The 72089-nt window shown below is 40.0% G+C and overlaps 2 protein-coding genes and 1 pseudogene across 2 annotated transcripts; 1 reads left to right on the top strand and 2 right to left on the bottom strand.

The window, feature by feature from the left end:
* The first annotated feature begins 7310 nt into the window (after nt 1-7310).
* LOC117724301 (uncharacterized) lies at nt 7311-10682 on the top strand. Its single transcript, XM_076916913.1, has 3 exons — nt 7311-7344; nt 7536-7596; nt 9734-10682. Exons 1-3 carry the CDS (start codon nt 7311-7313, stop codon nt 10680-10682), a joined length of 1044 nt encoding a protein of 347 aa, XP_076773028.1.
* A 16245-nt stretch (nt 10683-26927) lies between these two features.
* Nucleotides 26928-29724, bottom strand: LOC117724300 (frataxin, mitochondrial pseudogene; annotated as a pseudogene).
* Nucleotides 29532-49963, bottom strand: LOC117724634 (uncharacterized). The gene is made up of 4 exons (XM_076916469.1): nt 49853-49963; nt 32474-32600; nt 32210-32270; nt 29532-31102 (listed from the first exon to the last, which is right to left on the bottom strand). Exons 1-4 carry the CDS (start codon nt 49853-49855, stop codon nt 30133-30135), a joined length of 1161 nt encoding a protein of 386 aa, XP_076772584.1. The 5' UTR covers nt 49856-49963; the 3' UTR covers nt 29532-30132.
* Nucleotides 49964-72089: the final 22126 nt, after the last annotated feature.

Below are 72089 nucleotides of genomic sequence, written 5' to 3'. Positions count from 1 at the left end.
TACCTATTATCCTTAGGTTTGGTTTTCTCATTGTGTCTTGGATTTCCTGGATGTTTTGGGTTAGGAGCTTTTTGCATTTTGCATTTTCTTTGACAGTTGTGTCAATATTTTCCATGGTGTCTTCTGCACATGAGATTCTCTCTTCTATCTCTAGTATTCTGTTGGTAATGCTTGCATCTATGACCTCTGGTCTTTTTCTTAGGTTTTCTATCTCCAGAGTAGTCTCCTTTTGAGATTTCTTTATTGCTTCTGCTTCTATTTTTAGATCCTGGACAGTTTTGTTTAATTCCTTCATCTGTTTGGTTGTGTTTTCTTGCATTTCTTTAAAGGCTTCTACCTGTTTGCCTGTGTTCTCCTCAAATTCTTTGAGAGTGTTATTTAAGACCTTCTTAAAGTCCTCTAACATCATCATGAGAAGTGATTTTAATTCTGGGTCCTGCTTTTCTGGTGTGTTGTAGTGTTCAGGACTTGTTATGGTGGGGGAACTGGGTTCTGGTGATGCCAAGTAACTTTGGTTTCTGTTGTTTACATTCCTGCACTTGCCTTTCGCCATTTGGTTAGCTGTGGTTCTACTAGCACTCACTGGTTCTGACTGGAGTCTGCCTTTCCAGTTATCTTGGTTGTATCAGAACTCCTCGGGGTACGGATGACTGTATGATCCTGAGCTCCAGGTGCTCTGGGTTCAGTGGCTCTTCTAGGATATTTCAGGATATGGAGTCTCCACAGTGGTAGACCAGCTAGGTGTTTGCTGTTCTGAATGTAGTTGCTCCTCTAGGATGCTTCGGGATATGGTATCCCCTGCTCTGCTGCTCTGTGGGCCGTGTCCTCACTAGGATGCCTACAGCTCTATGGTCCTTGACCTCTCTTGGGTGCCTCTGCAGCTCTGCGGTCTGTGCCTTCCCTAGGGTGCCTCTGGACTCAGTTTCCAGGGGGGAGCAGATCGGCTGGGAGACTGCTCCAGCCACTGGTATCCGGGCCAGAGGCGGAAGGGGAGTGGTTCTCTGCAGGGGCAGGGTCTGGCTGCCAGGTGCCCTCTGGGGGGCTCTCTACTGCCAGATTGGCTGGGAGACTGCTCGAGCCACTGGTATCTGGGCCAGAGCCAATGAAAACTTTAAATTTATGTCAAATAAATTCTGTACCAATGTAAGAGATTATAACTTCAATTTTGTAACATTTATAAAGATTTCTACCAATGTAAAATATAGCTATGTAATGTTTTGCTTAAGAGTAAATTTGCTAACCTATCCCTATTTGTCTATTTCTCTAACTTATATGATATTACTATATTCCCCCTTCTCTTCTACCCCCTTCCTGTTTACCTAAGAAGGAAGGATAGAGAAGAGAAAAGGAAAGGTAGAAATCCCTGAATTTAAGCTCTCTAGTTCCCTCCCTGTCCAAAGCTACATTTGTGAAGTATCCTTTCAATGACAACATATCTATAATTCATAAATAATCAGAACCATCTACCTGAACATAAGGAACTGGGATGACCATCTTCTTTTGTCTGCTTCCAGCTGAATTGGGGCAAAGAATTCCATTCTGGGGGCCCAAAAGGAAATAGAAAAACTGGCTTTGTCAAAGGAGAGCTAGCTGGCATCTTTGCCTTGCAGTCACTATGTGCCGAGAAAGTTCATTGCTTAGCTGATATCTTGACTATGACAGTCTGAAAGGCTGGATAGGCAAGCTAGCTGTTTTGGAAAAGTTCTGGAAGCAAGTCTTTAAAAGAAGCAGCTTCGATGTAGTTGAGGTAGAATTAAATGTGAAGTTGGAATGGAAGGTCCCAGAATCTCAGCATCTCGGAGTGTGAATCTTTTCAGCACTGTCTTTCTCTTCTTTCATCCTGCAATAAACAAAACTTACAAGCAGCACATAGTTCTATAAAGAAATTCACATGGAGCATGCAGTATACACAGATTGGTTAATGAAGATCAATAAAGAGAGACGACTGCCTTTTTTCAGGTTAGTTTGATCACATAATCAAACTGTAATATTACTTTGTATACATGTCCTTATAAAGGATGGTATATAATAACAAGCGATGAGACATTTGTACCCAATAAGTGTTATTGGCTGTGTATAGAAATTTTAGTCTCAGCTGGTTCCAGAGCTGTTTCCATATACAGAGACATAAACATCACCACATATACATCACCTATTTTGTTGATTGTGTTAGTCTGTTGGGGGCCGACTTTTAGCAGAAAGCGGCTATCACCTTTGCAGCCATCTTGAGCCATATACCCTGACATGAGACTTGGATTAAAATAGCCTACAACAGCTGAGCACACTCTGATAATCTTGGTTTAGATACCTTGGGTGTGTGAGATTAAAGGTGTGTGAGATTGAAGGTGTGTAACTTAAGAGTGTGACTTAGAAGTGTAGAGATCAGATTTAGAGACAAGACCTAAGGGCATGATTAAAGGTGTGACCAAAAGGCATGGCTTAGAAGTGAGACATATAAAAGGCAAAGGCAGATGGGAGAGAATCAGACACTTCAAGGAGTACAACTAGGAACTAGGAACTCAAGACTTGGGACTTGGAAGAGAGACTGAAGAATAAACGGGATTGAATCACACCCTGTCTGGTCTCCATTCTTTGAGTCCATCCTCACTCTCTCTCTTGCTGAACCCCGACCCGTGGACAGGAGTGGCAGCTTGAGCTGGGATACAGTGGCCGCCCAGGCCTCAACATTTTGCTCAGGCCGCGACATTTTTTGGCGCCCGAACAGGGACTAGTGCGGTTCTCAACATTAGTCTCCCTTTTCTTCTCTGTCACCAAGGTCTTCAGGAGGTCTCCCTTGTCGTGTCTGATTTTTATCAACTTGGAAGGAACCCACAGCTTTTTTTTCCCCTGTGGAAGCATAGGTATAACCCCTCCCCCAGCATAACACATTTCTCATTTTCCATTCTGTTGTTAGAATATCCTTAATATAAACAGGCTAGTTTAGTTCAATAGTTTTTTTCACAAACCAATGTTCATTTTGACTAGAGACCTGTCTGCTCCTGACAGCTTCCTGTCATGGATTCTAAGAAGAAATTGAGCATCCATGGAGTTACTCCAGTTGTGGTGAGACAGCCGCTAGGCAAGAATTGCCTCTTTCCATCTACAGACAAATTTCTGTCCAGAAAAGGACACACTTGCAGAATAGTCGACTGATTATATCTGCCTAGACAGAGTAATCAGCCCTTAATAATTTTGCATCACTAAGGTCTGTCAGATGATTCTGGGCCAGAAGGCTGAAGATTTGATGCTCCAATGTTTTGTAGTAGAGGGACTGTCTAGGTGTTCAGCAGTCTCTATAAATTGGCTAAGTTTTAGAAGCTATGCTTAGTGCTTCCCATAATTTCAGTTAACTCAGTCATTCTGGATTTCTGACGGGGTGAAGACCTATAGTCTCATAGCCAATTCTGGCTATTTACTTTGAGAGAACAGATCTGAGTGGACGGTTTTCAGCTGACATTCATTCTAAAGCCAAGAAAAAAAGCCAGGTTCAAAACTAAGTGCTTTAGTTAGGTCAGATGACAGAGGTTCTGGTTAGTCAACAAAATGATGGACTGGGTATTAGGACTATCTTGTACCTCACCGGTACAATTAAGAATAACTATGCTCTAATTGCATTTTGAGAGAAAAGTTTTATTTTAACAGGAAGGGTGAAGCTAGGTGATAAGAGAGAGAAAGGCGGGGGGGGGCATGGAGGCAGATGTTCAAGTGTCTCCACCAGTCAAAGATAGTTTATATATCTAGGTTGGGTATTGGGTTACACTTCTGATTGAGCATTACCAAACTTATAAAGCCTTTGATTAACATTTTAAAAAATGTATAAAAGCAAAAAGGAGGCGGGGGAATGGGATAGGGCTTTCTAGGGAGGGGAAATGGGGAAAGGGGATGGCATCTGAAATGTAAATAAAATATAAAATAAATAAGTAAATTTAAAAAGAAAGAAAAAAATCACACACACACACAAAATTCATTCTAAGATATAATCTTCCCTCTGCATAAGAATTCCTGTAGGGGAATGAGTAGAAGGTAAGATAACTAAGATGCAGGCCATCTTTGGATCAGTATGATCTAGATGTGTATTTTGCAATTTCCTTTCTACCAAAGCTAACTCCTTCTCAGCCTCAGATGATAGTTTCCTTGGGCTATTTAAATCTTTATCACCTTGTAAGGTTTGAAATAAATTGCTTAACTCTTGAATGGCCAAGCCAATCGCAGGCCTCAGCCAGTTAATATCTCCCAGTAGCTTCTGAAAATCATTAAGGGTCCTTAATCTTCTGATTTTCACCTTTTGTGGCCTAACCCTTTGCAGACTTATTTTATATCCTCCTGCTATGCTCTAAATTAATAAAATGAGTAAGCAAAGTTAATCCTCTTCTCAGAAAGGAACTTCATATAACACCTGCTTCAACTGTGGTCCAAGCATGGTATTGTCCATCCCAATTTAGAAGCTGAACTTTGCAAGTTATCCATGTTGTAGTGGTTTGGGAAACAAGGAAGATGCAAAATTCAAAGTCATGTGGTTTTTCTCTGTGGTTTTAGTTTAGCATTGTTCCATGTATCTATGTTTGTCAAAGTCAGAGCTCTAGTGAAAAAACTGAGTTCATCCCATTGAAGCTATGAATATGAAGCCTAAGTTGAGTTTTGAGAACACAGTATGTGGAGATACCTAAGCTATGAGGAATCTGCCATGGAGAGATAGATATAGGAAATGAATTTACCTAAACTGATAGATATATAAGAGGTTGCAGAGATAGGGCCATCTAAACTCTTTGAAACTGAAGCCCCATATGTCTGAGACAGAGCTACAGGATTTGGTGTTTGGGCTCCTGGGTTTCTTTCCTTGATCCAATTTTCCCTCACTGTGTACACATTCCTCTATTGAAATGGGAAAGGGTATTCTGTGCCATTGTATGCTGGAAAGATATAACTTGTTTTTTGATTTTACAAGATGTGGCAGTGAAGAAAGTACAGTGTGACAGGATTTCCACCCCTGGAGCAGAGCCAGCAGGACAAGAATTTCACAGTTGCTAGGCATAAGGTTTGTTTGTATTAAACACACATATATAATACACACACACACACACATCATATATATGTGTGTGTGTATATGTATATACACATATATGTGTGTGTGTGTATATATGCATACACACACACACACACACACATACACACACACACACATATATATATATATATATATATATATATATATATATATATATATATAAATTTAACTTGTGTTCCTCCTTCAGTGAAATCTCTCCCTGTTGAGGATAATGTCACTATGATAATTAGAAACAGGAGTCCAGGAGTGGAGGGTGTGTCTATGTTCCTCAGTAAAAATGGTAAATGCTGTGACCTCCAGACAGTTCTTAAGGCTGGGGGAAAGAACTCTGAAAACATAAGTTCAAAAATAGATAATTTCTCAGCAATGCAAAGTAAAACTATGAAAGATGAATTGTATAAGGCACTTCAAAGATGTAGAAGAACAAAGGAAGTGGCACTATGAATCAGCTTGTCAGAAAGACACTAAGAAAGGAGAGAAAGATTTACTGAGTGGATATTTCAGGGCTGATCCCACTCAACTGAACTTACTGTCCTTACTTACAAAGATAGGCAGATCTTTGAACTCATTTGCAATGCTAAGAACAAAAGAAGAAATAATTACTTGCTGTCTTTTTCTAAGAATCAGGGGGCAGTCATCAAGGGATGCTGACCAGAGGAATAATCAAAGGGGAACCTGGGGTGGACAATTGAAATGCAAATAAAAGAAAAGGCTTTGTTTTGCAAGAACTGAACCATCTGATGATCTTCAGAAACTTGTCTCCAGCCAAACACAGGCTCCCATGATTTGGCTTCTAATCCTGCCCCTCCCCCCCCACCTCCCACTGATCTCAAACACCCCTTACTCAGAATCCTCTCAAAACCAAGGCTGTTCAAGGCTTTTCCTTAGCTTGTTGGGCAACTTGACTGTTTTTTTTTTTTTTTTTTTTAATTCTATTATTGGCTCATGGACCTACAGTGTATGTTTTTGCACATGTAAAACATGTGTTGTTGTGCTGACCTTCATATACATCTTGAATTTTGAAATTTGGCAGAAAGTATATTCGTTTTCTCAGGATGGTATATAATCATGTCATTATTACTACCTGAGCCCTTTGACTGATTGAATTGCAAGTGTGTGCCTTTTCTCCTAACTGTAGTGTTTGTTAAGAAAATTTTTAATGAATATGAGTATTTTGCCTATATTCATTAAAATGCTCCTTGTGTGTGTCTGCTTGGCCCTCAAAGTAGTCAGAAGATGGCCTTACAGACCCTGAAGTAGGGATAATAGGTAGTTGTGAGCCCACATGTAAGTATTGGCAGTTGAGCTCAATTATTTGCAAATCAGTAGGACCTCCTCTCTGCTGAGCCATCTCTGGTGCTCTATGATGATTATTTAGGATCAACATTACATTGGTAATATTTTCATCTGTGCACTTACAACTATTTAAACATGCATTTCCTTTTACTAAGATGTTATTAGTGACAAGTTTAAAATGGGTCACTTGAAGTTTCTGAAAGATGAATACCAAACTGGAATGAATATATAATTCTTTGCAGGAACTTCAGTAAAGAACTCTATTTTCTATCTTTTATATTCATCTCATTGATTTTTGCAGGGGGGTTATGGTCTTACTATGTTCCTCTGGCTTTCATGGAACTAACTCATTACATAGACCAAGCTGGCATCTAATTCAATGAGATAACCCCCGCCTCTGCCTCCTGAATTCTGGGATTAAAAATTCGTCAATACACCCAATTTGACCATCATTTTTTCCTTGTTAGTAATTGTTCATACCATTTCTCTGATGTGTGCTCAATACTGTTTCTCCCTTCTTCCCTCCTTCCCTCTCTCCTGTCTCTCCCTCCCCCTCCTTCCCACCTTCTCTCTCTCTCTCTCTCTCTCTCTCTCTCTCTCTCTCTCTGTTAATTTCTCTGTTAATTGGCATTTTTATTAGAAGCCTATAACATATAGAAATAACACAGAAATGACAGAGTTGAACCTCATTATTCAGGTTCCTTTAGACATAATTTAGTGATTACATTATTACTTCTAGCTCAAGAAATCAGTGGGGGAAGGACAAGAATTATTCAAATATATTGTCAGTGAAGCATACATATAAAGTGATATTGGCATCATGCTCTGTGTTGTATACCTGTTTGGGATATTTTAGAATACAGTGACCTATGATGATGTGTGTGTGAACTTCACTCTCGAAGAATGGACTTTACTGGATCCTTCACAGAAGAGTCTCTACAGAGATGTGATGCTGGAGACCTACAGGAATCTCATGTCAATAGGTAAGACAGTGAATTGCCTTTCACTTTTTAAAATAAAGGAAGAACTGTTTCTTTGTTATTGATGCTGTTTTGTAATTTCAGTTGAGAATGAGGAAACATGAGGTGAATGAATCAGGCATGGTTATACAGTTTACTGAAGATGGTAAGGTAAATTCCAATAACCTATCATAAATATTTTGTTAATTTTTTAGGCTACATTTGTGAAGATGACAATATAGAAGAATATATTCAAAGTTCTAGAAGACATGGAAGGTAATTTTCATGTGCATGTTGGTTTGAATATGCCTCTTGAGAAATTTTCGTGTTCCCTGGAAGTTTTAAAGAAAAGAAACAATGTAAACAAAAAAAGGACAGCTTTAAGTGTATCAGTGATTATTAAATTCTTCCAAAACCATGTTCTATCAAACTAGAGTTCTAACAAATCTCTAGTATCTGATTTGTGCTTGTAATTCATTGTACTATGAAAGAAGAGAAGGAAACAGAATAGTCAACTGATTATATCTGCCTAGACAGAGTAATCAGCCCTTAATAATTCTGCAGCACTAAGGTCTGTCAGATGATCCTGGGCCAGAAGGCAGAAGAACAGATGCTCCAACGTTTTGAAGTAGAGCGGGTGTCCAGGTGTTCAGAGGTCTCTATAAATTGGCTAAGTTTTAGAAACTATGATTTGTGCTTCCCACAATTATAGTTAACTCAGTCATTCTGGATTTCTGATGGGGTTGAAAACATATAGCTATTGACCTTAAGAGAAAAGACTTGAGTGGATGGTCATCAGCTGACATTCATCCTAAAGCCAGGTTCAGAACTACATGTTTTAGTTAGAATAGATGACAGAGGAGCTGGTTAGTCAACAAAAGGATGGACTGGGTATTAGGACTATCCTGTACCTCACTGGTACAAATTGGCATAATTATGTTCTAATTGTATTTTGAGAGAAAAGTTTCATTTTAACAGGAAGGGTGATGTATAGGAGGAGCTAAGGTAGGAGGAGTACTGAGAGGAAGAAAAGGAGTAAGAAGAGGAGAAGAAGAAAGAGAGGAGAAGCTAGGTGAAGAAAGAGAGAAAGAGGGGGGAGACAGGGAGGCAGAGGTTCAAGTATCTCCACCAGTCAAAGATAGTTGTTATATCTAGGTTGGTCAGTGGGTTACACCTCTGATTGAACAATTCCAAACTTATAAAGCCTATGGTTAACATTATTTTTTTTAAATGTATAAATGCAAAAAGGAAAATGGGGCATGGGATAGGGGTTTCCTAAGGGGGGTGGGGGGGGGGAATGGGGAAAGGGGATGCCATCTGAAGTGTAAATAAAATATCTAATAAAAAAAGAAAAAAAAGTGTATCAGTGATTATTAAATTCTTCCAAAACCATGTTCTTCAATCTCTAGTATCTGATTTGTGCTTGTAATTCATTGTACTATGAAAGAAGAGAAGGAAACAGTGCTTTAACTAATATCAGCATTTGTATAGTAGCCCCATTAGATTATGGGTTAGAAATGGCAATCTGTTTAATTCCATACCACTTAGATATTGCAAAATGTATACACATTGAATAGGTCATAAGTATATGTGCAAAACCTTCTAACAGGCAAATAGTCCATATTGAAGCTGTTGATACTCATATACTTGTCATAGCATTGCTAACTTTAAGTGAGAATGGATGCTTATAAGAGTCAAGAATGTTGTTTTGGAGAAATCCTAATCCTATACCACATGTCTATAGGAAGCAAAATGTCACTGTGAAATGCAATGTGGAACCCTTCACTTGTTATTCTTCTTTCAATATGTATATCATATGCAAGAAATGATACAAACCATGTGAGCATAAGGATTTGAAAGAAATTATGTACTCCTCTGTCTTCCAGAAAAATAGAATATATATAGTAGTCCCCACATTGAGTAGACTTTCTGAATGTGGTACAAGTTTACAATGAATTGGCTTTCTAATTTCATAGGGTTCATCCACAAAGCCACACTGCAGAAAATCCCTACAGTACCAGGAATGTGGAAATTCTTCTGTTTGTCCTGGTTCACATTGTAAATGCAGTATACAAATGTATATTTCACAGTAAAAGGAAATTTATGAATGTACTCAATGTGGTAAAGCTCTGAGCTTTTCTAGTTTTCTTCAGTATGTAAAAAACTCATATAGAAAATGATGCTATAAATAGGGCCCATGTAATCAGTCCTCTTAACGTCACAGGTATCATCTTAGATGCAAAAGAACCCATAATGATGGAGAACACCATTAATGTAAACAAAGTGATAATTCCTTAAGATCTGATTCTTCTTTACCATTAGGCCAAACTGTAAAATTAATTCCTACATATAGAAAGATTCATCAGGGTAATGACTATGGTAAAGCTTTGATGTGTGCCAATTATCTTTATAGGCATGAAAGAAGTAATGGTGGAGAGGAACCCTATGGAAATAATCGATGTGCTAAAGCATTTGCATATCACAATAATCTCCAAAAATGTAGTATAACACTTACTGGAAAGAGAGCCTATGAATGTAATCAGTATGGTAAATATTTTGCCTATCACAGTCAACTTCAAGTTTATAAAAGAGCACATAGTGGAGAGAAATCCTATGAATGTAATCAATGTGGTAAAGCCTTTGCATGTTCCAAGAGTTTCCAAATTCATCAAAGAACACACACTGGAGAGATGCCATATGAATGTAACCAATGTGGTAAAGACTTTTCATGCTATAGTAATCTTCAAATACATGAAAGAACACATACTGGTGAGAAACCCTATGAATGTAACCAATGTGGTAAAGCCTTTGCATGTTTTAAGAGTCTCCGAATTCATCAAAGAACACACACTGGACAGAAGCCATATGAATGTAACCAATGTGGTAAAGCCTTTGCATATCACAGTTCTCTTCGACTACATAAAATAACACATACTGATGAGAAACCCTATGAATGTAAGCAATGTGGTAAAGCCTTTTCATATAGTAGTCATCTTGAAAGGCATAAAAGAATTCATACTGGAGAGAAACCCTATGAATGTAAGCAATGTGGTAAAGCCTATCCATATCATAGTAGTCTCCAAAAACATAATAGAACACATACTGAAAAGAAACCTTATAAATGTAACCAATGTGGTAAAGCCTTTGCATGTTCCACGAATCTCCAGATACATAAAAGAACACACACTGGAGAGAAACCCTATGAATGTAACCAATGTGGTAAAGCCTATCCATATCATAGTACTCTCCAAATACATAAAAGAACACACACTGGAGAAAAACCTTATGAATGTAAGCTATGTAGTAAAACCTTTGCAAGTCATGATAGTCTCCAAAAACATAATAGAACACACACCAGATAGAAATCCTATGAATGTAAGCAATGTGGTAAAGTCTTTGCATGTCATGATAGTCTACAAATACATAAAAGAACACATAGTGGTGAGAAAACCTATGGATGTAAGCAATGCAGTAAAAACTTTTTATCTAGAAGATAAAAGAACACATAGTGGAGAGAATCTCTGTGGTTTTAATCATGTGGTAAAGACTTTATAAGTCAAAGTTGTCTCCTAGAACATACAAGAATACATACTGGAGAGAAAACCTATGAATGTAACCAATGTGGTAAAGCCTTTGCCTGCCATTATCATCTTTGAAGGCATAAAAGAATTCATACCAGAAAGAAATCCTATGAATGTATTTAGTATGGTGAAACTTTTGCACATTTGTATACTCTTCATCATTATGAAAAATTCATACTGGAGAGAAATTGTATCAATAGAAGCAACGTTTTAGGGCCTTTGTGTTATGGGTGCCACTGAGATTCAACACTTCTCAAACACCAGGTCAATGCAAATGACAAGAATTTATTTTAATCAGTCTGTTGCTGACTGATCAGGACCACAGATCTAACTCAAGAGAAGAACTGTAAAACAAACCCTCCTATGCCTGAACCTGAATCTTACAAAACTTTTAAGCTTGAAAAGCAGACTATCAACCAGCTTTTTTATTACTGCCCTGAGTATTAGAAAACCTTGATTCTCTGAAAAAAGCTTGAAAGTGCTGGAAGAAGTGAGTTAGCAGAAGCAAGAAGGTAGTGGGCTTGATTATATATTGCTGGTACAACAGCTTTAATTTCATTAATGCTAGCACCACTGCTTCTGCAATAGCATTGACACAAGGAGTTAAGACAACTAGTTTTGTTAACCATCTAGCAAAAAATATGTTACTAATGTATTGAGTATACAAAAGGATTTATATAGGTATCAACGGATGATGCTCTATAACCTATTCAAATTATCTGAAGGAGGTTCAGGGTTCAAGAATTACGAGTCATCCCAAGTGTCATGACAAATATCATTGGAGTAGTGTTACTTCTAAAATTTACAATGATTGTCATTATACTTAGAAAAAAGTTTAAAGACACCTGTAGGATATTTGGCATAATCCTAACACCTCTCTGGGTGTGTTAACTTTGCATAGTGAGATTGTGAATTTAAAGACTGCTGCTCTGCTGAGCTTTGATGCTGCAGATAATATAAATAAAGTTATCCATGGTCTGAGGTCAGTATTTCCATTTTGATTAAACCTCAGAAATGGCATATATAGCTTGATCAGCTAGCCCTTCTTGTCCTGGGAATACTTTTATTCCTGCCCATCATGTTAAAGCTTGTCTCTAACTACATCAACAGGCTGGCAGCCAGAGTACATGACTGGAAACTGATAATGGACCCCCAGACAGAGTTATTAATTTAACAGGCTGGCAAGCCAAGGATGGGTAAGATTCTGCACAGAGCCTTACCAACCTAAGACAGGAGTGCATTGCTTATGATAACGCATATTCCACGATGGGTAAGGAAGGCTTTCTTGTCAGAATGACCTAAGACAGGCTCAGTCTGGTTTATGCAATAAAAAAAGGGAGATGTGAAGAGCTTTTGGGGCTGCCTGGTAGGAAGCTGACATAAGCCAAGGACAAGAAAATGTACTGCAGGCATTGGGCTGGAACAAAGAAGTAATTTCAGGTAGAAATCTAAATCTTAGGCTAGAACAAAGAAGAAATTTCAGGCAGGAATCTAAATCTTAGGCTAGAACAAAGAAATAGGCTTCAGGCATGAAAATGATTTTGGGCTAGGACAGGGAAGTATCTGTACTTTGATCATCCTGATAAGCCCTTAGAAATAGTGATCACGGGACTCTGTTTACTGTCATGTATGTTCTTTGATTATCTGTGTTTATTGTCTTCTTTGTTCCTGGACTATTTACATCTATTGTATTGCTAGTTCCTCAACCTAGAACTGACTTTAATATTTACATGTAATTTAAACAGTATAAAGGCAAAAAAAAAAAAAAAGGAAGAGGAGGGATGGGATAGGGGGTGAGTGGGTGGGGGGAATATGGAAGGGGGATGGCATCTGAAATGTAAATAAATAAAATATCAAATAAAAATAAATAAATAAAATTTAAAAAAGAAAGAAAAGGAAAAAAAGTGTTTCTCTATAAATCATTAGTTACTTAGCATTTAAAAATACTATATATATATACATATATATATATATATATATATATATACATATATATATTACAGTAAGCATAATATGATCAGATGAAAATGCAGGTAGCAAGAAGACTGATGTTCCAAAACACATCACTACAATCCCAACATTGCTTCTGATAAAATGTTCTATTATACTGTTATTATACCTCTTCTGTGCCACTTTCTAAAACCTGCAGGAAAAAAGTAATAGAAAAAGGTATTAATTACCAAAAAAACCCTTAATTTCAGATAAATTTTAATTTTAACCTACTGACGAATTAAAACAAATTTAAAAGCAAAAGAAGAAGAAGAAGAAGAAGAAGAAGAAGAAGAAGAAGAAGAAGAAGAAGAAGAAGAAGAAGAAGAAGAAGAAAAGAAAAGCAGAAACACTTGTGCCAAGTTTTATCTACATTTTTCCACCAATCAGGATTCAGGAATAGGGGCTTTCTTTATGTGGCTGATCTATGTCAACTTATGCAGACTATAGGTATTACAGTCTAAGCAAACATATCTATTCTTATGTATTTTGGAACAGTCATTATGTTATGAGAAACAAAGATGAATAACATAAGCTGTGGTTTTGAAGAGTCATTATGTCTTGGTGAGCAGAAGCCATGGTTAGGAAGTGTCATTATGTTTCTGGAACAAAAGATAAAAAGTGGAAGGTGGTGTGCATTTGAAAAGTTCCCATTTCCCCTAGAGCCTGGGAAGATGAACTTAGTTTTACCCTATGATGAAATGGTTTGGCAAGATCTTTAGTCAATACACATACTATCAGTTACACAAGATTATATATTCTGGGAAAAAACTCTGACAAGTGTCAACAATGTATTCAAGCATAATGATGTCCCTTTTACTTTGTTTGCACTTGCAAGCTCGTATAGACAAGAGCCCTATGAATTTAAATAATAAGATAACCCTTTTAGATTTTACACTTGTCTTCAATTACATGGAAAAAAAATCATCTAGGTATAAAAGCTTTAAAGCTGTGTATTAGTTCCTTTTTTGATGCTATAAAATAAATCATCTAAGGTAACTTATAAAGCAGTTTACTTTGGTTTATGTTTCCAGAGAGAAATGGTATCAGGGTGACAGTAGCAATGCAACAAGTGTTATACGGCAGCTAAAGCAGGAAGGTCAGAGCTTATGTCAGCAAGCTGAAGTATGAAGCAAAGAGTGGGAACTAGAAATGATGTGTGGCTGTAAACTCCCAAGCCCACTCCCAGTGACATTTCTGCCAGCAGGTCAGTACTTCTTACATCTCTCTTAATAAAACCACCAACTAAGAAAGACTGATTTCTCTGACTTGAAGCCTACTTGATTGCTGTCTGTTACATGAACCAATACATGATGAAGAAAAACTCTGTGGGTAAGCTTTTAGGTGCCTTAATACCCCAGTTACTGGAATGAATCCTTACCCAAGGAAAATATGTGATGTCAGTGTGACTCTGTGTGTATGTGCATTCTGGGTTCCCTTGAATATTAGACCCTTTAATTTTCTTGTAGGAAGAGGTAAAGGACTTTGTCAAAAAGCTGATCTTGGTTCTCAAGATGAACTTATCTTAACTGCTCAGCCATGTTTCTGATCCTATAAGTATTTTAGACTTTATATATCATCTTGATATAAGGAAGTAGGAAAACTCGTGCTACAGAAAAACTCTATTCATGTGAACAGTTTGATACAAGCTTTAGACATCATAGTTGTCTTCAGTTTCAAAGGAAAAAAACCCTTCTTTTACCACTTTTCATTATAGCCATGAAAGAAGTAAATTATTTACCATAGTCACTCAAGTGTAATGAAGGAGATCATCAATTGTTGTCAAGTTCTGCATGTCCTTGAAAGGGACAGCTTGACATGGTTCCCACCCCTGGAGAAGAGCTAGCAGAATGTTGGCCTCCAAAAGTGTTCACAGTTGCTGTGGGCCTAGGACTTATTTGTACATAATTAACTTCATGTTCCTGTTTTGGTAGATATTTTCCCTCCAAGGTTATTGGTAAATGTTCTTATTACCAAGGTTAATGACTCCATAATAATTAGAAACAGCAGGTATCCAGGAGTTAAAGGTTTAATCTATATTCCTCAACAAAAATGGTAACTGTTGTGACCTTCAAGACAGCCCTTAAAGCTGTGGGAATGAACTCACAAAACTTGAAATGAAAAATATATCATTTCTTAACTATGCAAAATATAAGGATGCAGTATGAATTATATAAGGGACTTCACACACCTGCAATAACAAAAGCAGGTGCAACAATAAGCCACATTTTCAGAAAAATACAAAGGTAGGTAGATTCCTGAGTTCAAGGTCAGCCTGGGACAGAGTGAGTTTGGGCACAGCTGTGAAGCCTCAGTTATGATCATAATGGTAATTTCAGGACAGGATCCCACCCAGCTAGTGAATTGTCTGCTTACAAAGGGAGGCAGATCTTTGAATTCAGTTGATATGTTAAAAAATGTACTTGCTGTTTTGACTTGATTTGCCAGTGTAAATTATTATTGCAGAATTTCAAGAAGTATGATTGTTCGTCAAAACAATGAAGGTTCCTTTGTGAATCTTACTTTATTCCTTCTTTCTCTGATTCACAGATAGGTCACTTTAAAAATGCATCATAACTGGCCTTAGAGTTGTGCTCCTGTAATCTCAGCACCTGGAAGACTGTGGCAGGCCAATCTTGAGTCCAACTTTGTCCAAGATAGTAAGTTCTGAGACTGTGCTGGCTATGTAAAGATATTCTGTCTCAAAAGGATTCCATACAGGAAGTGTACATCTCAAATTACAGAAAATTTTCTAGTTAAATATGACTTGCCTCTGGCTGATTTCAACACAACCTTTTGTTATCTTCATTCAAATTAAGAGAACTATGTTAATAATGAAAATAAGCAATGTGGAGAGTCCATTGACAGACGGTTAGAAAACTATGGAATCTGTCAATAAACATCTAGCACGAACTTCATCACCTTCAAGTGATAGGAGACACAGTAGTAATGGAATATCTTCATTCTTTGCATTATAAAGACATTTCTGAGCTCTGGAGTATTAGTAGCACTGCCCCCGTTGTGTACCCAAATTTGGTTCCTAGAACCCAAATCAGATGGCACAGAACTGCCTATAGTCTCCAGTCCAGGGCATTCTTCCAGCCTCCTAATGTACCAGTAATGCAAATGGTGACCTCAGCCCCCCAGGTGGAGATTGGTCTTCCTGCGGGTTCCCCCAACAACTGGGGCAGGATCTGTCCCTGAATTTGTTGCCTGCCTGTGGATCCAGCTCTCCTAACTGGGCTGCCAGTTTTGGCCACAGTGAAAGATGTGCCTAGTCTTGCAGTAACTGTGTGGTGGGAGGGGCAAGGGTGATATGGGGAGGCTCCCCTTACAGGAGGAAGGGAAGTGAGAATGTGGGAAAGAGCTGTAAGAGGGGTGACTGGGAGGAGAGGGGGGCTCATCTTGGGAGGTATAAACTAATTAATTACAAATATAAACGAAAGGACAGAAAGTTATAGAACTTGCTTACCAAGTTAGAGGGACATACAAAACAATAATTGCAAGGCTAGGAATGTATCTTCTACTGTGAGATCATCAAAATAAATATAAAACAAGATAATGGGTCACCCTTGTGACTAATGTAAAAATGTCCTTTCAAGATATCTTCTTAAAAACATTAGTGTTTTGAAAAAAATTCCAGAAAGAATTAAGGCAAAATATTATAGAAACTTATCCCAGATTATATTTGAAGAAAGAACAATTGTAAATCGATAGACACATACAGGGCTGCTACTCTAATTTAATAGAAGGAAATACTTGATTTTCACAATCCTTTAAAAGCTGTAACATGTTGTGAAGTAAAATTCAAGATTTTGCCTGCTGCTGGGAGCCGACTTTAATCAGAAAGTGGCTAGAAAGCAGCTATCAACTTTGCAGCCATCTGGAGCCATATACCCTGATGAGAGACTTGTTTTTCAAAAGCCTACAACAGCTGAAGCACACTCTGATAAATATGTTGTTTATCTCACATAGCTTGTTTTGCTGTTTAGTGACCCCAGCTGCATGGTGTTAGGAGCCGCAGTGAGTGTGACAACATTCGCCATTACAAGATGGCGCGGGCATCCTGTGCTCCCACAAGTAAACAACTAACTGCACAGGTGCAAAAGGCAAAAGCGCACCAAAGTCACTGCCCATCCCGGAGTGTAATATGGGGTGATGAGTGAACAGCCAATCAGAAGTGAACACGCCACTCTAGGATACATATAGCAGTGCCTTTCCTGGGCTTTGGGTCTTTCCGCTTCTGCTGATACAAGAATAAAGCCTCGCTGTAGTAACTACCCGAACACTGCCTCACGTGTCTCTTTCGCGGGCGAAGGGGACTCGAAAAGGGGCGCGGAACAATCTGGTGCCGAAACCCTGGAATTTCAAGGCGCTGCGGGAGACCCCCGGAGATTCGGGGCGGGTTAAAAGACTACAGGATCGAGGTACGTCTCTGAGAGGTATGTTTAGGGTGGAAGCCTTGGTTGCGAGCGGATTTTCACTCATTGCCGCCACTGCACTAGTTGGCCTCTTGGTTGCATTGCTTTCACTTTTAGCTCATTTGTGTTGTGAGGATCCAGCTCGCAGCACAGCTATTAGGGCAAGTCAAGAGGTTTCAGGAGAGGTCCACTCCAGGGTATCAGAAACAGAGTGTGTTAGCCGGCACCAGGCCAAGGAGCCTGGGGAAAAAGATCAGGCCAAGGAGCCTGGAAAGGAGAAGCAGGCAAAAAAGGCCTGGGCAACAGAGACAGGCCAAGGAGCCTGGTTAAAGAAAAGGGTACTCAAAAGGAACAGGGGCCACTGCACTGTTAAGAATAAGGACCCTTCACCGGCTGGTGAAGAGAGAGTGGAGGTTGGGGGGACCCCCCCTGTACCCCATTGAGGAGCTTGCCACCATCGACCTTGGCAGCTCCGAGGAGGAGAGCCTAGAGGAGGAGGCAGCCGCCTGTGCAAAGGATAGCCGTTCTGTGATAGGACTAGGAGGGACCTTGGGTCCATCGGCCCTGCCCTTGCCTCCGGCCTATGCCCCGGGCAGCGTCTCTAATTCATTTCTCAGCCCAGGAGATGGGAGACAGCTACAGCTGGCATTTCCGGTCTTTGAAGGGGCAGAAGGCATCCATGTTCATGTCCCAGTAGAGTATAGGCAGGTCAAAGAATTAGCTGAGGCAGTACGTGCATATGGAATTGGGGCTAAGTTTACCATATCCCAAGTAGAGAGGTTAAATACATCTGCTATGACGCCAGGAGACTGGTAGGACACGGTGAAGGCGGTACTTAACAATATGGGCCAATACCTAGAGTGGAAGGTCTTGTGGCACGAGGCACTGCAAGCACAAGCCAGGATTAATGCAAACACTGAGGGACAGCAATTATGGACTTTTGACATGCTGGCTGGAGTTGGCGTACACGCGAACGACCAGACCACTCATCCCGGGCAGATCTACGCACAGATAGCATCAGCTGCAATAAAGGCATGGAAGTCTCTCCCTAGGAAGGAAGGCAGTAACCTTTATTTGTCCAAGATAATTCAGACATCTAATGAGTCTTTTTCTGATTTTGTGGCCCGCATGACTGAGGCAGCTGACAGAATCTTTGGGGAACCAGAGCAAGCAATGCCATTAATTGAACAGATGATCTTTGAAAATGCCACAGCTGAATGCCATGCAGCCATTGCTCCTCGGAGAGCCAAGGGGCTACAAGACTGGTTAGGAATCTGTCGCGGCTTGGAGGGCCCCCTCACTAATGCAGGACTTGCGGCAGCAAATTTAGAGATGGCTGCTGTCCTTCTCCAAGGTCAGGGATGCGATAGACCCCCGCCATGGCCGGGGAGGGGAGCTGTCTGTGTTTTTCCACAGGGTGAAGACAATCCAATTTGGGTCCCCACGAGGCTGGTGTAGATCGTGAAGAATGAAGCTAGATTGCAAGATAATGGCTCTGATTCTCCTGATGCTGATGTTCGATTTGGGGATAAGTATACCACTATGGGCCATAGTTAGATCTTGGCCTGTTCCCATGCCAGTACATTCAAATTCTACAGTGCTGCCGTTGTTTACAGCTACTGAGTGTTACATGGATGCCCCGTGCTCTCGGCGCACCTACCAGCAGCCTGAGTTATATAATGCTACAAGTTTTCCATTAAACTTTACACTTTGTTTTGTGGCAGCAATCAAGGATAATAAGACAAGTAAACTGCATACACCTTGTATGATTCTTAAGAAAGCCACTCTTGCTAATTGGGTGGATCCTGTGACTTACAGTAAGGTAGAGACAAGAGTGCTAGGGGCTGTCTTGAATCAGATTAGTTCAGGACAGATGGAAGGATCGGGAAATATCAGTCTGAAATCATCAGCACCTATAAACATTACCACCACCATGATTAGAAGTAATGTTACTATAATTAAGAGGTCCAATTGGCATACCAATAATGCCACTTCGCAACAGATGATACCGTGGTACTATCCAGATTTGTCCTTTCCAGTGGTGTTTTCACCTTGCCAGTCTAAGATTAAACCCAAAAAACAAATTGCCAGAGGATTTAATTTATCCCCTCCTCTCGATTATCCCCTCCTCACTGGCATAGAAAATATTTGGCCCTTTTATCATTGGGTGTTGAGTAATGAGGCTGAAGCTAGTGCCAGTGTATCTGCCTTTGCCTTGTTGAATGGTATATTTCATGAGGTACAAAATGTTTCAGCTACATGATCTAATATCTCTAGCCATTTGAATAACATTAAAATTAATAAGGTGTTTAGGAATGCATCTGCACAACCGGTGTTGGTGTGTGTGGACCCCCCATTTTTCTTTATGTTATCCAACTTTTAAAATAATTCTGATATCTTGGATTGTAAGAATGTTACATGCTTTTTAGCACAATGCTGGAATGGATCACTAGACCTAGCCTTGGTTGTGCATGTGCCTACCTTTGTGCCCATCCCAGTAGAAGCTGATCCTGAAACTTTCCCTATTACATCATTAATAAGACATAAAAGAGACTTTGGCATTACTGCAGCCATTATCACTGCTATTACCATCTCTGCAGCTGCAGCTGTGACAACCAGCATAGCCATGGCTAATCAAGTTACAACAGCTACTGTTGTTAATCAAATTTCAGAAAAGACTTCTGAGGCTTTGACCACTCTACAGAAAGTGGATGCACACTTGGCATCAGGCATTCTGTTGGTCATTCAGAGAGTTGATTTGCTCCAAGCTCATGTGGAACAACTCACAGATGTGGTTCAAATGAGCTGCGTGTCAGCAGCCCCACATCTATGTATTACACCTCTGAGATTTATGAATGATACATCTATTCAAAGCCATAATCTTTCTGCTTATTTCTAGGGAGCTGGACCAGATGCAGCAGCAAATGCAGATCTGGATCTTGAGCCTTGATGGAACACGAGTGGACCTTGTTACCCCTGGAGATTTTACTTCTTGGCTTACCTCTGCCTTTTCTTTCTTTCTTAAAGGGTGGGGATACGCCTGTTTGGTACAGCCCTATGTTGTGGTTAGTGTTCATGTTATGGTTGGTCTGCAAGCTCAGAGCCCAACAAAAACGTGACAAGGTCGCTATCGCCCAAGCCCTCATAGCCTGGAGCAAGGATCTTCCCCTGAAATTTGGCTATCTATGCTAAGAAAGTAACTGATGACTGAGACCCTCAGTCGATGCACCCCAAGGGTTCAGCCCATTGCACTGGGTCGATGAGAGGTCTAAGTCTAGTTAGCCCTTGCCTGAATAACTGTGGTACCTGAATATTTAGAGGTGTTTGCGAGTGGGTACTCGACAGGGAATATTCCACGAGTGTGGATAGATTTCCCGAAAGTATGCCTGATTGCACAAAGGTTTGATGCCAAGAAACCTCCTCCCCTGGTGGCGCCCCAGGGCAGAGGCTCCCTTTCCCCGTCAAAAGGCATCGAGATGGGTATGGGAAGTATTACTCATTGCACGACGACAAGAGAAGAAACCCATTACAATATCTCATTTTGCACAGGGGATCAGGCCTCTGCTTTCCCTCACTGAGTTGGTGCTGCGCTTGATAGGCAATAGGCTGTTCCATCTTAATAAAATTGATAGGGGGAGATGTTAGGAGCCACAGTGAGCGTGACAGCATTCACCATTACAAGATGGTGCGGGCATCCTGTGCTCCCACAAGTAAACAACTAACTGCACAGGTGCAAAAGGCAAAATCGCGACAAAGTCACTGCCCATCCCGGGGCGTAATATGGGGTGATGAGTGAACAGCCAATCAGAAGTGAACACGCCACTCTAGGGTACATATAGCAGTGCCTTTCCCAGGCTTTGGGTCTTTCCGCTTCTGCTGATACAAGAATAAAGCCTCGCTGTAGTAACTACCCGAACACTGCCTCACGTGTCTCTTTCGCGGGCGAAGGGGACTCAAAAAGGGGTGCGGAACAGCATGGTACATGTGGTAAAATATTTTCACCTGTGTTCCCCTGCTTGTGCTTATAAATACCCAGGATTTCCTTGTAGTAGTGTGGAGTAGTAGGAGTAGGAGTGGTGTGTGTGGTGGAGCAGTAAAAGAGACTTGACTACAGATCCTCTGGTTTGTTTCTATTCTTGGTGTCTCTTCCTCTTCTTCCCCCCACTCTCTCTCTTGCTAAACCCTGACCTGTGGAACAGAGTGGGCCTTTACAGTTTGGCGCCCAAAGTGAGGCTCCAGTAAGCGTTAGCCTGCATAGGCATTTCTATTATTATGTTGGTGGCTTGCCTAGACTGTGAGTTCACGACCAACTTAAACAACTTATTCAGATCCTGTCTCACAGTATCAAGTATAAAGAAGATTAAAGATGTAGCTCTGGGTTAGAGTGTATGTCTAGCACATACATGAGCCTGGCTTCTATTCCTAGATATACTACACACACATGCATGCACGCACACACACACAAACACACAGACACACAGACACACACACATGCACATTCAGAAATTCTCTCATGAATGTTGTAGGGCTCATTTCCATGGGAAAACACTAATAGAATGTAACCTTTATAAATAGTTAATGTGAGCTGAATTTAAATGCAGAGCAGTGTAGTTTGAATTATTCAGAGTAGGCAGAGCAGTATATGTTGTAAAGGACAGCTCCAGACTGGCCCATGATAAGCAACAGGAAAAATAAAGCCTAAAAACAGCTTCTACAGGCTATCCATCAGTTTCCACTCCTTGCAAATATGTGAGGTTTCCAGAGAATGCAGGGCACATGGCTCGGGTTAGGTAGTTGGAAAGAAGAAAAAGAACCTGGAAGAATTGGAGGGGGCTAAGTGGATTAAAAAAAAAAAGTAGAAGCCAGATTGTCATCTGGTGCACCCCAACTTTAGAGTGACTTCTGTTTGAGTCTTAACTTCTCCTGACAGCAAACTAGATGTCATCTGCAGTCATCAACATTCAGTGCTCCCAACTGATTTTTTTAAAAGGCATCAGGGAAGAAGAATACAATCCCATTCAGAGACATTGGTCTTCAGGCCTGCAAATTTCTTTCCTCTTTTTAAATTGGCATAAACTCCAGCAGAAGTACACATAACATGTCCTTGTAAGCTCCCATTGCTGCCTATTTACAACATGTGAGATAAACTCAAGTCTTGTGGCTTTGGTCAAGTGGTCACCCACTATTTATTTAAAGATCTGTTGTTGAGAATCGCATTAGCCCACGTTTGGGTGGCAAAAATGTTGCAGCCCTCTCCACTCCACGCTTGGCAGCCACTGTTTCCCTGCCCAAGCTGCCGCTCTGGTCTGCGGGTCAGGGTTCAGCAAGAGAGAGAGGACGGATTCGAAGAATGAAGACCAGACAGAGTGTGATTCAATCCTGTTTATTGTTCAGTCTCTCTTCCTAGTCCAAGTCCCAAGTCTTGAGTTCCTAGTTATCAGAGTGTTCTCAGCTGTTGTAGGCTATTGTAATACAAATCTCATGTCAGGGTATGTGGCTCAAGATAGCTGCAAAGCTGATAGCCACTTTCTGCTAAAAGTTGGCTCCCAACAATCTGTATTCTCAGTTTCTCACATTTTTTTCTTCTCTATTTTTGTGGACATTTGGGCTGTGAAACATGTTTAAGCACCAAATCTAAGTTACTTTCTGAGGCTATGAATTTTATATTTCTTCTGGGTTATCAGAGCTGAGGTAAAGATGAACATAGGAGAAACCATTCACACCTTACTGCTATTAGTGACATGCTCATGGGAATGAATAGAGGGTTCATCCCAGAAGAGCATTGGCTGCTGATCCACTGGTCCTATCTATAATTTCCAGCACCCAAAACACAGTTCAAAACTGTCTATAAACAGTCATGGGGGATCAGACACTCTTTTGGCCTACTTGGACACCAGGAATGCACTTGGTATATGCAGTGAAAAATCTTACCCACCAAGGTTAAACCAATTTCATTTTTTAAAAATGACATATACACTAAGAAAACCCTTTTTACACAGGGCATTAAATATGCATGTGCCTTTTCACCATTTGCATAACTGGTGCTCTAGGAAGCCAGAATACATAAGATGTCCTGGAACTGAGAATACAGGGAGTTCTGCACCATTTGATGTGGGTTATAGGAACCATACTTGGGTACACAAAGGGAGCACTACTACTAAACCTACAGCTCTCAGACATGTGCTTACAATGCAAAGGATGACTTTCCATCACTATTCTGTCTCCTGTCACTTGAAGATGATGTCCCTGCTAGACATTTGTTGAGTCTCTGTAAATCGACTCTCCACGATGCTTACTTTTATTGTTAATACAGTTCTCTTATGTGACTAAAGATAACAAAAGATTTCTTTTGAGCCAGTCAGATGCCATTCAGATTAAATTAGAAAAATTTTCATAAACTAAGATATACTCTTCATTTATGGAATCCCTTTGAGACAGGATATCTCTATATAGCCGGGGCTGTATATCAGGTGTTGGGAATACAGGAACACACCTCTAAGGCCAGCTGAGATGTATTTTTAAATGACCTATATTTGAACTGGAAAATGAAGATAAAATTAACAAAGGAACATTAATTGTTTTGATGAACAGCAATACTTCTTGAAATTCTACAATAATTTAAACTGGAAAATCAATTCATATATTCTAACTAATTGGGTTATTGCTTTGTTTTGATAATTTTCTCCATTCAAAAATATTTAAACTGTGTTTGTGTATATACACCTGTGCCATGGGGTACATGGGACAGGTAAAAGACAACTTATTGATGTCTAATACCTATTTCCCCTTTGTGAGTTCTGGAAATGAATTCTAGGAAACTATCTGGTTCAAGTGACCTCATTGGCCCTTCTTTTGAGTTTAAAAATTACTTTTTATATGTGGTGGTATGTGAGTATGCATATGCCACAGGCCAAGTGTTATAATCTGAAAAGAAGAGAAAAATCTGTAGGAGTAATATGGGTCTCGCAGACATTAAACTTGGGTCATCAGGTTTAGAAACAACCAACTTTGGCCACTGAGACAATTCTCAGGCATTCATTTGTGGTTCTGAGCAATTGTTACAAACAAGTACTTATCCTTCACAATAAATACATTCCCCCCAAAAGATAGCAATATACCATTTTCATTTGCAAATAGGTTTTTTATTCAAATTGTCTTGTTTTCTCCATTCTTAGATGACAATGTTTACATGCTGAAAAGACAATATTTTACTGAAGTAATGATTCAACTAATCTTATTTGAGCATCAATGAGATGGCTCACTGGGAACTGTCTATGGTGTGCAAAGCTGGCAACCTAATACTGATCATCATATAGAATGTCGAAATAGACCCCACAAACCTCTCTTCCAGTCTTCAGATATATGCCATGGCAGTAAAAACTCATAATAACATCACACACACACACACACACACACACACACACACACACACACACACACCAGAATTATTTTTCCTTAAATAAACCTCATTGCTGTTACATAGCATTTCTAGGTAATTCCCTTAGGAGACAGGGCTTCAAAATGAAAGTCAACCAAGGGTAGAAGCAGACAGCATATGTTCTGCTTGAGAGAACTTTGTAAAGATCACCAGACAACTCAGTTCTTGTAAACCAAATCAGTCTTTTATTTGCATATAAACTCAATCATTCACTCCAGATTCCCTTTTGATTATCCCACAAATCACTATTTTATGACCTTAACCCTCTGATTCATAGAAATGACAGCAAGTACATTTTTTAACATAGCGAATGAATCCAGAGATCTGCCTAACTTTGTAAGCAAAAACAATTAACAAGCTGTGTGGGATCCCTTCCTGAAATTACCATTCCCACCACACCTGTGCCTAAAATCGATCTGTCCCAGGCTGACCTTAAACTCAAGAATCTCCCTACTTTTCTATCTTTCTGAAAAGCTCTCGTATTATTGCAGCTGCCTTTGTTATTTCAGGTCTATGAAGCCCCTCATACAATTCACACTGCATCTCTGTATATTTTCCATAGTTATTAAATTATATATTTTTGAACTCATGTTTTCAGAGTGCTTTCACATATCCTTAAGGGCTACCCTGAATGTCATGGCATGTGGCATTTTTGCTGAGGAACATATACACACCCTTCACTCCTAGACTCATGTTGTTTCTAATTATCACGGAGTCAATAATTTTGGCAGGAAGAACATTATATTTATAAAAGATGAAACATGAAATAAATTATGTACATCATTACAAGCCCTAGGTACACAGCAACTGTCAACACTTGTGGAGGCCAACACCCTGCTAGCTCTGCTCGATGGGTGGGAACCATGAAAAGCTATCCCTTCCATGGCCATGCAGAACTGGACAAGAATTGGATAAGTCTTCCATTACACTTGAATCAACATGGTAAATGATTTACTTCTTTCAAGGCTATGATGAAAAGTGATAAAACACATTTTTTTTCCTTGAAAGTGAAGACAAATATAATGTTTAAAGCCTGTATCAAATTGTTTAAAATAGGGTTTTTCTCTTGTATGAGTTCTTTCCTATGTCCTGACATCATGAAGACATATAAAGTCTTTATAATATTTACAAGGCTAGAGACATGGCTGAGCAGTTAAGATAATTTCATCCCTAGGACCAAGGTTAGGTTTTTTAACAACTTCCTTTAATTTCTCCTACAAGATGACCAAAGTTTAATATTCATGGGAACCAGCATTAATGTGTGTACATGCGTGTACACACACACACACACACACACACACACACACACACACACACACACAGATCACATGATGGTTTTCTTTTATAAGGATTCATTCTATTAACTCAGGTGTTAAGGCGCCTGAAAGCTTACCTAGAGTTTTTCTACATCATGTATTGGTTCATGTAAGAGACAGCAAGCATGTAGGCTTCAAGTCAGAAAAATGAGTCCTTCTCAAGTAGTGGTTTCCTTTAGAGAAATTTAAGAAATACTGCACTGCTGAGGGAAATATATCACTGGGAATGGGTTTGTGAGTTTACATCCACACATAATTTCTAGTTCCCACTCTTTGCCTCATACTTCAGCTTGTTGATGAGCTCAGAACTTCCTGCTTTAGCTGCCATGTGACACTTGTTACATTGCCATTGTCACCCTGATCCCATATCCTTCTGGAAATATAAGCCAAATTAAATTGCTTTATTAAGTTGCTTTTGATGTTTTATTTTACAACAAAAGATAAGGCACTAATAACACATACATAAAACTTTACACCTAGATGAAAATTTTCATGTAATTGAATTGTGAAAGATAAAAGGGTTACCTTATTCACTAAATTTAAAGGGCTTTTTTTTTTCTATATGAGCTTACAAGTCCAAACAAAATAAGGAAGTACGTCATAGTGCTTGAATATAGACATAATCTTGTAAAAGTGAAAGTGTCAACTGAAGATCTTACCAAATCCTTTATATTTATAGATTCCATTTAATATAAGTTCTTTCAGGTCTTCAAAGCCTAGTGTGATATACACAGTCTTTAACAGACTGATTATACACTAAAGGTTTTATTCCTGTATAAAGTTACCATGAAGTGCAAACCTTTACCACACTGACTACATTCATGATGTTTCTCTGCAGTATGGCTTTTTTCTCATAATTTCAATGTCTACTGCTACATGCAAAGGCTATCCCACAGTGCTTGTCTGTAGGCACACATCTTCAGTACTTGTTTTTATGTATTCATAGATACATGTGTTGTGAAAAGGCTTTATCACATTGACTACATCTGTAGGGTTTCTAACCAGTATGCTTTTTGTTTTCTTTTGATTTTATGTATTTGGAGAACACTAAGAAATGCAAAGTCTTTAACACACTGGTAACAGTCTTAGGGTTTCTCTTCTGTGTGTATTTTTGGGCAGAGGGCAAGGTAACACACTTTTTTCACAGGCTGTCACACTCAGTGTGACTGTCCTCAGAAGCAGGATGGAAAACCAATCAGCTACAGGAGGCTGGGTCTTCACCTGATACTTTTTCATGTCTTTGAATGTGGCAGGCAGTCAAGTGTTTTTTCCAGACTAGGCCAATGAAGACAAGTCCAATTTGGTTCTTAATGCTTCAGTCACCTCCCTGGCCAGCAGCTCATTCAGAGACACACTATCATGGGAATACACCCAGTTCTTCCCAGTGCAGTCATAGTGCTTGGAGCCACTGGAGGAAGAAGATAGCCAGATTTGCTTCTTTGGGCTCTGCTTGTTGGTTATGTAGTTCCCTAGATTCCTGTTCAGCTTAATGGTGACCATGCCACCCTCAAAAGAGACATCATAGTCCTCCAGGGTATAGGGCTTGTCTGCAAGGTCTTCAAAGAACTGTCAGGACATTTAGCATCTCTTCTGTGAGTCTTTGATGAGCTATCTCTTCTAGAATGCTTCTGTTGTCCAACATTCTTGAGTTTCTCACATACACCATGCAGACCCTCTGCTTTTTGTTGTTCAGTATCTGACTCAGGTAATGGAAGTTCAAGTGGACTTTGTGAATGGGGCAGGCTGCATTGGCTGTGACCACAGCCTCGATCAGCTCCCTTCTGCTTAAGCCAGGTGGACCCAGGATAAATCATGGCAAAAAGCCGGCAGCACTCACATGCTGCTTCTGCTGGGTGGTAGCTCTGTGTGTACTGTTTTATGGATTAAGAGATGGCTGTGTTGACAAATTACTGTTCAGAAAAGGACACACAGAATAGTCGACTGATTATATCTGCCTAGACAGAATAATCAGCCCTTAATAACACTGCATCACTAAGGTCTGTCAGATGATTCTGGGCCAGAAGGCTGAAGATTTGATGCTCCAACGTTCTGTAGTATAGGGGCTGTTCAGGTGTTCAGAGGTCTCTATAAATTGGCTAAGTTTTAGAAGCTATGCTTTGTGCTTCCCATAATTTCAGTTAACTCAGCCATTCTAGATTTCTGATGGGGTGAAAACCTATAGTCTCATAGCCAATCCTGGCTATTTACTTTGAGATAAAAGATCTGAGTGGACAGTTTTCAGCTGACATTTATTCTAAGCCAAGAAAAAAGCCAGGTTCAAAACTAAGTGTTTTAGTTAGGAGAGATGACAGAGGTTCTGGTTAGTCAACAAAATGATGGACTGGGTATTAGGACTATCTTGTACCTCACTGGTACAAATAGGAAATTATGCTCTAATTGTATTTTGAGAGAAAAGTGTTATGTTAACAGGAAGGGTGATATGTAGGAGGAGCTAAGGGGGAAGGAGTACCGAGAGGAAGAGATGGAGTAAGGGGAGGAGAACATGAAGGAGAGGAGAAGCAAGGTGATGAGAGAGAGAAAAGAGAGAAAGAGAGGGGGGACATGGAGGCAGATGTCCACGTGTCTCCACCAGTCAAAGACAGTTTATATATCTAGGTTGTGTATTGGGTTACACTTCTGATTGTGCATTACCAAACATATAAAGGCTTTGCCTAACACTTAAAAAAATTGTATAAAAGCAAAAAGGAAAAGGAGGAATGGGATAGGGGTTCTCTAGGGAGGGGAAATGGGGAAAGGGGATGGCATCTGAAATGTAAATAAAATATTAAATAAAAAAAGAGATGACTGTTATAAAAAGGCTTTACCACATTGGTTACATTCATAGAGTTTCTCTCAGTGTGTGTTCTTTTATGTATTAGTAGGTAACTACGTGGTGAAGAAGGTTTATGACATTGATTACATTTGTAGGGTTTTCTCCAATACACATCCTTTTATGTCACTGAAAATGACTATAATATGTGAACGTTAGGAGGAAACAAAAGAAACTTGTCCTAAGTATTGCCTTTTTGTTATCAGCCTCCATTTCATCATAGGTTAAAGCTAAGTTTCTCTCTCCAGGCTCTAGGGGAGATGGAGACTTCCATTTTTTTTATTTTTTCCAGCTTCCATTTTTTTTTGTTCCCCAAAACATGACTCTTCCTAACCACAGCTTATGTTATTCATCTTTTGTTCCTTAAAACATAATGACTGTTCCTAAATACAAAACAACTAATGGATATTAGTTAGACTGTAAAACCTATATTCTGCATCAGTTGACATAGATTAGCTACATAAGGACAGCCCCTATTCCTAAATCCTGATTGATGACAAATGTATATATAACTTGGCACAGTTGTTTTTGATTTTCAAGCTAAAAAGTTTGGTTTTTTTTTTGTTTTTTTTTTTTTAAATTCTGGCTCAGGTATAGGAGTGTTTGTGACAGTTCAGCTCCTGAGTTTGATCTATGCCCTGAACAGTTAGTAGTACCTTGACTGAAATAAGTTCTTGTCATTTACATTGATCTGGTGCTTGAGTAGTGTTGAATCTCAGTGGACCATATCACAAAAGCACATTGGTTAGTCACAGAATTTCTCTCCAGTTTGAATTCTTTCATGATGATGACTATATAATTGTGCAAAAGCTTACCATATTAAATACATTCACACGGTTTCTCTCTAGTATGAATTCGTTCATGCCTCCAAAGATGATAATGACATGCAAAGATTTTACCACACTAGTTACACTCATAGGGTTTCTCTCTGGTATGTATTCTTTTATGTTCTAGATGACTCTGACTTAGAACAGCTTTACCACTTTGATAACATTCATAGGGTTTCTTTCTAGTATGTGTTCTTTTATATAGGAGGAGGTAATTCTGTTATACAAAGGCTTTATTGCATTGATTACATTCATACAGTTTGTCTCCTTTGTGTGTTTTCTTTTATGTATTTAGAGACCACAGTAACTTGCAAAGGTTTTACCACATTGGTTGCATTCATAGGGTTTCTCTCTAGTATGTGTTCTTTTATGTATTTGAGACTATTATGATGTGCAAAGGCTTTACTACATTAATTACATTTAGAGGGTTTCTCTCCAGTGTGTGTTCTTTTATGTATTCGGAGACCACTGTAATATGGAAAGGCTTTACCACACTGGTTACAATAATAGGGTTTCTCTCCCGTATGAATTCTTTTATGCCTTTGAAAATGACTGCTACATGCAAAGGCTTTACTACATTGCTTACATTCATAGGGTTTCTCTCCAGTGTGTGTTCTTTTATGTATTTGGAGACCACTGAGATATGTAAAAGCTTTACCACATTGGTTACATTCATAGGGTTTCTCTCCAGTGTGTGTTCTTTTATGTGTTTGGAGAGCACTGTGATATGCAAAGGCTTTACCACACTGGTTACATTCATAGGGTTTCTCTCCAGTGTGTGTTCTTTTATGTGTTTGGAGAACACTGTGATATGCAAAGGCTTTACCACACTGGTTACATTCATAGGGTTTCTCTCCAGTGTGTACTCTTTGATGTATTTGGAGACTCTTGGAACATGCAAAGGCTTTACCACATTGCTTACATTCATAGGGTTTCTCTCCAGTATGTGTTCTTTTATGTTCCAGAAGACGACTCTGACTTACAAAGTCTTTACCACATTGATTACATCCATATGGTTTTTCTCCACTATGAGTTCTTTTATGTATTCGGAGACTATTATGTCGTGTAAAGGCTTTACCACATTGGCTACATTCATAAGGTTTCTCACCAGTATGTATTCTTTCATGCCTTTGAAGAGAACTATGACATGCAAAGGCTTTACCACATTGGTTACATTCATAGGGTCTCTCTCCACTGTGTGTCCTTTTATGTATTTGGAGAGCACTGGGATATGGAAAGCCTTTATTACAATGGTTACATTCATAGAGTTTCTCTCCATTATGGCTTCTTTTATGTATTTGGAGACTATGATGACATGAAAAGGCTTTACCACATTGATTACATGCATAGGGTTTCTCTCCACTATGACTTCTTTCATGCCTGCAAAGACAATTGGCACATGAAAAAGGTTTATCGCATTCATTACACTGATGGGTCTTTCTATCTCTATGAATTAATTTTATAATTTGTTTTAATGGTAAAGAGAAATCACTTTGTTTACATTCACGCTATTCTCATATGTTATGGGTTGTTTTGCATTTATTACGTTGCTCACATTTATTGCATCCTTTATCTAGATGAAAATATTCACCCACTAAAGAGAATTATAAAACGTCAGAGCTTTACCACCCTGAGTACATTCATAAATTTTTCTTCAGTGTGGAATACAATACATTTGTATACTGCATTTACAATGTGAATCAGGACAAACAGAAGAATGTATGCATTCCTGGTATTGTAGGGATTTTCTGCAGTGCAAGTTTGTGGAGGAACCTTATAAAATTGGAAAACCAAATAAATGTAAACTTGTATGACATTAAGGACTTTACTCAATGTAGGGACTACTACATATCTTCCAATTGTACTAAGAGAGAAAAGAGTACATTGCTTCTTTCAATATCCCTATGCTCACAAGGCTTATATTAATTGTTACATATGATATACCTATTCTATTAAAAGAATTAACAAATGAAAGGGTACCACATTGCATTTTACAAAGGTTGACATTGTCTTCCTCACAGATATGAGGTATAGGGATTAAGATTTCTCCAAAACAACATTCTTGCCTCTCATTAACTATCCTCTTTTTACTTAAAGTTAGCAGCGTTACTACAAGTATATGAACATCACCAGCTTTACCATGGACTATTTTCGTATTAGAAGGTTTTTCACTTATACTTATCAACTATCCAATGTGTATACATTTTGCAGTATCGAAGTGGTATGAGATTAAACAGATTACCATTTCTACAGCATGAATTAATGATACAAATGCTGGTATCAATTAAGGCATTGATTGTATCCTTCTCTTCTTTCTTGAAGCAATGCATTACAAACATAAATCAGATACCTGAGATTGAGGTACATGGTTTTATTGATACACTTAAAGCAGTGCTTTTTTTACACTGTCATTTTTCTTTAATACTTCAAGGGAACATTAAAATTTCTTCAGAGGCATATTCAAACCAACTTGCACATGAAAATTACCTCTCAAGTCTTCTAAAACTTTGAAAATGTTTTTCAATATTGTCATCTTCCCAATTGTAGCCTAAAATATAATAACAGAAAATTTATAACAGATTATTGGAAGTTAGGCAAAATTTAAGTTAGTATCTCCAATGAATCTTAGAAACTACCTGATTCATTTACCTTATTCTTCCTTATTCTCAATTAAAATCACAGAACAGCATCCATAACAAAGAAATAATTGTCCCTTTATTTTGAAAAGTAAAAGGAAATTCAGTGTCTTACCTATAGCAGTGAGATTCCTGTAGGTCTCCAGCATCACATCTCTGTAGAGATTCTTCTGTGAAGGATCCAGTAAAGTCCATTCTTCAAGAGTGAAGTTCACATGCACATCATCGTAAGTTACTGCATTCTAAAATATCCCATAGAGGTGTACAATACAAATCATGATGCCAATATCACTTTCAATGTTTGCCTCACTGTCAATATATCTGTATAATTCTGATCCTTTCCCACTGATTTTTCAACACAAAAGTACTAATGTAATCACAAAACTATTTCAGAAGGAAATTGAATAATAAGGTTCATTTCTGTGCCATTTGAATAGCATATAGCCTTGAAAGAGAAATGCCAATAAACAGAGACAGACAGACCGATATAGATAAACAGACAGACAGATATACACGCACAGAGAGAGAGAGAGAGAGAGAGAGAGAGAGAGAGAGAGAGAAGTAAACAGTACTGAACATACATCAGAGAAATGGTATGAACAATTACTAACTAGGAAAAAATGATGGACATATTGGGTGTATTGGCTCATGCCTTTGATCCCAGAATTCCAGAGGCAGAGGCAGGTGTTATCTCATTGAACTGGATACCAGCCTGGTTGATGCAATGAATTCCAGGACAGCCAGAGGAATATAGTAAGACCCTAATTCCTCTGCCAAATCAGTCAAATGAATTAAAAAGATAGAAAAAAGTTAGAGGTTTTTACTGATGTTCCTACAAAGAATTATACATTTGTTCCAGTTTGGTATTCATCTTCCAGAAACTTCAAGTGGCCCATTTTAAACTTGTCACTAATAACATCTTAATAAAAGGAAATGCATGTTTTAATAGCTATAAGTGCACAGATGAAAATATCACCAATGTACTGTTGATCCTAAATAAGCATCTTAGAGTAGCAGAGATGGCTCAGCAGAGAGGAGGTCTTATTGGTTTGCTAATAATTGAGCTCAACTGCCAATACTTACACATGTGCTCACAACTATCTATTATCCCAACTTCAGGGGTTCTGTGGCCATCTTCTGTGACTATTTTGAGGGCCAATCAGGCACGCATGAAGTGCATATTCATGAATACAGGCAATATACTCTTACTCATTAAAATATTTCTTAACAAACAATGGATTGGAGGAATGGAACACAATACAGTCCAGTAACTCAGAAGGCCTAGGCAGTATTAAGGACATGATTATATGGCAGCCTACAAACAGAATATGCTTTCTGTCAAATTTCAAAATCCACAATGTAGGTGAAGGTCAGCACAGCAACACAACCTTGACAAGTTCAAAATCATACAATACAGGGCTCTTGAACCAGTAATATAAAGAAGAAAAAAAAAAGCTAGGCATGTTGGCCAACAGGCTAAGGACAAGCCTAGGTTTGGAGAGTGATTCTGGGGAAAGGGTGTTTGGGAGCAGCAGAAGAAAGAAAAGAAAAGAAAAGAAAAGGAAAGGAAAGGAAAGGAAAGGAAAGGAAAGGAAAGGAAAGGAAAGGAAAGGAAAATAAATGAAGCCAAAACATGGATGCAAACTGACAGCCCATGTTCGGCTGGAGACAGCTTTCTGAAGATTACCAGACAGCTCAGCTTTTGCAAACTAACACCTTGTTTTTTATTTGTATCTCAATTCAATTGTCCACCCCAGCTTCCTCTTTGATTATTCAATGAATCAGCATCCCTTAACCATAGCCCCCTGATTCTTACAAAAAGACAGCAAGTACATTCTTTTTTCTTTTCTTTTTCTTAGCACTGCAAATGAATTCAGAGATCTGCCAATCTTTGTAAGTACAGAAAATAAGTTTAGTTGGATATGATCCCTCCCTGAAATTACCACTCCCTACATCTCTTTATCTTTTTTCTTACTTTCTGACAAGCTGGTTCATAGTGAAGCTGCCTTTGCTCTTCTACATCTGTGAAGTTCTTATAAAATTCATATTGCATCCTTTTATTTTACATAGTTATATTTTTGAACTCATGTTTTCAGAGCTCTTTCCCCTAGCCTTAAGGGCTGTCCTGAAAGTCACAATAATTAACATTTTTGGTGAGGAACATAGACACACTCTCAACTCCTGGACACACACACACACACACACACACACACACACTACAAACACACCTTAGGAATAGCAACTGTCAAACTCTTGGAGTCCCAAGTTCTGCTGGCTCTGCTACAGGGATGGAAACCATGTCACACTGTTCCATGAAGGCCATGCAGGACTTGGCACTCATATCTAATCCCAGCATTCTGGAAACAGAGTCAGGAGAGATCTCTAAGCTAGCCTTTTCATCTGTAAAACCTACTTAGAGATCAAGCATGGCTACTCAGAAAAACTTTATCTTCAAAAACAACAAAACTAAAAATGTAAAAACATCAAGATAACAAAATAACTTAGTACTGCATAGCAATTGCTTCTACTGTATCTTATGTGATTTAGCAATAGAGTCTGTCATGTCATGAAGATATGACAGCATGAGAAGGAAGCTGACTGATCAGTCAATAACAACACAGTAGACACACACACACAAACAGGAAATGGGTTGAATATACAAATACCTAAATTTCACTCCCAATAAAAAAACGTAAACAGGCTCCTAGAAATTTTCCATGAGGTCCCTAAACAAAGACACAAAAGAGAGACAAGAGTTCAAAGACATCATCCTACATAGGAGCTTCTTGATTCCATCTACTACATTCTGCCTCTGGCCACTACAGGGTCATGGTCATCCAAGATGAAAATGCATTCAGTTTAACTTCAATGAGCCTAATAGTCTGGAACAGCCTGAATGCTGTTCAAATATCCAAAGTCTCTTCTGGCACTCACAGTAATCTCTTCACTGCCACATCTTGTAAAATCAGAAAACAAGTTATATCTTTCCAGCATACAATGGCATAAAATATCCTTTCCCATTCATTTCAATAGAGAGGAATATGTTCATAGTGAGGGAAGATTGGATGGAGGAAAGAAACCCAGGAGCCCAAACACCAAATCCTGTAGCTCTGTCTCAGACACATGGGGCTTCAGTTTCAAAGGTTTTAGATGGCCCTATTCCTGCAACCTCTCATACTTCTATCAGTTTGAGTAAATCCATTTCCTATATCCAACTCTCTATGGCAGATTCCTCATAGCTTAGGCATCTCTACATATTGTGTTTCCAAAATGCAACTCAGGCTTCATATTCAGACCTTCATGCAAGGAACTCAGTTTTTAAACAAACCAACAAAAACTGGGGTTCTGACTCTGACAAACACAGATAGCTGGAACAATGCTGAACAAAAACCACAGAGAAACAATACAGGACTCTGAATTTTGCATCTTTCTTGTTTCCAGAACCAGTACAACATGGATGATCTTGGAAAATTCAGCTTCCAAATTGGGTTGGAATATACCATGCTAAGACCCCAGTTGTAGTAGGTTTTATATGAAGTTCCTATCTGGGACTAGGATTTACTTTGCTTACTTATTCTACTAATTTAAAGCTTAGCAGGAGGGAGTGTACTCTTAGGATACTTTTTATACAATTTCAAACTGCCAACTGAAACTACCTAGTGCTGTTTTTCTCAACAAATCACAGATATTGTATTTGTTTCTGCCCTTGTTGCTTTTTTTTCACTGTAATCCTGAATGAGTCACTAATAATAACCATTAAACAGATTTAATATTGCTTTTAAGAAATCAGTCCATTATTTTTTAATTCTGTCTTACTCAATTTCTCAGGGTATGAGCATAGTAAGAAAACATTTTGTCCCAAAATATCTAGAAATTTTTCATGGAGTCTATTTCACTTACTTAGGGATATTGCTATCCTCAGTGAAAGAGATTTCCCACATCAATCATCAATCAACACAATCTCTCAGACATAACAACCAGCCATTTTGATGGGTCACTCCCTCAACTAAGGCTCCCTCAGATGACTGTAATCTCTGAAATATTGAGAATTGAAGCTAACTAGCACAGAGACAATAATATAGTAAATGTTTTAAAAACCCAGAACCAATGTGTTAACCACATCAATCACTTAAAGTAGCAAAAAGGCAAACATTGATGATTGCTACAACTGGAAAACACAGATTTGCTGAAAAATGAGGACAGGAAATTCTTTAGGATCAAAAAAAGAGAAAACTTAAGATATTTCTCCACAGAAAAATCCCCAAACAAACAAAATCTCAAGGAACTCATAACATCATATAGTAAATTTTCAGAAGATAAAAATAGGTGAAGGTCTACCATTTTTCAGAGAAATAGCAATATAATAAGAATATAATTAATAAAATCACACAACATATATGGTTCAAGATACAAAGACAGATTTATAAATAGAACACACTTGTTAAAACAAGACTTGCAGTATTATAATGAAAACCAAAATCAAAGAAATCACTGGCCAGCACTCACGCCATGCATTCTGGTTTACTCCTTTGCTAGTAATAAAAAATGGATTGTGGGTAGAGGGCTATTGCAGTTGGGGCGATTTGCATAAAGCATACAAATGATTAAACATCAGAGTCAATGATTTGGACTAGTAAAATTATTTCATTCTCTTACGATAAAGAACAGGATGTTGTCTACTAGGGACACTTAGAAACAATTTTATTTCAAATGACTAATGATTAGATATAAGTCTGTGCAAACAGAGGCAGAGGCAGAGGCAGAGGCAGGAGGCAGGAGGCAGGAGGCAGGAGGCAGGAGGCAGGAGGCAGGAGGCAGGAGGCAGGAGGCAGGAGGCAGGAGGCAGGAGGCAGGAGGCAGGAGGCAGGAGGCAGGAGGCAGGAGGCAGGAGGCAGGAGGCAGGAGGCAGGAGGCAGGAGGCAGGAGGCAGGAGGCAGGAGGCAGGAGGCAGGAGGCAGGAGGCAGGAGGCAGGAGGCAGGAGGCAGGAGGCAGGAGGCAGGAGGCAGGAGGCAGGAGGCAGGAGGCAGAGGCAGAGGGGCAGAGGCAGAGGGGCAGAGGCAGAGGGGCAGAGGCAGAGGGGCAGAGGCAGAGGCGCAGGGGGGCAGAGGCGAAGGGGAGCAGAGGCGCAGGGGGGCAGAGGCGCAGGGGGGCAGAGGGGCAGAGGGGCAGAGGGGCAGAAGCAGGTGGATTTCTGAGTTTGAGGCCAGCCTGGTCTACAGAGTGAGTTCCAGGACAGCCAGGGCTACACAGAGAAACCCTGTCTCGAAAAACAAACAAACAAACAAAAATCCAAAAAAACCCCTGTGTATTTGTATTGTACACCTAAACAGCTTTACAACTCATAAGCACTTTTGAAAACAAATCTTTCTAAGCATGTTTGTCTGTGTGAGAGAGACTTTTTCCATGTGAGCACACATGAAACACCAGAAAATAGGGCATCAAATCCCCTCGATCTGGAGTAGCAGGTGGTTATGTGCCTCCCAACTTGGGTTGGGTATTAGTATATGAGCTCAGGTCAAACCCAAAAAGAATATTTGCTCAGTGACCTGCCCAGTCCAGATAGTACTTTTTATCCAATAAACAAAAAGTCTTTCAAAGATTAATAAAAACAAAAAGTTAAATAAATATAGAAGTAAATAAATGAACACTGGGAACCTAATGCCTCAGTATTAAGATGTTGGGTATGGTATTAGGTAGGATGCCTCCAGACCTTCCACATTCTCTGTTACTTGAGACCCAATACTCAAGGTTTGCTCTAGTGATCAGCTTCCTCTCCTCCTTCCATACCCCCTCTAGATACTACAGACCATCCCCATCTGTTCTTCTCTTCCAGACTCATCTGTGTCTGAGTCCTCAACTACAGACAGACAGCCCTTTCTCAACCAATAGGCCATGCCTGCTAGGAGACTCAGTACACTGTCAAAAAACCTACCACACTACCTGATATCCCAGACCCAATTCTCACAGTTGCCCTTAACCCTAGAACAGAATACCAAAGGAAGCTTCCTCTGCTCCTTTTCATGCCACTTGCAGATATCACAAACCATCCACACCTGCCCTTCTCTTACTTCCTCATCTGTGTCTGAATCAAGTGTTATGGGCAGACAGGCTTGCTAAGCATATGTCCCACTTGCCAGAAAACCAACAAGTCTGTCCAAAGACCTACCCCACTATCTGTTACCCCAGATTCAATTTTAACAGTGGTTACTAGCACTGGACTAGAACACCAGAGGCAGCCTCACATTTCCCTTCTCTTTTGCATTGCTATGATCATATTTCCATGGTCTCCCCTTACTCCAGGTTACAACACCCACAAACATTTGTCCTTGAACACACCTGGTAAGCAGATGGGTAAAAAAGGCAACACTAAGCCAACAGACTCTCTGAAAATCCAGAGACTGAAAAGAAACTCAGGAAGAAAACTCCCACCATAACAAGACAAACCCCAGAAATCAGCACCTAGACTTATATTCACCTCAAACACAGATCCTACACACCAGCATAGGAACATAATCACTAACAGCCAGGGAAATATACCACCAACAGAGCCAAGCTATTCTAATGCAGGAAGCCCTGAATATTCCAACAGAGCTGAAAACAAAAAGACCTTAAAACCAATATATGAAGATGATAGAGGTCCCGAAGGAGGAAATGTGTAAATCCTGTAATGAAATCAAGGAAAATGAAATCAAACAATGAGAGAAAAAAAAAAAAAACAAAACAAGAAAAAGTAAATAATTCAAAGAAAAACATGAAATTGTTTAAGGTCTAAGAGTGGAAATAGAAGCAATAAAGAAAGTAGAAACTGAGAGAATCCTGGAAATGAAAATTTTAGAACTGCAACAAAGAACTACAGAAACACGGTTCAACCACAAAATAGAAATGAAAGAATCTCAGTAATTGAAGACACAACAGAAGAAATGGATACATCAGTCAACAGAAATGTTAGATCTTAAAACTTACAGGCACAAAACATCCAGGAATGCTGGGACAAAAACTACAAATAATAGGAATAGAGAAAAGAGAAGAGTATCAGCTCAAAGGTGCATAAAAGACTTTCAATAAGTTCATAAAAGGAAATTTTCCTCACCTAAAGAAAGAATAAGATGCCTATAAAGGTACAAGAAGCATACAAAATACTAAATGGATTGGTCCAGAAAAGAAAGTCCCATTGCCATGTAATAATCAAAATACTAAACACTCAGAACAAAGAAATAATATAAAACTGAAACAGGAAAACAAAATAAACCAAATAACATATTTGCAGACCTATTTGAATTATACCTGTCTTTTCAATACTCTAAAAGCCAGAAAAGCTTGGACACATGTGCTGCACACTCTAAGAAACTACAGATGCTAGCTGAGATTACTATAGGCAAAATATTTCAATCACTATGAGTGAAAAAAATAAGATATTCCATGATAATGTTAAATTAAATACTATCTGTTTACAAATACAGCCCTACCCAAGGTGCTAGAAGAAAAACTTCCAACCCAAGGTGGTTAACTACAAACATGAACCACATGAAATAAGTAATTTCACATTACCAGCAAAACCAAAAGAAAGAAAGCATGCACGCACGCACACACACCCCACTCACACATATAACAACACCACCACAACTACCACCACCACCACCAACACCACATCCAACAGCAACAAAATATCAAGAATTAAAAATCACTGTTCATTGATACCTCTCAATATCAATGACCTTAATTCACCAATAAACAGACACAGGTGAACGGAATGGATGCTAAAATGGAATCCATCCTTCTATTACATGTAAGAAATACAGTTCAACATCAAGAATACTTACCTCAAGGTACAGGGTTGGAAAAAGTTATTCCAAGCAAACGGACCTAAGAATTAAGCTTGTATAGCCATTTTAATATCTAGCTAAATAGACAAAAAATAATCAAAAGAGATAGGTAAGGATTCTATATATTTAAAATAAAGGTTTACCAAAATAATATTTCAATTTTTAACATCTATGACCTAAATATAAGAGCTCCCACCCTTGAAAAAAAATATTTCTGCCATACATTTATCCTTACACACTGATTGTTGTAGACTTCAATCTCTCTCACCAATGAACAGGTCCTCCAGACAAAGACTAAACAAAGAAATTTTCCACTTTAAAAAACAAATCCACCCAACTGATATTTCCAGAACAATCCTCCAAAACGCAAAAGAGTATACCCTATTCTCAGCAACATATGGAACTTTCTCCAAAATGAATGGCATAATTGAATACAATGCAAGTCTTGAAAGACACAAGACAATTGAAATAACTCCCTGTGTCCTATCAGAGCACCACAGATGAAACCTACAAAGCACAAACAACAGAAACATCAGAAAGCTGAGAAACTCATGGAAACTATACAACTCTCCACAGAATAAAGAATGGGTGAAGATAGAAATTAAAAACAATTTTAAAGATGAAGACAGAAATAAATGAAAAGAATATTAAAGACTTTCTAGAATTCAATGAAAATGAATATACAACATTTTCAAACTTATGGGACACAAAGAAAGTAGTGATAATAGGGTTATTATGTCAACTGTTAACTGTTGACAACACTAGGTGTATACATTAAAAAAAATTAGAGCAATCTCTTACTAGCAACTTAATAGCACACCTGACATCCCTAGAACTGAGAATTTGTCTACTTCAAGACCCAGCTATACCTCTTGGGCATATACCCAAAATACATTCCATCCTATCACAAAGACACTTGCTCAACTACATTCATAGGTCCTTTAATAATTCTAGGTAGAAACTGAAAACAAGCTAGATTTCTCTCAACTGAAGAACAGATAAAGAAAATGTGGTACATTTATATAATGAACTATTACTCAGCTGTTAAATTACTTTGATTCTGGGATCTGCACACTCCACTCCCTGCGCAACAGCTCAGCCTACCTCTCTGGGGGTTTGCTGCCACCCAGGACAACCAAAGGCCTGCTACCATTAGGGACTATTAGCCCTACCTGCAGTCTCAAGAGGCTTGCTATCACCAGGGCCTACCAGGACAGGCAACAACAGAGACAACCAAATGGCTAAATGCCAGCAGAGGAACACAATCAATAAAAGCCAGGGCACTAAGTATCATCAAAAACCCAGCTATCCTTCTGTAGCAAGCCCTGCATATCCTGACACACCTGCAGAGGCAAGAAAATGACCTTAAATCTCATTATATGAAGATGATAGAAGCCTTCAAAGAGGGCTGGTGAGATGGCTCAGCAGTTAAAAGCACTGACTGCTTTTCCAGAAGTCTTGGGTTCAATTCCCAGCAACCCCGTGGTGGCTCACAACCATCTGTAATGGGATCCAATGCACTCTTCTGGTGTGTCTGAAGACAGCTACATTGTACTCATATACATAAAAATAAATAAATCTTAAAAAGAGAGAGAAAATAAACAAATCCCTTAAAGAAATACAAGAAAAAACAATTAACTTGTAGAAGCCTTTAAAGAGGAAAAGAATACCTTTCCATTTAGTTTGATATTTATTAGCTGTTGGTTTGCTGTATATGCTTTTATTATGTTAGGTATGGGCCTTGAATTCTTGATTTCCTAATATGAAGGGGTGTTGTATTTTGTCAAATGCCTTTTCAGCATCTAATGAGATGATTATGTGACTTTTGCTAGTGGGATTGTAAACTAGTATAACCACTCTGGAAATCAATCTGGAGGTTCCTCAAAAAATTGAAAATAGACGCTCCACTACACCACAGAGGCGCGTTCTCCACTGTGTTCATAGCAGCCTTATCTGTGATAGTCAAAAGTTGGAAACAACCCAGGTCTCCCACAAAGGAGAAATGGATAAAGAAAACATGGTTGATTGATACAACTGAATACTATTCAGCTATCAAGAATGAGGACATCATGAGCTTTGCAGGCAAATGGACAGAACTAGAAAGTATCACCCTGAGTGAAGAGATAGAGAAGAAGGAGAAAATACTCAGATCATAGGTCCAGAAAATATTTTCAACAAAATCATAGTAGAAAATTTCCTTACCTAAACAAAGAGATGGCTATAAATGTACATGAAAGTTACAGAACACCAAAGAGACTGGACCAGAAAAGAACATCTTCCTACCAAATAAAACCAAAACAGTAAATGTACAGAGCAAAGACAGAATATTAAAAGCTGCAAAAGAAAAGAGACAAGAAACATATAAATGCAGACCTATCAGAATTGCACCTGACTTCTCAACAGAGACACAAAAAGCCAGAAGGCTCCAGACAGATGTCTTGCAGACCCTAAGAGACCACAGATGTCAGCTCAGACTATTCTATCCACCAAAACACTCTTCTTTTTATTAATTTACTTATTTATTCATTTACATCTCAATAAGCACCCTTCTCTTCCCAGCACCCCCTCACACAAATCATACCCTCACTCTACCTCCATTCCTCCAGAATGGACCAGCTTTGACAATTATGAGAGAGTAAACCAATATAAGCAACAGATGGTGGTCAGTACTAAGAGGAGCTGAAGGGGGTTGGCCAGATAGCAAGCAATGGGGGCTGCTGGTTATGACAGCCAGTGATTAGAGAAATTACTCAGCAGATTTTTCTCTGAGGGAACAAAGCCTGAAGCAATAGAACTTGGCACTACTTGTTGTGGCTAGGAAAAAAAAAGAAAAAAGAAAAAAAAAAGAAAAAAAAAAAAAAGAAAAGAAAACCACCTCTGAACTTTTTAATGCTTAGGGGCCAGTGAGAAAGAAAAGAGAAAAAATTCTTACACACGCATACATGGAGAAATTGAAGCAAAATGAAGATTCTAATAACATCAAACATAAATACATATATGCAAATATACATATATAGAGACAGGAAGACAAACAGATAGATGGGCAGACATATACACATTTACACATTGAATGGATGGAGCAAAGTTCCAATAAGCAGGCTCGAAGCATTTCACACATGCAAATATGCACACATATGCAAATATACACATATACACATGTACACACATATGTCATGGATGGAACAAAGTTCCAACAAGCAACCTCCAAGCATTTCACATATACACATATGCACTATACACATTTACCCATATATGCATATATACACACATACACATATACATATATACATACATACACAAGTTGGAGGATAGGGCAAGTGCCAACAACCATGCACACACAAGCTTTATACTTATACAAACATACAGATTTGATGGAGTGAACAAAGTTCCAACACATTCACATACAAACTTTACATATATACATATGTACAGTTTTAAAGCAAGGTTCCAACAACTTTATTGTTTCTTGTAGGGGGAGCTAAGGTGGGAGGAGTAAGGAGAGGAAGAGGAGGAGTGAGGAGAAGGAAGAGGAGGGAGCTAGGAGACCGGAGAAGGAGAGAGGGGGACATGGAGATGGACGTTTGCTTGTCTCTAGCAGTCAAAGGGAGTTGATATATCTAGGTTGGGTATTGGGTTACACCTCTGATTGTATGGGCATCTTATTGATCATTACCAAACATATAAAGCCTTTGATTAATGTTTTAGCATTAGCGTCTCATTTTCTTACTGGGCCCACATGGATGGTGGGGTGGTCTGGGCAATACCCAGCCTTGTGGAGACCACCTGGGAGATTGGCAGAGCCATCTCCCACGCTGGCGTCTCGTGGGTGGCAGGGCTTGTGTTTTCTGGCCTGCTGTTACTAGCTGCAGTGCACACGTGGCCTTTGGCCACAGAACATGGCGACTGGGCTAGGCAGAGCCATTGCAGCTTAGATAGTTGGCTTGACTGTGGCCGCTTTTTAAGTATCTCTTCAACAGTTTCTCTCATAGCTTATTTATCCCAGCAAAACCTTTCAAGCAGTATAAATTTACAATGTGATTATGTTCTAGTTTTCTTCTAGTGCATGACGAAAAAAAGAGTATGTTCCCCCAATAAGTTATGAGAAAAAAACATTAGGAAAGTACAAGTAAGAAAACAAATTACTCCCAAGAACCCACATACCTTCATAACCAGGCAACTTGTTATAGATTAACAAAAGAGTGAGCAAGCAAAGTAGATTACTCAGCCAATTTCCCTTAATGGCAGGCAGCAATTTGCATTTATAAAGAAAGGATTAAGTATTGTATTATTTAGCTTTAAAAATAATCTGACAATAATCATTTTAAAAGCACAAAACCTAAACTTGTATATAAAAATAGGTAATATCTATTTTAAATTGTCAGAATGAATATCTATGATCAGCAATTCTTACTAAATCATATCAGGAAGCTGAGGATAAAACTGGGTATAAGAAATCATCATCAGGCTGGTGAGATGGCTCAGCGGTTAAGAACACTGACTGCTCTTCCAGAGGTCTTGAGTTCAAATCCCAGCAACCACATGGTGGCTCACAACTATCTATAATGAGATCTGATGCCCTCTTATGGGGTGTCTGAAGACAGCTACAGTTTTACTTAATAAAACAAAAACAAAAAAACAAAACCTTTAAGCTGGAGTGAAACAGGGAAAAAAAAAAAAGGAAATCCATTATCACCAGTCCAGCCTCAGTGACAGTCCACATCATCAGCCAGTGCTGACATTGTTCTTAATCCTAGACCATAAAAAGTCCTTCCCTCCATTTCTCAAGTTCAAATTGTTCCTGAAGTTTTTTATATCAGAGCCAGTAGTAAAAAAAATCTTAACCTAGCTTAACTAACAATTTGGTTTTTCCAAATACTTTCTAAAGGTAGTGGTTATTGCTGAAAATTCTACATTTCTAACATCTTTCCTAGAGTGATGACTGAATAATTAATCTGCTCTAGCACCGACGCCTAAAGGAGATCAACCTTTACTATTACAAGTGCCAATGATGCTGCATGGTGAGGGGTTGAATTCCCCCATAGAATTTTCATACATTTCTTAGATTAAGAAAAATATGAGGGCAACAAGCAGAGCAAAACTCTATAACTGCATGAAGTGCTCAGTAGACATGGTCCTCCAGGTCACACCTCACCAAGGTACAAGCATCATGGCTGTGCTAAAAAGTGTGCTGCATTCCAGAAATTCCAAAGCAGTTTGTCATTCCTCCTCTAAGCCCCTTAGAAATATTCCATGACAAAACCAAATTTAAATAACATTATTACCTTGGATAGAACTTCAAATACCATATTGAATAAAATAGATAGGGAATAAAGTGGGCAGCCTTGTCTTATCTTGATTTTAGTGAATTTGCTTTTAGTTTTTCTCCATTTAGCTTGAGGCTGGCTACTGGCTTGCTGGAAATTGCTTTCATTATGTTTATGTATGTGCCATATATTCCTGATCTCTTTCACATTTTTAGCATGAAGGGGCACTGAATTTTGTCGAAGGCTTTTTCAGCATCTAATAAAAGGATCATGTGATTTTTTTCTTTTAAGTTTCTTTATATGGTGGATTATATTGATGGATTTTCAGATATTAAACTATCCCTGAATCCCAAAGAAATAATTGCACAGCAAATGCAAAAGAAGAGTTCTCTCTCTCTCTCTCTCTCTCTCACACTCTCTCTCTCTCAAAATAAACAAACAACAAAACAAAAGCCAACCACCAACATTAAAAAAAAAAAAGTGAACTAAAACTCATTGCTTATTAATATCTTTAAACATCAATGGACTCTATTCAATAGTAAAAAGACACAGGCTAACAGAATGGATGTGAAAACAGGATCCACCACTTTGCTGTATGCAAGAAACACACCTCTACAACAAAGATAGTTATGACCTTGAGTAAAGGGCTGGAAAAAATGTTTTCCAAGCAAACAGACCGGGGGGAGGGGGGGGGGAGGGGGGGGAAACAAGCTTAAGTAGCCATTCTAATTTCTAATTAAATAGACTTTCAACCTAAAGTTATCAAAAGAGATGGAGAAGGACATTTCATATACATCAAAGGAAAAATCCACCAAAATGCCATCTCAATTTTGAAAATTTATTCTCTAAAGACAAAGGCAGCCACTTTTGTAAAAGAAACATTACTGAAGCTTAAATGTCAAATTGAACCATACACATTAATAGTGGGAGACATCAACACCTCACTCTCACCAATGCACAGGTCATTAAGACAGAAACTAAACAAAAAAAAAATGTAACTAAGAAGTTACAGGATACCTAAAACAATGCTGTATAATAAAAGAACTTCTGTAGGTATCATCATCCCTGATTTCAAGCTGTACTACAGAACAACAGTAATAAAAACTGTGTGGTATTGGAATAGAAACAGACAAGATTATCGATGAAATTGAATCAAAGACCCTAAAATAAACCCACACAACTATGGAAACTTGACTTTTTCACAAGAAGGCAAAATCATACAGTAGAAAAAAGAAAGCATCTTCAATAAATTGTTTCTGGTCTAACTGTACATCTATCTGCATGTAGAAGAACGCAAATAGATCTATATTTATCACTGTGCACAAAACTCAATTCCAAGTGGATCAAAGACCTCAACATAAATCCAGATACACTAAATCTAACAGAAGAGAAATTGGGAAATAGCTTACAATATTTTGGTGTTTCATTTCAGACCCTGGTACAAGGGAGTGAGGTATATATTTTCCATAACAAAGCAGACCTGGCATCCAGGTTCTCCCAGGATCCCTCAGTCCCTACCTGGCATTGCCTGTCCCCTATCCAGCTCAAGGACTAGGCTGCCCTTCCTCCCAGAGGCTGTTCCCTTTCTAGGCATTTTGGTCTTCCTCCTCTCGCTTCTATTCTTTCTCTTCTCTCTCCCTTTCTATGGGGACTTCCCTGAGCTTGGTCCTTGGAACCAGTAAACTTTCCTAACAGCAGCTTCTCAATAAACTGCCCTTTAATGTAATGTGGTTTAAACTGGCTGATTTCACCAGTGAAGATATCATTTATAAACTGGTACAGGACACAACTTCCTGAACAGAACACCAGTAGATCAGGCACTAAGATCAACAGTTGTTAAATGGGAACTGATGAAATTGAAAATCTTTTGTAAGGCAAAGGACATTGTCAATAGGACATAAGGGCAGTCTACAGACTGGGAAAAGATCTTCAACAACACTACATCTGACAAAGGACTAATATCCAGAATATATAAAGAACTCAAAAAGTTGGACACCAACAACCCAAATAACTCAATTTAAAAAATGGGATATAGACCTAAATAGAGAATTCTCAACACAGGAATCTTGAATGTCCAAGAAGCACATAAATGTTCAACTTCCTAAGTCATTGAAGAAATGCACATCAAAACGACAATTATTCCATCTCACAAACAACAAATTGGCCAAGATAAAAAAGAAACTCAAGAGACAGCACATACTGGTGGGGATATGGAGGAAGGGGAATACTTCTCCATTGCTGCTGGGAGTACAAACCTGTATAATGACTCTGCATATCTATCTGGTGGTTGCTCAGAAAACTGGTAATAGTTCTACCTGAAAACCCACCTATGCACCTCCTGGCCACATAGCTAAAAGATACTTCATAAGGACATGTACTCCACTATGTTCATAGAAGCTTTATTCATAATAGGCAGAAGCTGGAAACCCAGATGCCCATCAACCAAAGAACACATACAAAAAATGTGGTTCATTTACACAATGGAATACTACTCAGCTATTAAAAACAAGAAATTTTGAAGACAACAAGATGGAACTAGAAAATATCGTCCTGAATGAGGTAACTGAGACCCAAAAGAACATGCATAGTATGTACTCACTTAAGAGTGGATATTATCATAAAGTACAGGATTCACAAACTATATTCCACAGACCCAAAGAAGCTAACCAAGAAGAAAGGCCCAAGAAGGAAGCTTGAATTTCATTTAGAAGGGGGAAGAAAATAGTTATAGGAGGCAGATGGACAGAGAAGACTAGGTGGGAGAGGGGATGGGAAGGGGAATGTGGGGATTCAGAATTATTTGGGGGGAGAGACAAGAGGGCCATAGGGCCAAGAGAATGATTGGAAATGAGTGACTGGCAAGTGGGGGTGCCATCACTAGGACTTGGATCTGGGATGGGTGAAGCTACCCAGGAGTCTATGGGGGTGACTTTAGCTGAGACTCCTAGCAATGAGTACATCGACCTGAAATGGCCACTTTTTGTAGCCAGGCAGGACCCACAGTGGAACTATAAGGACATCAACCCACTAACAAAACTTTTGATCCAAAATTTGTCCTGTCTACAAGAAATGCAGGGACAGAGATGGAGCAGAGACTGAGGGAATGGCCAACCAATAAACTGGCCCAAGTTGAGACTGATACCATTGGCAAGCACCAATCCCTGACACTATACATCTTCTGTACTACTTATATGGTAGGAAATAAAAGACATTACAAAATCAGCAGAAAGGATACATTCAGGAAGATTCTAATCAAACAGTGCTGCACAGGGACATTTCAAAAACATTCCTGTCCAAGCCTATAGTGGCCTTGGGACTGATAGCCACAACCACATGTGGTGGGAAGAGTTGTGTTCTCAAAATCTGAAGCAACCCCTCCCAAAGGTGCTGGCCCCAGACCATTACCAGCTCTCCTAAGCATATTCCTGATTTTAGAGAAGGAATTCTGTTTTAATCTCTCTACCTCAGGGCTTTAGGGAAAACCCCCCAAGGCCTAGGCCCCAGACTTTAACTGGCTCTGCCAAGTATGTTTCTGGGTTTCAGAAGGAGCTATGTCACTCTCCATAAATGGGACCTCAGGGAAAGCCTAGCTTGATCAGGCCAACAGTCAACACAGTGGTGCTTCTTTACCATTTCAAATGGTTATCCCCAAGTGTCATCCTGCCCACAAGGCAGAACCATGCTTTTCTCAAGAAGAAAACTGAATCTTTGTGGCACACCAGGCCATAATGTTGATTGTGATCCTGTAATGCCACATTAAGCAGCTTGTTATAGCTCTCTGATAATGGTGATGAGCCTAGTGGATGGTTGTGTATCAGGGTTGTTTTCTTTCTTATGATTAGGAGCCATATTTCTGGACAATCCTGGTGAACACATGTGTATCCTAACACTCTCATCTCTAACAGACCTGGTTAGCGTACTACTTATCCATTGGGTATTTTACAGGCAGTCCTTCCTCAGCTAAATTCTACTCGGTGTGACTTACTATCTCCTAAGCAATAGTAAATCCTTTACATCTTCAATTCTACTCTTTCACACCAGAGTTTAATACTGGATTGCAAGCTAAAACATTAGATGGAACTTCCACAAGATTAACTCCAAGTGGGGCTTACACCTTAATGTGAAATTCTACAACAGAATATGTATAAACAAGGGTTCTCTGAGTTTGGCATCCAGCCAAGTATGCTTCCACTCACAAAATGTTCAGCACAGATGCAGCCCCGACAGTGAAATTATTGAGAGTCTACAGCTGGGTACAGGGAGTGGTTAGGACCAACCACAAGGGACCTCACAGGTGGTAGCTATGGCAGCTGGTTCCCATATACACTCGGGAAAGACCCAACACAAGAGCTCCCGATGCTTATCCCCTTGATCCTTCCCACAGTTAGCAGTGACCCTGTGCTCACCATGTTGCCACTTCAGAACTTTCCTGATTGCGCCTCACAGCACCCAGCAGCCGGTATCAGAGGATAGCACAGCAAACCTCTCAGTAACTAAGTCGAACAAGCCTCTTCGCACCCGGAAGAACCTTCCTTCTCTTTGACTGGCAGGTCTGTCTGGAGGGTCTGATTGGCCAGTGTCTCTTGAGTGACATGAGCATCTCCCATAGGGTTTAAGCTTGCAGGAGGTAAACAGTTGAGTGGTTCTGGCCCGAACTTCCAGTCTACAGCTAGACCTTTTCCGGATCTTCAGGGGATTTGCATTTCAGTAGCACTTTGTCTGACCTCCAATACCTTACAAGTCTGTCTTCCCACCCAGGCCCAGAAAGGACCCACCATCCCAGCTTGCACTGCGCAGCTGCCAGGTCCTCCCTTTCCTGGGCATTGAATCAGGTCTGCATTTCGGAAGTTGTCTGAGCTCCCCTCACAGCACTCAGTAGGCACTTTTTCTTCCTCCTAGAATCAAGGTAGATAGCATGCATAGCCCATTACTCAACTTGCAGTGGAATTATTAATCTGTCCTACAAGTGGAAGGGTGCTCAGAATATTAAGAATTAAAGACATTTTAGGAAACAAGGTTTTTGGGTCCCCCCCCCCCCCCCCGTGGCTTCATGCTGAGTTCAGAAAAACTGCTGGTACTTCTCACCTGGTAAGTATGAGAAAAGCCTGGGAGAAAAGCAGGAAACATGTAACAAACAGTATGGAGCACTGTTGTTAGCTGGCACAACTTCCACAGTGGTAAGGTGAAAAAACAACAGCAGTATTAGTGAAGGTTTTCCAGATGAACAGAACTGATAAAATGAATCTCTGTATATGTAGAAAGTAGAATTATTAGAATGGCTTGCAGGTTGTGGTCCAACTAGTCTAACAGTGGCTTGATACCAAAGGAAAATTGAAGAATCCAGTCGTGGTTCAGTCCACGTATCTGGATTCTTAGTTCATCTTCAGAATATACCAGAATTCCAATGAAGTAGTCTCTATTGCCATTTAAAAAGAAGAACTTGCTACTCAGAGATAGAACAAGATACCATCTTCAATGTCCTTTGTATATATCTAGGCTACCATAAGAAAATTTGGTCTGGATTAAATGTGGATCTCATCACCTAAAAATATCCAGATTAACCAAGGGTTTTCCCACTTCAAAAGTTGTAATTAAGAAAAATTCCCCACAGTACCCAAACTCTTGGTTTTAGTTAATTCCACATGTAATCAGTTTGATTACCAAGAATATTCATCACATCAGACAAGACAAAAGAACTGAGAAAGAATTTTTTCCCAAGAGGCAGGCAAGGAGAACATTGGAATCATTTCTGAAGCAATGATTTCCTTCAAGAAAAGAAGCACTGGGGTTTTACTGAGGCAGTCTGGATACATTCACATAGAGATTAGCTAACTCCTATAAATGCTGAGTCAAATCCTCTGCTTAACATGGTCACAATGTCAAAACAGATATATAAGGGTATTCTGGAATGGTCACCATTAACTAAAAGGTCTTAGCAGAGAATCCAGTAAATAACACAGTGACAGTAGATTGTTCAGGAGATATTGCTCCCTGTTGACTATGATCTAACAGATTGATCAATGCCACAATTCTTACATATACAAAGGACAGAGAACACAAATTCAGAAAATATCAAGGAAAAGTCACCTATAGGAACTGTGCATGTTTTTCTTAGAAGAACAGTTTTGCTGATTACTCTAACCTTACAGTAAAGCTACATTAACCTCTAACCTGGCTGGCTCAGAGGAAGACCACAGCTGCTTCCATGAAGGACATGAAAGACTTCATTTTAATTAGCCCTGACTGCTATCTGTCTCAGGGCTGTGACATCACTCTATGGAATTCTATATTTTAAGCTTTATTTTTATGTATATATGGGTGTTTGACTGTATGTGTCTGTGTACAGTAACAATAGAGGCCAAAAAGGGGAGGAGATGCCTAGGACTGGAGTCCCAGCAAATTGTTAGCTACAGTGTGGTTTTGGGGGATGGAACCTGAGTCCTCAACAGGACCCAACTGCTCTTAAATGCTAAGCTATCTCTCTAGCCACTTTTAAAAAAATTGTTTTTATACATTTTGATTAAAATATATTACATCACTTTCTCCATTTCAGTCTTCTCTCAATCTTTCCACAAATTCCTCCCGGACAAGTTTTTCCTTGTCAAGTATGTGTGAATAAGTATGCTCAAAAATATGAATAAAACTTGCTGAACATATCTCTGTTAGTTGTTTGTATATGATTTTCAGAGTGACAACGATGCATTGGATAGGCAAATATAGAGCTCATCTTTGCCTGAGGTGAATGCTCCCACTGGCAGGAGATAATCTATTCTTTAATGAACAACAGGTTGCTGGGGACACAAAAGTCCTTGTATCCACAGATCAATAGGGAAACCAGGAATGTCAAATATGCAGGGTCCTATTCTCAGTGAAGAGAAGAAATACCTGCATTCTATCCAACAGGCTGAGAGTGGATTTTCTTAATGCCCTGGTGACCCTTTTGCTATCTGCAGAGGCAGACCTCACCTACCTTTTGCTATAGAGGCACAACTTACCCAAATTCCCAAGAATGATTATTCCAGACTCTTTCTTCCCTATACTGTTACCCATCCTCAGGTGAGATCTCACATGTATTTTATGGCCTGCTGACCTCTATGCTACTGATCTGAGACCACATTAAATTCTAGGTCTTTTAGCTATAGAAAAGCTATAATTGTCACATGTGCTTTGAAAAAATATTTCTATGTAGTCACATCTTAAGCATTATTCTACATCTGGAACTGGACTGATTGCACTTATTGTTGCCTGGAAATTATTCCCCAGATGTACAGTGTTTTAAATATGCTTGCAATGAAGTCTAGAATAAGGGTCCCCCAAGTCTGATCCAGATTGATAAAGTCAATCTGCATTGGGTTATCACTCTCATCTCTTAGCATACTTTAAGTCTCTTTTTGACACCTGCAGGGATGCCCTCAACAGAAGTCAGAACCACAAGTGACCTAGAATTCTGTGGACAGGAAACATTATCAGGAATAGAAACCCTGGGGTAGAAAATACCTCAGGACATATAATCAGTCACAAAGCAAGCCTTAACAGATACAAAAAGTTTGAAGAAACCCCTTGCATTTAATCACATCACCATGGATAAGAGCTGGACTTCAGCAACATAAACAATAAAAAGCCTACCAACTTGTGTAAACTCAAGAGCTCTCAATGACCACTGGGTCAAAGAAGAGATAAATATAGAAATTAAATGTAGTACAACTAATTTAAGCTCATCCCCAATTAGCTAACAAATAAATGAGATGAAGACTGTGGTCATTTTATTCTGCTTTGACAATTACTGAGTGGTGATACCTAATCTAATCTACTAAATGTTGGCCTGGCTACCTCCCAAGTGGTATATGAATGTATGCCATGGACCAGTCTGGATAGGGAGAGACATTTTGATAGAAGAAGGTTTGACAGAGGTGGAAACAAAGGACTGAAAATCAACTTGTGGGCCTGAAGACCCCCAAACTTGGGAGACCCTTACTCAAGTCTCGAGAAGTCAAGACCACCCACAAACTCCAAGACGCCATACCTGGATGCAATCAGCAGAGGTTTATTAGGGAAGAAAGCTGGCAGCCAGCAGCCAAACTGCACACTCTCACAGGAGTAGAGTTTGACCCAGCCAGCCAGTCTGAGGAGGGTTTTAAAGGGAAAAACCACAAACCAGGGGAGTGGGAAGCGGGGCGAGGGGTTGTCAAGGATACATAACATAAAAATAGTGGAACATTTCAGAGGAACTTGTTGCCGCCTGCAGCAACAGCTGAACGGGTTCACCTGCAAGAGAGGCTGAAAATAGGGGAACAGCAGGAAGAGATGAAGCCAAGACAAAGTTCTCTGATCAAGGCTTGTAGTTTAATGTAAGACCATCAAATAAAAAGGGGAAGACCCAACCCCCACAAGAAGGGTCTGCTTCTTTGGCACTTCAGCTCAGCAGCCCTGTCAATCACTCACGGGCCAGGCAGGAGCTCAGCAGGCAGTCTATTCAACTCAACTCCTGCAGCAGACTTCCAGTCTCCAATGCAGGCAGCTTCCCAGGTCCTTTGTTATTCGGTCTCTAGTGGTAAACAGTGTGTTCCGGCCTGCTCAGCTTGACAGGCTGAGAGCCTTGGGGAAAAGGTACCTTTCAGAACTCACTCTAAATGATTTAGAGCCACGTGAAAATCACTCTGCATACTCATTCTTCTCAAAAATGTAGTTTTGCCATGTCACTGTGCCCTACCCTGTCATTACCAACTATTTCAGGTTAAATATTTCTCACTTTCTCCGGTCAAAGCCTCACCTAAATGACTTGTATCTTTTTTATGGTCAGGAATGTGTCTTCCTGCTTTGGGCTTTTCCCACCCACAGGTGGATCTACTCCCGGAGGCTTGAGGAATGTAATCCAGCAAGTCCTCTGAATCAGTGATAATGTCCTCCACCCGGAATGTGTCTCGGGGCAGTGAAGGCCTGAAATCTTATTTTCAGTTCCGTATTCTGGAACTTGTGCTCTTTCTGCTCAGGTCTAAGGGCAAAGAAAAAGCCTGCATATTTTTCACAAAATGGTCTTTATAATTTTTTTACTCTACAGGCCCAAGGTGGGGGACTTGCTCTGCTGGAGACAGCTTTCTAGCCTGCTTTCTCTCTGTTCTGCATTCTTTTTCTCTGATATGCTTTCTCTGGAGATCTCCAGACAACTCTCTCTGTTTCCACTCTTGCCAGTTCTCCAAGCAGTTCTCTCTAGCTATTCTAAACAATTCTCTGGATAGCTCATTTCTGGCAGATCATAAGCCCATTCCTTTATTTTACATATCAATCCAGCTATTTACCTTAGGTTTCCTTTTGATTATCCTAAGAATTGGCATCTGGTGACCCCAACCCCTTTATTCTTAGGAGACAGCATGCACACAATATCTTTTAACATTGCAAAAAGAATTCAGCAATCTGCATGCTTCTGTTAGGCACAGAAGATAAACTAGCTGTGTGGAACCCTGCCCTGAAATTACCATTTCTACCACACCTGGCCCTGGACTCACTGTGTCCCAGGCTGATGTGAACTCAGGAATCTGCTTGCCTTTTTATCTTTCTGACAAGCTGGCTCATAGTGTAGCTAGCTACCTTTCTTCCTTTATATTCATGAAACTGTAAGACCCCCGATGAAGGAAGGACCTCCCTCAAGCCTCAGGAATTTGTGGCCACCCAATAACTCACAAGACACCATTCTTGATGCAACAGCATGAGGTATATTTCAGGGTCAATTGACTGAGGCGGAAACTCATGACCCATGCTGGGGCAGAGGAGTGTTGACCCCGTCAGCTGGGAGTGGAGGGCTTATATAAGGCAGAACCACAAACCAAGGGGGGTGATGAGGGGGTTACCAAGGAAACATAACATAAAAACAGTAGAAAGTCTTAAAAGGTCCCAAACCAAATTTAATCAGGGTCATACAGAAAACATCTTATAATGAAGAGCCCCATACTCGGGAGACCCTTCCTCAAGCCTCCGGATTGCGACCACCCAAAAATCACAAGAAACCATACCTGGATGCAATCAGCAGAGGTTTATTAGGGGAGGAGCCGGCGGTCAAAAACGACATGCTCTTTAGCTCCAAGAGCAGGGTTTTTGGCCACGTGTGGTGGGATAAAGGGTCTTTTATAGCATGGGGTGGGGGGAGGAAGGCATTTTCGCGCGCTTACACATGATTGGTTGTTTTACAAATTTTGAACATAGCACTGGGAAGACCAAGGGAGGGGTAACCAAGAACAGTGGAACATTTCAGAGAATCTAGCCCAAATGATCTAGAGTCACTTTTTCCTTCCGGCTATAGGGCTATGGCCCCACCTAGGTGATAACATCTTTATCTGTAGTCAGGAATGCCTTCCTGCCTTGGGTGAGGCTTGGGGAATGTAATCCAGCAAGTGTCCTTCACCTGGAATGTGAAGGCCTGAAATCTTATTTTCAGTTCTGAGTTCTGTAAGGCGGAAAAATCTACACATATTTCATAAAATGGCCTTTATAATTTTTCACTCTACATCCCCACCTCTTCCAATTTGGTTATGTTTTTAATCATAAAAACTCAATTATTAATAAGTCTATTCTCACCCCACTTTTTCCGATTAGGATCTTTAGAAAAGTTTAAACTCCAGTGTCATCATAATTACCATTTTCTTGACCCAAAGTCTTATATTGGTGGCGCAACACAAAAAGCTGAACAGCATTTATCCTTTCTCTAACAAAAGTTACTAATCTATTTTAAATGTAGGGGCCTATGGTTAAGAGCAAAAGTAAAATCACAAGGGGTCCAGCAAGGGAGGATTGAACCAACTCTCGAATCAAAGTTGCGGTGCATCTCTATCTTGTCTCTGGTCTAACTTTTTTTTTCTGAATTTACTCTCTGGTCACTCTTGAATGGTCTACATAATAGTAACATTTTTTCTTAGAGCAGCACACAGACTTTCTCCTTTAAGAAACAGCAAGTCTAGTAACAACTTAACTTTGTTACTGACTGTTCTAGGGCTCTCAAATCCACATCAGTGGCAGCTCTCAGCTGATGAAAATAATGAGGTGTCTGTATCAATGTAGTTACACCTGTCTCTATACCTATGGCCACTCCTAGTCACAATGTAACAGCTAGAGTCAAGGAAAATAGGCTGTCTGCAGAATCATCTAGGGTGTATCTCAAACTCAGTTCAAGAGTACCTGCGGGATCTAGCTGGACAAGTACACAATAATCTTTGTTTTCATCAAAGATAGCAGTGGAAACACATGGTGTTAACCCGGAGCTGTAAGTCTACCATTTATCAATTTTAGGCAATAGGTATCTGTTAGCAGGGGTTCTTGGGCTCTATTCTATTGACTAGGGGTTTCAAAATATTTCCTTTTCTTTGTAGCACACTTTCAAAGTTGTCTTCTGACTTTTCCACATTTTGTGGCACATAGCTGTCTACATATACATAAAATCACATATATAATAAAGAGAAATTGCAAAAGGAACAAATCTATATAACTCTAGATTCACATTTCAACTTCAATCTTGTAATCACAAGCTGTCATTTAACCTTGGGTGTACACACACTAAGTCCCACCCTCCAAGGCAGCATTTTCCCTGTGCCTCTGGGGTGGTCTCAGGAGTCAAGGCCTGCTGCTTCTTTAGCCTTGTAGAATAGCAGAAGACCTGGAGCCAAAGAGTAGGGGGTTGTTCAGGCATCTGGATCTTCTCCAGTTGACATCAGTCACAGGTGGTGATGGTGAACTTCAAGGAGGTCGGATGGTCCACAGCACCAGGAACAGTCTTTTAGTAGCCTGAAAAATCATTTCTCACACAAAATGGGCATTCTGGGTATGGAGCAAGAACAAGGGACACTCTAGCCAGCGCCAGTTCCCAAGGGTAGTTTAATTTTAGGGTCCTGTATATTCTCTCTACCTGTCCTGAGCTTCGGAGACAATATAAACAGTGGATCTTCAATTCCTGACTTACCTTAAAACTGCTCTCTGATCTAATTACCTAGGACACTTGAAACCTCGGGAAGGTCCCTATTCTAGGCTGTTTTCTCCTAGGTATTTCTTATCTACTCTAAGTCTTATTATTTCTCTGGCTTAGAACCTAAGGTCCCTTATACGATTTAAGTCTCTTAGCTGCTTGGTTGCACTCATATCTTAAGAGTCCATCTGTGTATTTAACCTGGTAAATCCTTTGCTTTCTGGGGAGTATAGTTCTCCCTTCTTGTGTGCGCCATTGTCTATTTTTCTCTAGGTAGTATCTGGCAGGATGGCTAGCAATCTGAGTTCTTTTTCTTACTCTGTGCTTTAAGTGAGGCCATCTCTTAGGCCCACAACTGGAACAGGCTGCCGTATCAAGACACTTGATCTGTCCGGTTATTGCCTCAGGCCACTGAGTCTCCTCCCTTTTGGTGTCCTGGGCAACGAGTACTCACAGTTGCTGGCTTCATCAGGGTTTCCTCTCTTGGCATATAGCCTTGCAGGCATGGACTGTGGCAAAAGCATACCTGTTGTCCATGCAGATGTTGGTCTTCTTGTCAGCCCCAAGTTCCAAGGTTGTTCTCTGCACCGATGATCTCAGGGGTGGGGAGTCAGTCCAGATGACATTTGTGTCCACCACAGTAGTGCTGGCTTGCCTCTGACCAGCATGGAGAAAACTGCTCCCGTCTGTAAAGCACGTTACCTCGGCTCCCGGATGGAGTCAGTAGGAGGAGCCTTTCCTCTACCCGTGAGTTCTTGTCAGTTAGTTGCAGCCTGTCTGGATCCCAATCCTGGGGAGTAAGTCTCAACCCGACAGAGGGTAGGAACAGTCTAGGATGACCATAAATGAATGGGATACCCAGCCCATCTCTTAGTCCACCATTTTCGGGTAGTCCATAAATATATTTTGGCCCATTGGCCTGGAGGAGGACCCTGTCTATCTTAATCACTGTCTTCACACAGAGCTAATATCTTCACCATCTGGGATGTTTTTCAAGGCCTGGGATTTCTTGGCCCTGGCTTTTATTTGTTAGGCCCCTCTTGGACCCTGAAGCTGGCTCCTTTACTTGCGATGCACACACTGGTCTTTTTCAAAGAGTTTTATCTCTCTTTGATTGGAGTCCCTTTTTTCTGCTTTCTGTAAATTCTTTCCTGTCACCTTTCTCTTTCTTCACCTCTCTCTAGTCTCCTCTATTCCTCTCTATTCCTGTGGACTCACAGCAACTGATCTCTATTCTTCTTCTCTACTCTTTTTTTCTAGACTTACACTAAACCTTCTCTATTCCTCTTCTCTATTCCTTTCTGTAAAATCTTCTCTCACTTGCTATTACCATCAATAATTTTAATATGTAGTATACTTCCTAAATCTTTCAATGACTTATCTTGTAGTCTCTGTAGCCTCTGGAGCCTTGTCTACACTGACAGAATGTCTCTATGAGCTAGTCTAGAAAGGCTGTGGGTAACTTATCTGATCTCTGCTTAACCTCATGTGTCCCGATCAAACTTAGTGGGGTCTCATATAACCCTCTCTCTCAAGACCTATCAGCGGAATCTGGCGCGGGCCTCTGGGTGTCCCTTACCTTCTGTCACATGGAGGTCTCAGTCAAATCTGCTCCAAATTGACCTGCTGCTGACCACGGCCTGATCAATTGACGGGGTCCCCAATCTGAAGACCAGAACCTGCAAAGGTCTTGTGAAAGCAAAGCTTTTACCTTATTTATTGCTTTGAACTCTGTGTAGACTGATGCATTTGTGAGGCTGCATGACTGCTGTTCACATCACACTAGAGACCATAACCTAATTCAGTCTGCAAACAGTACCCTGTCCACAGGTGTAATGTGAGCTCACCTCTGAAGCTCTAAGAAAGAAACCAAATCAGAATGAATAGCCTTATCTATAGCATTTCACAGCAAGGATTATTAAGATGTTGAAGGTTCATACAGTTATTAACAATTTTTAAAAGGCAACTTGAGTTACATTTGACACTTATTTGAATTTAACTTTTAACAAAATAGAAACTTTGGTCATAGTTCTATAAAAACCTTTTAAAGAGTTATTTCTGATTACAACAAGAACAATAAAGTAAACATTTTTATGTCTAACGTAAGAGCACAAGTCTTCACCACTTCTTTAATTTTATCTTGTCAGAACTCTCATCTTTGAACCAAATCTTAATGAAAATCTCATACAAATAATGAAATTGTCTCAAACAGTAATGGCTAAAAAATTTATCAAAACTGAAGGAGATATATATATATATATATATATTCCTGACTCATATATATATATTCCTGACTCATATATATATATTTCTGACTCAGGGCAGCCTATAACTTTTAAGCTGTAATTTTAGAAAAAAGCACTCCTTTACTTATAAAACTGGGAAAAATCATTATCAACTTCCTTATTACATACAGAAGCTAAAAAACTGCTGGCCCCTTTTTTTTTTTTTTCTACTTTCTGCTGGTGTCCTTCTCCTAGCCACAGAGCAGGGCGAATTATCAGTTTTTCTTGTGTAAATCAAGACTGCCTCACAAGTAAGTTTTAAACTAAATTAAGTAAGCAGTTTTAACCAGTTCTTGTCTCTCTTTTTTTAAAAAAAAAAAATAATTAACTCTCAGGTGAACAATCTTGCTGTGGCTGTTTGTCTAGCTGTCCTGGCTCCACTGCCAGGTTTTTTTTTTTTTTTCTTTTATCACCTGGGTTCTCATCTATCTTCATAGGCGGCAGGTGGAAAACCGCCATTTGTTGCACTAGTGACCTCAAGGTACCCAGTACAGCCAGGAATACCAAACTAGGTAGCTGTTGCAAGCTGTTGCTGTGCTGGGGAACCACGAGTTGTAGCCCGCCAAGTGGGGGCTGGGTGAGCGGGCTGGGTGAGGGCACCCTCCATGTGCTGTTACCTGAAGCATTCCCTACATGCGGTAGGCGGGCTGTAGGAACACAAACCGCGAGCACGAACCGAGGTAGCTGCCCCTTATTAAAGGACCTGCCCGCCTTTCTGCAGTTGTATTCTTGTACCGGCGGCTTCATTTCTCTCTCTGCCGGCAATCATGTTACCTATTTTTAACTCAAGATGTTTAACACAGTAGATTAACAGCTAACACACAGATGATTTGCCAAGAAAAGACACACACATATAAAAAAACAACACAAATAACTCACCCCTCTCACGGGTAGTACATAAAACACAGATAGCTCACCCCTGCCACGGGTGGCACAAATAACACTTAACTACATTTGTTTACGACCACAGATGGAGAAGGATTCCGCGTCTTCTCCCCAAGTAGGAGCGCTCAGTCTCTTGAAACCTGACAGTCAGATCCCCTGACCTTCTGGAAGGCCTCTCACCTTCCCCCTGAAATCCAACGGTCAGATCCCCTGACCTTCTGGAAGTCCTCTCGCCTTCCAAGTAAGACTCCAATAACCAGACAACGCGGTCAGTCTTCACAGATTCAGATTTAACAGATTCAGACAACTTGGTCAGCCTATGCTGGACCAAGTCTAACAGATTTCTAACATACCAGCAATGAACAACCCAAAAATAGACACACTGCCATGAGAGCACAACTACCACGGTGGCCATTTCTGACCTTTTCTCTCTAGTTTTCATTGTTAACACACAAAAAGACTAACAAAAAAAAAAAAAACCCGTCTCAATCGCCAGTGCCAGCCAAGAGGGATTCCACGTCCTCTCCGGCACCTAGATGCAAACCTGTGCCAGCCTAGAGGGATTCCACGTCCTCCCCGGCACCTAGATGAACCCCCAAACGTCTCTGGGGGTGCAGCAGCTAGTGACTCTCCAGCACGTCTGCTAATCACTCATTTGTCTCCTCTCGAAACAAAAATGGTTTACTGCCCCTCACGAGACAGAAACAGCTGCCAGTCCAAACCGAAGTGCACTTTTCAGAAACCAAATAATTCAGACAGACGGGCACAAACAACTTAGAAACCAAATAACTTAAACAAACCTAGACAAAACAGCACACGATTTAGGCAACCCTAGCACACGAGAAATCAGACGATTTAGGCAAACCCGCACATGAAAAACCAGAAATCAGTACATGAAAAACCAGGCAATTTATACAAAAGATCACACAACAACCAGACAGAAAAAACCGCGGTGTCCCTTTACCTCCCAGCGTGGTTCTTGGATTAAGGTGGTCGCATATCCCGGACGAGCCCCCAAATGAAGAGCCCCATACTCGGGAGACCCTTCCTCAAGCCTCCGGATTGCGACCACCCAAAAATCACAAGAAACCATACCTGGATGCAATCAGCAGAGGTTTATTAGGGGAGGAGCCGGCGGTCAAAAACGACATGCTCTTTAGCTCCAAGAGCAGGGTTTTTGGCCACGTGTGGTGGGATAAAGGGTCTTTTATAGCATGGGGTGGGGGGAGGAAGGCATTTTCGCGCGCTTACACATGATTGGTTGTTTTACAAATTTTGAACATAGCACTGGGAAGACCAAGGGAGGGGTAACCAAGAACAGTGGAACATTTCAGAGAATCTAGCCCAAATGATCTAGAGTCACTTTTTCCTTCCGGCTATAGGGCTATGGCCCCACCTAGGTGATAACATCTTTATCTGTAGTCAGGAATGCCTTCCTGCCTTGGGTGAGGCTTGGGGAATGTAATCCAGCAAGTGTCCTTCACCTGGAATGTGAAGGCCTGAAATCTTATTTTCAGTTCTGAGTTCTGTAAGGCGGAAAAATCTACACATATTTCATAAAATGGCCTTTATAATTTTTCACTCTACATCACATTTATCTTTTGTAAGGATGTAACCTTGCCCAACCATTCATCTTGTGGTCAGCCAGTTCCTGGGACCACCCAGATGACTTGCATCTTTCTTTGTGGTCAGGAATGTGTCTTCCTGCTTTGGGCCTTCCCCACCCACAGGTGGGTTCTCTTCCCTGAGGCTGAGGAATGTTAATCCAGCAAGTGTCCTCTGACTCAGGGATAATGTACTCCTCCCAGAATGTATCCCGGGGCAGTGAAGGCCTGAAATCTTACATTCAGTTCTGCTTCCTTGGGACTAGTGAACCTGCATTCTTTTGCTCAGGTCTAGGGGTCATAAAAACTTTCTATATTTTTCATAAGTTTTCTATATCTTTCAAAACCACTCATAATTCATGCATCCTTATATTTTGCATAATTGAAAAATCATGTATTTTGAACCCATGTTTTTAGAGTTCTTTCTACAGCCTCAAGGGCTGTCCTGAATGTCCCAGTACTTACCATTTTGCTAAACCATTAGGCACACTTTGCCTCCTAGACTCATACTGTCTGATTATCTTGGAGTCATTGATGTTAAAGGGAGGAGGTTCCCAAAAGGAAGAATGTAAATGTACACTATTATAGAAACAAGCCTTATGCCCATGGCAGCTGTAGACAGTCTTGCAGAGACACATCAGCTGGCCATGTTCTACTTGCAGAAACCATGCCAATCTGTTTTCACCATGGCCATGCTGGACTTGGGATTTGAGGAATAATTTGTTTTCTTTACCTGTACTACATAATGCTATTTCTTGTAAAGGTATTGGGAAACACACCAGGTTTTCATAATCATTTACTAGAAGAAAACATAATATAACCTTGCAATTTTATACTGTTTGAAAGATTTTATTGGGTTATGTAAGCTATGGGAAACAAAATAAAGTGTGGTCTTTGGAACATCTTTCCTTCCACCCATCAACTCTGTGTATGTATGTATATGTGTAGGGTTTATATGAGTGAGGGTTGAAATATTATTCCTTTAATCCATTATCTATATGTATACATGTATATGTGTAAGGTCTGTGTGGGAATATATTGGAATTTTGTTCCATCCATCCGATCTGTATGTACATATGTATATATGTATATACATGTGTGTATACACACACACACACACACACACACACACACACACACACATATATATATATATGGAAAGCCTGACTGTGTACGCCTTAGAGCTTGTTCCATCCACCATTTATGTGTATTTATGTATGCATGTGTATTTGTAAAATGCTTGAAGCTTGCTTGCAGGAGATTTGCCCTAACCATTTTATGTGTAAATATGCATATGTATGTCTGTAGGTCTGTATGCAAATATGTATGCATATATGTTGCATACATATATGCATGACTATATGTAAAAAGCTATTAGACTCCACCTTTTGTTTCATCCACCACGTGTGTTGTGTGTGTGTATGTGTAATTTCTCTTTCTCTTCTTAAACTTCTGACTGTCATAGGCAGCAACTTCTATAGTTATCTGATCTACATCTATCAGCCACTCTCAACATTGATCCCTCATCATCTGCCTGCCTCAGTTTACCCTCTGGTGCCAAAGCTAGTCTTTGGCACATTTAATTGTATATGTTTTGGGCTTTCATTAAAAGAAATTTGAAAGACTCAAGAAAAATTTTGAAATGACAGTAAATTACTACAATTACATTACAGAGGTTCTAATTTCTTTGACTAGGATAAGATGGGGTTAACTTTAGTGGAAATTTTTATTTGATGAGCATGGACCATTGTAAAGCCATGGCATTTATTACTGTAAATAATGAGCCTAATAAACACAATTAGCCACGTGTAGTGGGAGATATTTAAATCTCCAACCCAAATATGATTGGTCAATGAAAACACAACTCAGTAATTATGAATATATTCTGTAAACCTAGATTGGGCAGATACCCCTACACTACTCTGTTTCCCAGCTATGAGACCCTTTTAACTTGAGGATTTTCCAGACCCTGAGTCTGTCCTTCCACCTCCTGCTTCTCAGTCATCCTCTCCTTCATCATCTTCCTCCTCCATTGTCTTCCTCCAGTCCTCCCTCTGCTCTCTTCCACCAACCTTTATTTCTCCACCTCCCCTTCTTCTGCCCAATCACTGGCTCCAGCCTTTTACAAATTAAGATGGGCAGAAGGTTCACAAGAATTCACCTGTGTAATGACTCACACCTTCTCTGCATCCCTTCACAGGAAAGGGGAATTCATATCAAAATACAAGGCTGGAGCTATCCACAACATTCACTTATCAAAGAAGTTTCTCCAACTGATTTTTTATTCTTTTTATTTTGTCTTTATTCATTCACAATTTTTGTTCTAAGTAAATATTTGCTACCTAATTGTTCAAACCATATGTCTGTAAACTTTCTACTGTTTGACCACTATGTCTATCTCATCAGTGAATGCAATTTATTTCTTCTTTAAATTTTACTGACATCATGACGGTATAGATCATAATCTCATTATCAATTACTGAATCGAAGGAATTGCATATTATCCAGTAGTGCATAGAACCAGTGTGGTCATGGCGTCTCATCACAATAATGAAACCCTAAGACAGAAGTTGGTACCAGGAATAGGATATTGTTGTGATAGGGCTGTCCATGCTTTTGTTTGGAGGAATGGATTTTGCAACTTTATAAAGCAGCAGAATGCTCTAAGTGGGGCTTAATAGGCCATACCAGTAGAAGTATGGAAGACAGTGCTCTTGAGTGTGTTTTGAACTATGGGGACCTAGCTCAAGAGGTTTCAGATGAGAAGACTTTTAGTATATGGCCTAGAGACTGTTTTGTGATATTTTGGTGAAGAATATGGCTGCTTTTTCTAATGTCTGAAGAGTCGATCTGAGGCTAAGGTGAAGAGATTTAGATTGATTGCTTTGACAAAGGAAGTCTCAAAAAAAGTCTGGTATAAATTCTGTTGTGTGGTTACTAAAATTTCTTCTGGAGTTAATAAATTGGTGTTGATTAAGAAGACACCCACATCACTGAGGTGAAATCCTCTGGGAAGTGTTTTCTGACAGCATAAAGAAGCTGTGTTCCAGAAATAGCAGACATTGTATGTCATGCTGCAGCTGTACTTGGTAATATGTGAGAATCACCCAGGTGGTACTGGTTTTAAAGGCATGAAGGGGTCATGGAGAACAGCTGAGGCTTGACACTGTGAGAGACCATGGAAGGCCATTGGTGAAGGTGTAGCCTCAGTTGCAGTTGACTGTCCAGGACTTAATGGGTCATGCAAAAATTTGAGGCTTGACACCATGAAGGGACCTATGAGAGGCTATTGGTAAAGCCTAGTTTCAGCATTAGAGCACAGCTTATTAGAGATGCCAGTACCATGGGATGATCACCAAGAATAGCAAGAGCAATGGAGAGGAGTCAACCAGACCCTGGAATGCTACAGAGGGCAGAGTTGGAGAAGTGATCCAAGCCTTTTGGGTGAGCCCAGGAGTTCGTGTATGGATCCCAGACATTGGAAAAAGCAGATATAATGTTGAAGTTGCCTTTGGATAACCCAAGATGTCAGAGATGTCAGAAACAAGGAATATCAGAGGAAGAAAGTTGCTAACTCTTGTGGTAGAGTGAATGTCATTAATAAGATATTGTTTCAGCACTTGGGAGGCAGAGGCAGGTGGATTTCTGAGTTCGAGGCCAGCCTGGTCTACAGAGTGAGTTCCAGGACAGCCAGGACTACACAGAGAAACCCTGTCTCGAAAAACCAAAAAAAAAAAAAAAAAAAAAAAAAGATACTGTTTGAGATTGTCCCTATGTATTATGTTAGTTGCTGAGATCTGGATCCTGACACACAGAGGTATAGCCAATAGCCCATGTCTCAAATTTCTGAGCTGACTTAACTGTGTCAATGAAGATAGTACTCACCTATGTAGGACCACAGACCAGTCCCTCAATGAAAAGTACAATATTCACTGGCTCAAGCTAGCCTTCACAAATTTTACAACCATTGATCTGGTCTGTTTTCATTCACATGCATAAAATAATATATGCTGGGAAATGACAATGTCACTTGCCGTGCCTGAATCATGTCCTTCTTCAAAATGGTGACTCCTATAGCCAACTCCCTTAAACTTTAGTCTGTGATCTAGCTGTTGCCTATCCCCCTTTCTCCCTGAAGTATACACAATAAACTGTTCCTCCTGTTCTGGTCTGTTCTGCCATGTTTGACATGCAAATCCTTTTCTTCTTACAGCAAATGACCCAAATTGGTAATTCTAAAACTTCATTTTTGTATAGACTTTTAACTGAAGAATTTAGGAAATTTAATCAAGAGGAAAGCAACATCATTGCCATGGAGAGCAGAGGACTTCCCAGTACTGTAAGGTAATGTGAGTCAATATAACTTATCTCAGAAATATTTTTCTAAGTGGCTGAAGATGTCCTAAATTAATATGTCTTCCCAGAGAGAAATCACTCCACATACAATTAACAGATTAACTAAGAGAAATTTCTTTAATGGTAGCATGCATTTAGATCCAGCTAATGCCCAAAGAGAGGCCAGGAAAGAACAGATTTTACATTCCACAAATGCTGACACCCTTAAGTCTCTTTTAGGTTCAGGGCTCAGGCTCTTTTGAACAATTTAAATATAGACAGGAGACTACATGTCTAACCACTTAGACAGATGGGAGATTTATATAGCAAAGTTATTCCCAGAATTATTAAGTATACCAGTTTGTTGAGAACCTCACTAGCCCCACATTGGGCACCAAAAAATGTCGCAGCCTGAGCAAAATGTTGAGGCCCTGGTTGCCCTGAGTTTGGGGTGGCCACTCTATCCTGGCCCAAGCTGCTGCTCCAGTCCGCGGGTCGGGGTTCAGCAAGAGAGAAAGTGAGGACGGACTGGAAGAATGTAGACCAGACAACGTGTGTTTCAATCCCGTTTATTCTTCAGTCTCTCTTCCTCTAAGTCCTAAGTCTTGAGTTCCTAGTCCTAGTTCCTAGTCCCTAGTGCCTCCAAGTTCCAAGTTACTTCTTCAAAGTTCTCTTCCAAGTGCCTGCTACCTAATGCCTAATTCCTACTGATCTGTGTCTGGTTCACTGTCTTCCGATTCTCTCTCTTCTTCTCTGATTCTCTCTGTCTGAGTCTAAAGTGTCTCCTTCTCTGTCTGTCTTCTGTCTGCCTCTCGCCTTTATATGTCTCACTTCTAAGCCATGCCTTTTGGTCACACCTTTAATCATGCCCTTAGGTCTTGTCTCTAAATCTGATCTCTACACTTCTAAGTCATACTCTTAAGTTATACACCTTTAATCTCACACACCTTTAATCTCATGCACCCAAGGTAATCTAAACCAAGATTATCGGAGTGTGCTCAGCTGTTGTAGGCTATTGTAATCCAAGTCACATGTCAAGGTATATGGCTCAAGATGGCTGCAAAGCTGATAGCCGCTTTCTGCTAAAAGTCGGCCCCCAACACCAGTTCCATGAAACAGCAGGTCTTTCTTCAGTGACTGAGTGTAGAAGTGGAGGTGCCAGAAGATGAGAAAGATAGGAAAAGTAGAAGGTAGAAAGTACAAAAGCTGTAATGGGGAGGTCTTGCACAAGGTATGTCTTATGTCAAGTAAGCTTCTTGAGAAAAACATCTTGTGTAGGGAGAGAGAGAGAACTGAAATGGGGCGGGATCTCTGGGGCAAGTTAAGAACCTAGAAAAATGTAAATTCCCAGAAACCTATGAGAGTGACCCTAGTTAAAACTCCTAGCCAAGGAGGATATAGAGTCTGAAATGGATGTGTCCTGTACCCAAGTAAGACTTTCAATTAAGGGTCTGGGACACCAATCCAGCCACAGAACCATAGACCAATAATTTCTCCTGCCAGCAAAATATGCATGGGAAAAGATGGAACAGAAATTGATAGAATGCCCAACCAAAAGACTGGCCCAGCTTGAAACCCATGCCATGAGAGAGAGCTTACCCCTGACACTATTAATGATATTCTGCTATACTTCCAGACAGGTGCTTAGCATAACTGTCATCTGAGAGGCTTCACCCAGCAACTGAAACACTTGGAGATATCAACAACCAAACATTAGGCAGAGCTTGGAGAAGTATATGGAAGAAGGGGAATGAAGGAATGAAGAAGCCAGAGAGGTCAAGGACACAAGAGCACATACAGAACCAACTTACCTGGGCATATAGGGGCCTAGCGAGAAGGAACCACCAAACAGAGAGCACACATGGGACAGATGTAGGCTCTAGGTGCAGCTTGGTCTTCAGGTGGAACTCCTAAGAATAGGAGCAATGTTGCCTGCATTTGGATCCTTTTCCTTTAACTGGGCTGCCTTGCTTAGGCACAATAGAAGATGTGCTTAGTCCCACTACAACCTCATATTCTAAGATGGGCTGATACCCAGGGTAGGCCTCCCTTTTTCTGAGCCTATTTTGAAGAGAAAGGGAGAACAGGAGGATGTCAGCCAGATGAGAGGAAGGGATTAGAAGCTGTGATGAGGATTTACTTACATGGCGCAAATGGTAGGAAATAGGACCCTTCTATGAAGTTAGCAGAAACTATCATGAACTGGGACAAAATCATGAGGAAGCTAATAAAACAATTTTGCACAAGGGGAACACAGGGTATCTCAAAAACATTACTGACCAAGCCTACAGTAGGTTTGGGACTGATAACTACAGCTTCATGTGGTCAGGAAAGCTGGTTTCTGAAGATCTGAAGCAACCCCTCCCGAAAGGAAGAGGCCCCAAACCATTTCCAGCTCTCCAAGCATTTTCCTAGCATCAGAGAAGAAGGTCTATTTTATTCTTAAAACATTCTGGCCTTAGGGAAATATCTCAAAACCTAGGCTTCAGGCTGTTACTGGCTCTGGCCAGCTGTTTCCTGGGTTTGAGAAGGAGCCATGTTCCTTTTCCATACATGAGAGCCACATGGAAAGACTTGCTTGATTAGGCCAACCTTCGACACAACAGTGTTTTTTCCTTTTCAAATGGTTGTCACCTGTTGTAGTTTTGTCCATGTGGGAGAACTACGCTTTTCTCAAAAAGAAAAATGAACCTTTATGGCACACCAGGCCTTAATAAAGCTCCCTTGAGCATGTTGTTAGTGGCCTGTTCTTTGAATTGTAAATCAAAGATACTACTTTGTTATGGCTTAGAGATAAATTGACAAGAGTCAATCTTGGTAAAGAAACATGTGTATCCCTGCTAGTATCCTAGTCTCTAACAGGTTGGTTAGCATACTACTTATCTGTGGGGTAATACAGAGGCAGGCCTCCCATAGCTACATTCTACTTGGTGTCACTTAACTTTCTTTCTTTCTTCCTTTCTTTTTCTTTCTTTCTTTCTTTCTTTCTTTCTTTCTTTCTTTCTTTCTTTCTTTCTTTCTTTTTTATTTTTATTTCTTTTTTTTTTTTTTTTTTTTTTGTTTTTTCGAGACAGGGTTTCTCTGTGTAGCCCTGGCTGTCCTGGAACTCACTCTGTAGACCAGGCTGGCCTCGAACTCAGAAATCTGCCTGCCTCTGCCTCCCAAGTGCTGGGATTAAAGGTGTGTGCCACCACTGCCCGGCACCTAACTATTTCTTAAGCATTGATAAATATTTTACCTCATCAATTATATTCATTTACATCACAGATTATTATTGGATTGCTATCCAACACATGAGATGCCTTTTACAACCTCCTCTGCTACAGAGAAGAATCTGCAGCATAGCATCTGGAAGAACCTCCTCTTTCTCTGACTGGCAGGTATGACTTGAGACCCTCATTGGGCAGTGAGTGCTGAGTAACACGAGCACCTCCCATAGAGTTAGGGTACTGAAGGGACACAGCATCTGAAGGGATGGGGTGGAGGGGCTAACCTTTTCTAGATCTGTAGAGAATTGTCATTTCGGTAGCACTTGTGTTGGGGTTCAGGAGTCATCCTACAAACCACATGAATACTGATGTCAGACAGGGATGTTTTATTGAATACACATCTAAGGACTGATCAATCAGAACAACAGGGAGATCAGACTTGGCAGCTGAAAGCTGTGCATCTATACATTATTCAGGGTCAGTTATATATATTTCCTGGAGTTGTGCTACTCTGCTTTGGTTTCCAATGGGTCGCATGCTTCTAGCCATCCACCAGAGCCCTCTAGATCTGTGAATGAAAGACACACACACATTAGCTTACTTTTGAAATGTGACTAGCTCAAAGGCTGAACAGTTTTAATCCTCCACCTGCTATCCCAGGTCAATTATGGAAGTGCCAGTGGCCACTTACCTGAATTCTTATATGGTTGGTTGGCTCTCTCCTGCAGCTCTAAATCTGATCTGTCTCCCGCCACACCATGGTGTTTCTCCTTCTCTTCCTTCCTGTGTCCCTTTCCCCCAGGAACCTAGAATCTCTCTCTCTCTCTCTCTCTCTCTCTCTCTCTCTCTCTCTCTCTCTCTCTCTCTCCAACCATTGGCCATTGGCCCTACATCTATCAGAAACCAATTGGGGACAAGGGCCTTCAGTATTGGTACAGGCAGATTCTCAATTTGGGGAACCAAATCAATTCAGAGAATTAGAACCAATTTCCAACATATATAAGAAAAGAAAACAAAACATAATGAGCTCATAAGCAGATACAGGTGGGGCTGTGGGGTGTTCTGTCTTTTTTCTATATTTCCTTAGTAATTGAGACAACAGTTCAAGTTCATCCCTACCTTTCTGAGCCCTTAGTGAAAGCTGCAGCTGGGAAATTTTCCAAGGAAAGAAGTTCTCAAAATATGATAACAAACCTCTGGGCATAGCAGAATATATGGTCAATTTGACCTTGTTCTGAGTCAAACTATTTTTCTGTGTCATATAATCAAGCTGTGCTCTTTCTTTTTATTTTTGAATTAGCAATATAGGATGACTTGCAGAATTGAAGCAAAATGGATGTAGTTATTTCTAAGAAGTAATGTCAGGGAACAAGTTTAGAGAAATAGACTTCAACACCTATACCAGTCCTCCAATAGCCTATCAATCTGTCTTTCCATCAACTATTGAAGAGGACCCACCATTTTAGCTCCTGCTGCTCAGCTGCCTGCTCCTAATGTTTGTCAACAGAGACCTTGCAGTCACCAAGTCCAGACATCAGAGCTGACCTGAGTTCCCATCACAACACTCAATAAGCACTTTCCCTTTTTTCTGGCATCAAAATGGATAACTTGCATAGACCATTACTCAATTTGCAGTGAAATTATTAATCCCACAAGTGGAAGAGTCCCCAGATTATGAACAATTAAATAGAGAACTGAGGAAACAAGACAACCAATAATACCCTTCAGAATAACCAAGACAGAAGAGCCAAGAAAGATTTCTCCCCTATGGCAGGCAAGGAGGCTGAGGAGTTATTTCCAAAGAACCAATTTCCTTCAAGAAAAAAAAAATCATTGGGATTTTACTGAGAAAGTATGGACACATTCAAAAAACATGTTTGCTTACTGTTAAGCACACTAGGTTATATCCACTTCTGAATGTGGTCACAATGTAAAAGCAGAGATATTTAAGGGCATTCTTACTCAAAGTCAGCAGAAGCATATGTAAATTATAAAAATGATGGGTAGAAATGCCTCCAGAATGTTCTTCTTCTACCACAAGGCCCTAGCTGATAATCAAGTAGATGATACTGTGAAGATAGATTTCTCAGGAGCCTATGTTCCCTACTAATCATGATGTATGATCTAACAGATAGATGTATCAATGCCACAATTCACACATACACAAAGGACAGAGAACACAAATTCAGAAGACATTAAGGAAAAGTCTCCTATTAGCACAGTGGACATTGTTCTTAGAGTAACAGCTTTGCCAAGCTATTCTAATCTCACAATAATGCTACTTTATCTTCTGAGCAGGCTGGCTCAGAAGAAGGTCACAGCTGTTTCCATGCACAATCAGGAGTTCATTATAACTATCCCTAACTCTCTCAGGGCTG

Source organism: Arvicanthis niloticus, chromosome 20 (genome assembly GCF_011762505.2).
Source record: "Arvicanthis niloticus isolate mArvNil1 chromosome 20, mArvNil1.pat.X, whole genome shotgun sequence".
Classification (NCBI taxonomy): Eukaryota; Metazoa; Chordata; class Mammalia; order Rodentia; family Muridae; genus Arvicanthis; species Arvicanthis niloticus.
Note: the sequence above shows the minus strand (reverse complement) of the source record. Positions and strands in the feature narration are given on the sequence as shown.

Coding starts and splice junctions, on each gene's coding strand:
- LOC117724301 (XM_076916913.1), top strand. CDS start 7,311: ATGCTGGAGACCTACAGGAATCTCATGTCAATAG. Junction 7,345..7,535: donor CAGGAATCTCATGTCAATAG/GTAAGACAGTGA, acceptor TTAATTTTTTAG/GCTACATTTGTGAAGATGAC. Junction 7,597..9,733: donor AGTTCTAGAAGACATGGAAG/GTAATTTTCATG, acceptor TTATCTTTATAG/GCATGAAAGAAGTAATGGTG.
- LOC117724634 (XM_076916469.1), bottom strand. Junction 32,271..32,473: donor CAGGAATCTCACTGCTATAG/GTAAGACACTGA, acceptor ATTATATTTTAG/GCTACAATTGGGAAGATGAC. Junction 31,103..32,209: donor AGTTTTAGAAGACTTGAGAG/GTAATTTTCATG, acceptor TTGTCTTTGCAG/GCATGAAAGAAGTCATAGTG.